Below are 72,089 nucleotides of genomic sequence, written 5' to 3' on the forward strand. Positions count from 1 at the left end.
AATCAAGATCTTTCAAGTTTGATTGAAGATTAAGGTGCTAGGAAGGTATACACAACTATTCTATGTATCCTCTATGTTTAATTGTTAGTTTTATTGGGTTAATTGTAAACCTTTATGGCTGATTTCTTGGTATTATGATATTCATGTGATTCTTGATTTAATTGATGATGATTGATAACTAGTTTGATAGTATTGCATGTTAATTGTTGTGTCCTTGATTGTGAGTTCAAATAAAACCCTAATCTTGTATGTATGGTGTGATTGATATGCATGGATAGTAGTTATAGTGTCTAGAGGGTTATATGGATGCATGATAGTTCATAGATTGTTATTATGATGAGTTTTGATGTGAACAGATTCTGGACAGAACGTATATACGATGTTTAACTGACTGTAACGAAGTGTAAACGTGAAAATTGATTGAGATTGTGGGTACTGCAGTAAACTAGGTTGAGTCTAGTTTCTATGAAGTATAAATTCGTAATTTTTGGATAAGTGGAAGTATACTTTTATGATTTTACAAAAACGTGATGCAAAGCTGAGCTGTTAGACCTGCTGTTAGGTTATGTTGTAAATGTTATATCTCATGAACTACGAGACCAATTGGGTTGGTTCCACTTCTGGAGGTTGACTCACTGAGTTAGGAACCAAACCCAAGTGGTCTTGCATTTATTGGATTTTTCGTTTAACGGGAATTGTAAATAACATTCTGTTGCGCATGAATCTGACTGATATGAGTTTGCTGTAATGTTTTGGTCATTATAAGAAAAATATGTGGAATAAAAATAAGATGAAATATGTTCTGGAAACCTAAGATATGTATGCTTCTGTGGTGATTTTTGGTGAATTAATTGAGACGTTATGATCGGTGAACTAGTGCAATCTTTCAAATAGAAATTCTGTCATAACGAAACTAGCTGCTGAGTTGTATAGGAATGCATGAAATATGATAGTTTTTATAAAATTGTTGTATTTTGACCAAAATACCCTTGCGGGGAATAGTTGTTAGTTGATTGCCATGAATTGACCAAATTGCCCTTATGGGGAATAATGGTTAGTTAGTCTTTGTTTGTTGACCAAAATGCCCTTACGGGAATAATTGCTAGTGATATACATTATTAGTACGTGACACGAAAGTAATTGCTCACTCATGTATCGTATCACAATTTTACTTGTTTAAGTCACACACGATTCACAAACGAAACACGAAACATGCTACGTGCATAGGTATTATGTGCCGAGTCTAGAGACTCGTTAAACATTCCGATACTTAGAAAATCTCTTTGTTATTTTAGAACGCTAGAGAGTTTTCTACGACGCGCATCACTCGGTGATCTAGATCGGATATTCTTCGCAAACAGTGAGTTTCACTTTCCCCTTTTTAAACTGTTTTAAACGCTTTTCTTTTGGGGGAGATAACATACTCCACAACACATTTTTAAGATTTTGTTAGTAAATTGTATATCACTTGTAAAGGCTAAGTGGCAAACGAAACAATTGAAGTCCTACACATCGAACCGGTTAATATCTTGGATAGCGAGTCACTGTTGAGTAGTACTACTGGGTTTGACAAACCCCACCCAACGCTAAACTCGACTGGAGGTCGAGCGGGTGTAATTTTGGCTAACACTTACCATGGTCTGGAGGACCTGGTGACGGGCACTTGATAAACAGTCAGCTTCGGTCGCGAACCACTTAGCGATACTTATTGTATAGATTAGCTACCTATCGATATATAATTTGACATAACACTATCTGGTAATGCAAAACACTTAAACGCTGTAACGTGGTTACACACTCAAACGCTGTAACGTGGTTACACACTTAAACGCTGTAACGTGGTTACACACTTAAACGCTGTAACGTGGTTACACACTCAAACGCTGTAACGTGGTTACACACTCAAACGCTGTAACGTGGTTACACACTCAAACGCTGTAACGTGGTTACACACTCAAACGCTGTAACGTGGTTACACACTCAAACGCTGTAACGTGGTTACACACTCAAACGCTGTAACGTGGTTACACACTCAAACGTCGTAACGGGGTTACGCAACACTGAAACGCCGTAACGAGGTTACGCAAAACGCTAAACGATTTATCTTATTTAACTTGTGAACTCACCAACCTTGTGTTGACACTTTTAGTATGTTATTCTCAGGTAGCCGAGGCGGGCGCGCGGTTTAGGAGCATGCATTAATGAAAACACTTTTATTCTGCAAACTTAATTTTAACAGTTACATTTGGTTTTAAGTCGTCCTGCGTGACGCAACTTTTGAATTAAGGTTTTACGCTTCCGCACTTACTTTCATTTAAACGTTTTTCTTTGGTTTGATTATAACTAATGATTCCGATCCTGCCAGTTCACACCCTCTGACGGTAAAACTCCGTTAGTGGATTTTGAGGGTGTGACATATGGCTACGAAGAGGGTACCGGACCCTAACAATACTCGAGGTATGATGTATGGTTGTATGGTAACGAAGAGGGAATCGAACCCTACTAATATTCAAGAACTAGGGAACCGAACCCTACTAATATTCGAGGAAAGAGGGTACCGAGCCCTAATAATACTCGAGGTATGATGTATGGTTGTATGGTAACGAAGAGGGAATCGAACCCTACTAATATTCGAGAACTAGGGAACCGAACCCTACTAATACTCGAGGAAAGAGGGTACCGAGCCCTAATAATACTCGAGGAAAGAGGGTACCGAGCCCTAATAATACTCGAGGAAGGAGGGTACCGAGCCCTAATGTACCGAGCCCTAATAATACTCGAGGAATGTAGGGCGTAATGCTCTTTATAACGTAAGATATGAAAGTAAGTTAATACAAAAGAAAGTATGAAAGTATGAAAGTATGAATGAAAGAAAATAAGTTTATGTGTATTGTATAATGTATGATTAACTATAACTCACTCAGCGTAGCTGACTTTTAGTATGCACGCAGGTGAGTAGGATGAGGCAGCTCGCTTGAGGAGACACGTGGCACTGAATAAGAGGCTGGCATCGGAAGACTCAAGACGTTTAAGTTTAATGTTTCGTTTATTTTGAAAGACAAAATGATGTTTTAAGACAAGACGTGTTTTGTTATGAAATGTTTTATGAAAGCTTTTATATTCCGCGAATGTTTTAATTAACTCTGATATTTAGAACTGCGTTTATGAGTAAATCAAACATGAAAGTAGGGCTACCGGTAACGGGGCCTTACAATTGGGATGATTGGCGTAAACGTGTAATTTAACTTTCTCAACTTTCCTTTGTAATTAGTTTGGTTACTTTAGGTTTCTTGCAACTTGTTAGTTGTAATAAAATTGGTCTTACAAAAGAAAAGATAATTGTAATTTTACGTTTTAATTATCTTTTCTAATTGTCGAAACAATTTCTTTTCACTATTTGTTCACAATAGCACAACATCATTTAGCTCAACGATTCCACGTTAGAAACAACTAGTTATTAGATTGCAATAACTAAATCGAAACTCTAGTAATGGTCTAGAAAAAAAACGACGGATATAATCATAACGCTTCAGAATAGAAATTATATTTTCATGTGGCGTGTCCTTTTCTTAAGGTTACTAAAGTGCAATAATTTGATATGGATATTTGGGACACAATGATCGATAAGCTTGTTGGGCTACTTCAAAAAGTCGTAGATGCCATTCCGCCACTTGCTTCTTATGTTTATTGACTTTTCGAAGAGTGTTGAAAACCTACCTTAATAACTTTTGTGAAAAAAAAAATGATAACTTTCAAAAAGGATTACAATGAAAATTGTTGTCTACCTACCTAACTTTTTATTGTAATTAGATTATTTTGTGAAAGTATCACTGATATTTTATAATGGCTTCTTTTATAGCCATTGTAAAATGTTTTATTTTAAATTAGTTTTGAAAAGTAAAAAACCTAATAAAAGAAAAACTTAAAAAGTTTTAAAATTTTGCTAAAACATTTTTAACCAAACAAATTAAAATGGGCAAGTTTGATATCTTAATAATTAAGAAACATATATACATGATATTTTGATTTTGGTTTGGATGTATATGTTATTTAAGAAGTTTGGAAGGAATTGTATATTAATTGTGTGGGTTAAGGGTCGCGGTTCAAGGATGTTTAGCTCCCGTCGAATGCCATTTCGTATGCCAGACAAAAATAGTTGAGCAGGGTTTTAGGTGGTAGCGCAAGTTTGACGAATGATAACAAGAGCAACCTGATGGTTGTCGTAGAATGACCATGGCCAAGCGTCTCACGTGATTACCAATAGGTTGTTCTGGAGGTAATTGTACCAACTAATGACATCTTTCGATAAACTAGAGACCATGGCTAGACGTTGTGGTTGGTCGATCTATTAAAAGGTAAAATGTTAGTCCGTGTCGAATACGTTTAATGATTACTTGTACATGAGTTAGGCTATTTATTTTTTGAACATTGCAATACTTCAATTATAAAAGGCACAACATATAAACTAAATTACCTAATTAAAGTATAAGAAACGTTTAAAAACACATGATAGATGTTGAAATTTTTGTATTTTAAAAAGGAAAATATAAACAAGAAAACATATTTTAAATATATAATAATCGGAATATTCTAGTTTCGCGTAATTAAGATTACTCCTAGTCAGATACACATCATTCCATCATGGCTAGGCCCCATTCCTTACCTTTTAATTGTTTTGATAAGTTTACAGTTGGAATTAATTTATTTTTTTGCAATTGACATAATTCCTTTCTTTGTTTATATAAACAAATAAATACAACACAGTTCACTTGTATCTTTTGTTCTAAGTGCTATATCTAAAACATGGTTACAAAACCGTCAATCTATTTCTCACTAAATACATAATGCATAATGTAATGGTACTTTTTTTTGTTTAAATATGATATATAGAAAATAATACGTTTTTTAATTTTGTAAATAGTTATGTCATCTTAACTAACATCTATTATCCACGTCTTTTTGGTGTCATTAACTTATTATAGCTTAACATATCGACATATTTGACAACTAAGTTTTCTTTAAATAACAACGTTTGTTTTTTTTTAAGAAAAAAAAGGTTACTTTACCAAGTATACAAAATGTTAAATTTTGCGCGGAGCAGTGGCCTCCATTTCAAGATTAGTTTTATAAAACATAATGCTTTAGTGTACAGCATTTAGTTGTTCTAATAAATAAACTAAATTAATTAACCATTATAATGGCTTTATCTGAATAGTTTGTAAAATATATTAATCATAATGTTGTGAAACCATGGTTGCATAAGTCGTTAGGCCTGCCAAGTCAATCGAGAGGGTAGTTATTAATACTCGACTTAGTTTAAGAATATTCCAGAATTACTTGTCAAGTATTTAGCCGTCTAGACCTACTTTTACAACACCGACATTACCTGAATAATAATTATTATAAACATATATTTGTTATTCCTTAAAATAAAAGCAAACTCTACAAAAAGCCATAAATTTAAGCGTTTGACTGACCTTGTATTTATCTTAGTGGGCCCACTAGCGTGCTTATCTTCGAAGTCTATACGGTGTAAAATGTACACCGCAATGCTTATCAATATACACGTATAAAACAATTTCACACGTGTTAGTTGTTTCCTGACGACCATCCAACGTTATATTATATCACACAACACAAATTTACTATTGGGTCCTCAAGTCAAATAATTGAATTATTTATTATTATTAATATTATTATTATTTCTATTTGTAGAATCTAGAATCTAGGTGTGATGGTAGCGTGTAGGGGTAGGAATATTATGCACCGTTGGATGAAACCAATTGGAGATATGGACTCCACATCATGTGGACAACACATGCTGACTTGGATTGTGCATGACATTTAATGTTGTTATAGTTTGACAGCTTTTGTTGTTTGATATACCAAACCCACCTTTAATGAAACAGCTCACTCCTGACTCACCTCACCAAACTACTTTATTCAAATTTTCTAGATTGTCTTTCTCTTTATCACTATGTCAACTTGTATGTTTGTTTAATGAATAAAATCTTATAAGTGGTAAGTTCACTACTCTATTATTTAATTTATATTTATTACATATAAAATTTATTATGTTATGACTATGTAATTACAAGCAAAGCTTAAAGTAAAGCTCGAAATGAACCGATTTCAAGCTTAAACAAGTTCGATCAACTTTGTTACACCCTAAATGTACATGGGAAGTTTTTGCAAGTTTTAGTCAAATATGATTTTACATGTACAATATATCGTCAAACATCAATCCATATCAAAAGTAAAATGTGACGGTTGCAATATTTTTATTCTAAAATGTTTAGATAAATCATATTACTTAGTATCGGATACATATATAACATATAAAACAAGATCATATTTTATATAATTTGATAATACAAAATTATATACTTATGTAATGTTAGTGCTTCATGTTAAATTTCTCCATGAATATATAGAACATATACAAGTTATATATTTTTGGACCGATACAACTTTTTATGTGAGCCGGGTTTTAAACATGAGATCATTAACCATCACCCCTTATGTCAGTGAAACATAATGCCAGTTATGGACAAATACAACTAACCAAGACATTTCAACCAAAAATTTCCAACCTTTCGACATTACAAACCTACCAAAATTGACTTGTATGTTCCAATTACTAAATTCTACACATGACAACAATGATCAAAGAAAATTACGCTAAACACTATGGTTTCATTGCACTAAAATCACTAATTCTACACATGACTTTTTTTATTATTATATGGTTCGTTCCTTTTTAGATATGTTTCGTGTTGTTTTGATTGTTTAGTAATATTTTTTAATAAATTTATATTCACGGTGGAGACATTTTTGGTGTTTGTTGTAGAATCCAAAATTAATGGAGAAAGTAATCAAATAAAAGTGCAAGCCTGACCCCACACTCTGCCCTAGTGGTCTCCTCTACTTGCAGGAATCAACAGATTCCTGTTTTTTCACATTAAATCAAATTATAATAAATAGGTTTTATTAATATTAAGTTTTTATGGTTATTAAGTTATTATTATCGAGTTAAGGATTTAGAAAATGGTTTAATTTAGTATTAATATCAGATTGTCTTGTGTAAATACATTAATTTAAGAAAATCTGACCGTTTAATATAGTTGATTTGACTTAATTGGTTTCAATCCAACATACTTCTTACCTTATTTGTTCTCATTCTTCGTTAAAATTAGTTTAACATAACATGGAATTTACTTTTAAATAGTTATACAAAATATGGTAACACATAAATTAAGCTAAATTAGTGACGTTTTCAACATAGAAACGAATTTTAAGTAGAGCATCACAAGGAACACATAGTGTATTCATACATCAACTAAAAATAAATAACGAGTTAGAAAAAGCTTGCCGTAAGCAATTAAAATTATATATATATATATATAAAATTATAAAACTATATAAAGAAAAACAAAAAAAATATATATTTAAACGATTCAAACTAATTTTGTAACGGAGGATTCCTTAATCTCATAATCATTAATTAAATTTTCGGTTATGAACGTGCTTTGTAACAATCTTATTTAAATAACAATTAGTAAACATCAATACTAAAATACATTGGTATTAAAACGTGATTTTCTTTCTTAAAGTCCTAAATATATTTTATTTATTTATATAATTAACATAAATAAATGGTTAGCTAATTAGCTAGTGGTAGAGTGGTAAAAAAAATATATAATCATATGACCCGGATACGATTCATTAATTAAATTGTTGGTTACGAACATGCTTTGTAACGAATCCTTTTTAAATAACAATTAGTTAAACATCAATACTAAAATTCATTGGTATTTAAAACGTGATTTTCTTTCATAAAGTTCCAAATATATTTATTCATTTATATAATTAACATAAATAAATTTATAATGAACTAACTTTAATACCTTTTATGACCATTAATACATTTAAATAGAAAAATAAAAACGAAGATTCCTACAACTTTTCAAAAACAGAATCTTTGAACCTTGACATTAACAGAATCTCAAGTTGATCCGGTATCACCCACGTTACTTTAGCACAACCCTTTTATGACCATTCTATCCCTGGTCCACACCTTTTGTTTACTTTTATCTCATCCGGGTTGGGTCGGGTCACCAAATTCTAACCCGAAACATAAACTCTCTGCCTATATATAGCCCACCCTAGTTTCAAGACAACCCACACAAAACACACTTTTAATTAGCCGAAAAAACAGCCTTTCATTTTTAAACTTCCACCACCATTTTCTGTTTCCTCGGCCACCATCGTTTTTTCAAAACATTTCCTAAATTTTTATCAACCCGACGTCGCCCCCACCACTACCTTCGCGTTTCCCCATTGATGGCTATGACCACCAATGGTTCTCTCTCTAAAAAATTAATCCGCACGTTTACCGAACGCATAAATTCACCCTACCCCACCACTACTTTAACCGCCCCTCGGTCCCGCTCTGCCCAACGCACCACTATCAATACCACAACCACGCATAATATTAATAATATTATTAACAATAATAATAATATTTATAATAATAATAATGACGTGCCACTGACTCAACCGCCGCTAGAGACTGTAACAACTAATTCAATATTCGATTTCGACGATACGAAAGGCTTATTTTCGTCGGTAACGACGGGTAAGTTGTTACGGTCCGCGGCTAACTTAAACCTGGCGGCGGTGGAGCCGGTGGTGGATATGGGGACATGGGTGATGAGGTCACGGGTGATGCAAGTGGGCGTGTTAAGGGATATTGTGTTGGGCGTTATAAAGCACACGTCGTATGAACACTTTGTGGCCGGGTCGGATCTAGAGGAAACGGGTCGGACAGTGAATAAGCTATGGGAATCCGGGTTAAGAGGGATGTTGGATTATGGGTTGGAGCATACGATGGATAATGAGTCGTGTGATAATAATGCGTTACAGTTTATTAAAACTGTTGAGTCTACTCAGTTTTTGCCTCCATCTTCTGTAAGTTTGTTATTATTATTATTATTATTGTAAAAAATAATTAAGTTTTTTTTTTTGGTTTGATTTTGTTGATTAAAATAAACCCAAGTACGGATGTGTACTTACCACTTACATACATGTTCTGTTTATGATTATTCTGTTTGTGTATTTAATCATTTTTTAACAAACCATTTTTTATTTTATTTATGTATGAATACAACCAACTTGTTTTCTTTCTTTTTTTTTTGTGTGTGTATTTAATTAGTTTTTTTTTAATTTTTGTTCAGAATCATTTTTTTATATGCATGCCAATTTAGTGTTTATTTTCTTAGTATATATTTAATTAATTCTTAACAAAAAGTTTTCTTATTGAACCATTTTTTAATATGAAACACAAATTCTTGCTTATTTTTAATCAATTTGAATGTTTTTTTAAGAAATTTTAATATAAAGCACAAATTCTTGCTTATTTTTATTCAATTTGTATGCTTTTTAATAAATTTTAATATAACACAAATTCTTGCTTACTTTTATTCAATTTGTATGTTTTTTTAAGAAATTTTAATATAAAACACAAATTCTTGCTAATTTTTATTCAATTTGTATGTTTTTTAAGAAATTTTAATATAAAACACAAATTCTTGCTTATTTTTTTTTAATTTGTATGTTTTTTAAGAAATTTAGTCACAATCTTTTGCTCAAAATGTGTTTTAGCTTTGATTTTGTATAATCTTAAATATATTTTGAATGCATAAATTGGAAAAGATCTTATTTTTATTTGATTCTTTAAGTTACTCAAATCTTGATTAATTAATCGTTCAACTTTTGTTTTCAAATCACTAATTGGGTAAGAATCATTTTGCCATTTGATTCTTGAATACACTAAAATCTTGATAAATTAATCAACTTTTGTTATGAAATCATAAATTGGTAAAGATATGATTCTTGAATCTACTAGAATCTTGAAAAATTAATCAAGTTTTTATTTATTTTGAAATCATAATTGTTAACATTTGATTCCCTTGATTCTTGAATATACTCAAATCTTGATAAGTTAATTAAAATTTGGTATGAAACCATAAATTGGAAAACATTTGATTGATTTGTTTCTTTCATATACTAAAATCTTGATAAAATTAATAAAGGGTCAGCATTGCAGCTTGTTGTCCGCATGTCTTCTGTTTCGCTGTAATCACTAATAAACTTTTGATGAAATCAGGTAAGCTTTGTGGTGGTAAAGATCACAGCAATCTGCCCAATCTCACTACTCAAAAGAGTAAGTGATCTTCTAAGATGGGAATACAAGAACCCCACATCAACAACTCTTCCATGGAAGCTCAAAACCCTTCCAATATTCGCCGAATCGAGCCCATTCTACCACACTTTACAAAAACCATCACCTTTGAATGCACAAGAAGAACATGACCTTGAACTAGCCCACCAAAGACTAATCAACATATGCAACAAAAGCATAGAATGCAATGTACCCGTTGTCATCGACGCCGAAGACACATCGATCCAACCAGGCATCGATTATTTTACATATTCGGCTGCGGTTATGTACAACAAGGGTCAAAAGCCAATGGTGTATGGGACCATTCAAGCTTATTTAAAAGACGCTGGTGAGAGATTATTTGAGACTAAAAAGGCTGCTGATAAGATGGGGTTGCCGGTTGGGTTCAAGTTGGTTAGAGGTGCATATATGTGGAGTGAAAGCAAGTTGGCTAGCTCATTAGGTGTTGAGTCACCTATACATAATAATATTAATGACACACATAAATGTTACAATGGGTGTGCTGAATATGTGCTAGATGAAGTGGCTAATGGTCCTGGAGGACTTATTCTTGCAACACATAATCTTGAGTCAGGTAAAGTTGAAAACTTTATTATTTTCTTGAAATATGGTTTGGTTTAGTTTTGTTTAGTTAAGTTACTTTAACTTAAAGATTATTATTATTTTTATTAATATTTATCACTAAAAAGATAAATCTAGCGCACCAAAGTTTGATAAAAATGTATTCTGAATCAGGATTGTAATGGTTTGGTTACTTGAAAATCGATCATTGAAAACAATTATCTCGAAAGCGAGGTATTTCTTGAGACGAATTAAAGATCTTTGTTTCGGGCATGGGTTCGCACTAACTTTGTGTTATGAATGGATTTACTATTTTACAGCCGAGCTTGCTGCTCAAAAGGCGCGTGATTTGGGGATCGGGAAAGATAGTGAGAAGCTGGAGTTTGCTTCGCTTTATGGGATGTCCGAGGCGATGACATTTGGGTTAAGGAACGCGGGCTTTAATGTTAGCAAGTATTTACCGTTCGGGCCTGTTGATCAGATCATGCCTTATCTTTTAAGACGAGCCGAAGAGAATAAAGGGTTGTTGTCTTCTTCGAATCTTGATCGACAACTCATGATGTAAGTGTCATTGTTGTACTTTTGTGTAGGGGTGTACATGATGCGGTTTGGGCTAAAACCAAACCAAAAACCGAAACTTTGGTTTTTGGATTTTTGAAACTGTTCAGCTTTGGTTTTGCGGTTTTTCGTTTTGTTTAGGTTTTTTCGGTTTTGCCATATAAGCTTGAAAATTTTAGGCTGAAAATAATGAATTTATGTATAAATAATCTTATTAATGATTAAATAATTGAATATTATACATTTAGCCAAAAATACTAGAGTTACATATTTATTACGTTCTTATAAATTACTTAAAAATAAAAATATAAAAAGCTGGAAATTCAGTTTGGTTCGGTTTTTACGGTTTTTATTACATGCAAAACCAAACTGTCGGTTTTTGTTTTGGTTAGGTTACTTCAGTAATTCTGGTTCCTTACGCACCCCTACTTTTGTGTAACAAGTTGTTCTTTGACATTAATGTTGATCATTGTATGGTGAATTGTTTTATATAGGAAAGAGTTGAAGAGGCGAATGAAAGCGTATGTCGGACAAGGGTTGGTTGAGACCGAGAATCAGTTCAAACCGCAAGCTAGTTCTGTTGTGAAGTTAAATTAGGAGTTGAGATGATGGGATGAATATCAATATAAGTTTGCATGGACAATGCAAAAGTGTAAATAGTGTTTAGTTGGAAGGGCCTCTAGCCTGTTAGGAAGTATGTATTGTTGGTTATTTGGGGTTAATGACTAGCAGCTGAGGTTCTGTTTTCATGGACTTAAATAAATGGAGATTTTGGAATAAGTTTATTATCTTGGCCTTTTTATTTTTATTTTAATTTTATAAATTTTGGTATTGTTCAAGTGCACATTTCACATGCAAGTATGCAATCTTGCTCTCTTGTACATTAACAATAAGACTCTAGAATTTGGGTCACATGGGGTGTGACATACTAGAAATAAGTTACATTTATAACCATGAAATACACAAATTCATAGTCGCGTATCTGTTTTATGCGAGTCAATGGCGGACTTGAGCTTCTTATTTTATTATTTTTTTTTTGGGTGGGGTGGGGTGGGGTGGGGTGGGGTGGGGGGGGGTTTGGTTGGTGGCAAATATTAGAAAACTAATACCAAATAAATCTAAGCCCAAAAACAAAAATCATATATATATTACTACTTCTAAGCCCAAAACATTATTGGATATATCATATATATATATATATATATATATATGTAGAAGTTCCGAGCCCCAAAAACATGGGCCCCGGTACCCAAAACATTATTGGATATATCATAAAGGTCCGCCAATTATGCGAGTTACACATATAACTTATTTTTGTTCCATCGGTGCGGGGTTAAAATTGTGTTACACAAGAAACCGTTGTTACGTATCACACTTTCACTTATATATCATCAATACGTCAATCGGTGTTGTTGCGTATCACACTTTCACTTATGTATCTTCAATAAATGAACTCAGGAACACAACGTATTAGCTAGCCAAGGAAATAGATCAGTGGCTGACAATTTTCTAAACGGGTGGAAAATACATTTATTAAACAAAGGGTCGATTGTTTAATAAACCGTCGGATCCAACCGTTTAAAGTTCCTTATTTAGTCGTTTTTCTTAAATAGGTCGGATGTTGGAAATTTGTCGGGTCCTGACCGAATACAAGTACACTACTACACTTGTCTTATTGTGGGTGGTTGCAAAGACGGTCGGCTAGTAGTCTAATTGGTCAGGTGACAGATTTAATCGGTGGGATCCGATATATTATAAAAATGACCATTTTGGATGTCTGAAAATATATTGGTTATTCAAGGAATCTAATGGGTAAAAATAATTATTTTTGATCCTTTTCATAATATATTCTATAATATTCTCTAATAATATTAAACACAAAATAACCTATGGAATATATTGCAAAAGTAAAAGTCAACATGGAGTAAAGTACCCAATGAGAATGTACCCAATATTAAACTAATGGGCATCAACATCAATTGTCTATTAGACTAAAGTACCCAATAAGAATGTACGGTGAGTAACATTGTGTGCTTAGTGGGTACTAACCCTAAAGTAATTAAGGTGAAAAAAACTGGTGATAAGCACTCAGCAGCAAAGTTATTGCTAGTGGCACCTTAGTGTTGTTACTGTTGATTAGTTATTGTTGAATGTTGATAGAGGATAAAATTGTCAATAAAAATTAGCTAGTGCTGATAATAGTAGTTACTAACTATGCATTCGACATCATCGATATATCACTGATATATCGATTATCCGTACCTTGGTAAAATATCGGTCATAATATCAGTACTGATAATATCGACGATATTTGATCGATATATCACCGATATTCCCGATATTAGTGTTTTAAGTCTTAACTATTACTTTTTAATGTTCAATGTTAGTGTTTTAAGTATTAATCAGTTACTACTTTGATGTGGGCCAAAGTGTAGAACTGTAGAAGATCGGACCATGATGTTTCTGGAGGCCCAAGATCGCGTTTCCGGAGGTGCTGCACGAAAATGCGCATAACTTGGGCTACGGGCCTCCGTTTCAAGCATGCTACCAGTCAAAACGATCGTTGGAAATAAGGCTTCTAGATACACTTTTAGACCACTTTTATGTTTTTCGTCTAGTGTTTGGGTTTTCTTTTGGGCTGTTGTTGGGCCTGTGGTTGTTTTTGTTGGCCCAAGCCCATTTTGGATGTTTTATTAATATGTAAGTTTTCTTGTGACTGATCATTGATCAGATTATAATAAAAGAAAAGATTTGCCTTTTCGAATTCTAGCCTTTTGGGTCAAATTTGGGGGTTTGGGGAAGGATCATCACGGGTATTCATAGAATTAACATGATTAGCCTTCATTCTCTTTTAGTGTGCTGCATCATACTTGCTATGATTGTTAGTGTTTTGTAAATCGCAAAATGTTAATTTGTTAATGGTAGGAGAACATACTGAATTATTAGTGTTAAATTGTTATATATGTGAATTTTACATGATATTAGAATTATCGATATCTCACGCATTAACTGCTTAGGTTACTAAGAAAGAAATAGAAAAAAATCAGTTTTCCGTCTGACATAGATCAGGGGCGAAGCTTCCCACCCCGGCCCCCCTGTTTTTTTTTGCACCGTAGTGTAAATCGACCCTTTTTCGTCCGAAATTTTGTATACGTAGTGTAAATTTACCCGTATTATACCGAAAATTTGAGGCCGACCCCCCTAGTTTATGATTTTTACAATACCGTTTGAGCCCCCCCCCCCCCGACGAACTCGCCCAAGCTTCGCCGCTGCATAGATGCACATTCAACCTACATTTGTTCATTAAGCAAAACAAAGTTATATACACACATCAATACTACAATCTTTTCAAGCTTTTCTTTCTTGCATCAATCTTCTTTTTATCGGTTTGACCCTTGACCAACCCGCATCCTTTCTTATGCGCACTCACGGTTGGGGCCACGGTGGCAGCAGTTGTCGGGTGATCCTGACCGCTCCCCCCTTTCATGGTGTTTAATGAAGGGGACAGAGGCGTAGGCACCACCACATTTTTCGGGTCAACGCTGCAAACCAAAGATGTTTGGTCAATGTTTGCAGCAGTTGACTCGGATATAGCCCCTGCCTTTAACTTCTGTTTTGGCTTTAGAGCATGTATTTCAGTGTACAACCTGTACATGGTAAAGATGCATATATTGATTTATTCATGCCAGTTATTCAAATCTTCCAAAAAACGTTACTTTTCGTTATTCAAGCTCCAAGATTTCGATAACTTTTTATTCGATAGTACAAAAAATAAAAAATAAGCCATTATTCAAAAAAAACTTTAAGCTTCTTTAAAGTCTCAGCATTCGTCTAAGCCGTTATTCAAGATTCGAGATTTCTTTAAACCATGATTCAATATTTCAAGATTTTTATTAAAGTTTAAACCTTTGTTCAAGTTTAACAATATTTCTGAAGGCATTATTCAAGATTCAAGTATTTTTTTTCTTTTTAAACCATGATTTGATATTTCAAGATATATTTTAAAGTCTAAACCATTATTCAAGATTTCTTTAAAACACGATTTGATATTTCAAGATTTTTTTTAAAGTTTAAAACTTTATTCAAAATTTTCAAGGTTTCTAAAGGCGTTGCGATGGGCTGTTCAAAAAGCTCGCAGCTTGAAATTCGGGTTAGTGCCTCGCTCGATTAAAGCTTGAATAAAACTAGCTAAAAAAACATGATTTGAAACGACCTGAACCAAATTGGCTCATTTTTGTAACTGAGCCGAGCTTGACCTAAGCTCAGTTCGTTGGCTCGATCATAGGCTCGTTTTACTTCAAGCTTGACCTCGAGCCAAGTCGAGCTGCCTCGCTATAGTTTGAGCTCGAGCTCGAACAGCCCTCGGGTTACATTATTCCAAGATTTCTTGAACTCAGTTGAAGCCGCATAGTAGAAACATGAAAAAGCACAAGGATTTTCACTACAATAACTACAAACAACAAAACTGCAAATGACAGCATGGCAATAGCTGCTGACCTGGCATGTCTTGCATACTCCTCATAATTTTCAAGCAGCATTTTGCCGGCCTGCTCGTTTAATGCAGATTCTGGAAACGCTTCATCAGTAAGCATCTAACTACCTGCAATAAGACATAACAAAAAACAAAGCTTAGTGATTTCTAACTACAAACATAAAATGAATAAACAAAATACGAAACTTACAATTAAAACATGGCGTAAGCCAAGGCTAGCGTGCCAATCTCGTTTCAAAGTGTTAACACATATTTCACCGTTAGTTGCAATATTCGGATGAAAAATCTTGGTCAGAAAACAACCTAGTACATTTCCATGAAAAAAAACACATGTTGCATAAAAAAGCAACTTACTGTAACTGGTAAAAAAAACTAGTTAAAAAAATGGCAGGCCAAAACTCGAAAGTTGGTAAAAATGTGCGCGAGAATTTAAACTAATATCACGCTAATACAAATTTTGTAATCATATTCAACACCCAGACCGTTAATAAAAATTTAAATGTTTCGGGCCAACAAAAAAATACCCGTTTGACCCATTGACGAAGCTTAGTGAGGGCCCGGGGTGGCCCACCCCCCCCCCTGTTTTTTTTCGCAGTTGTGTAAATTTACCCGTTTTCGTCCGAAAATTTGTATACGTAGTGTAAATTTAGCCCTTTTCGACGTTTATGATTTTTTGAATACATTTTGAGTCCCCCCCCCCTCCCCCCCCCCCCCCGACAAGCTCGTCCAAGCTTCGCCACTGGTTTGACCTTCACCCAACGCATACGACCCACCCATTATGCAACTCCTATGGCATTTGTATATCCTTTAAAAATCACATTAGCAACAAAACGTATAAAATCTTTGAAATTTAAGTGAAATACATTGCTATGTATAGCAATTTTATCTCCACCAAAAGTTATAAAATCTTTAGAAATTGTGTGGAACATAGATGCAATTTATATAATTTATGAAAAAAAAACATGTCAGCTTGAGTTAAACTTTGCCTATATAGCATCCTTTGAAACTAAAATAACAAAAAACAGATTAAACGGGTCAAAAGCCACATAAAGTGTTTTAAAACCTCCTAAATCGTTTTATTTATAATAATAATAATAATGTATATTTAAAACATTAAGTATTCAAAAATTCAACTAACGAAAGGTAAAAAACGTTGTGGACTAACACAACTCATTTCGGCTAATTATCCGAACCGTTAGTCGTTAGATCCACCCCTTTTGTCACATCTAACTAAACGTGTCATGAACAGGATTCAGCTATTACAAAACCATTGGATAAAGAACAGTAATAGAACCTTTAGGCGGCGAGTGTGGGAAATCACGAGACAGAATCAACTTCATGCGAAAAACACCGTTCTCATACGGAGTTCCAGCTGCAAACATAACATATTATATCCACTCGGAACAACAAACATAATATTCCCAAAAAATTATAAAAACAAAAATGTTACCCGGGCCTTCGATATCTGCATATATTGTTGAAAAATCATCATCATTTACTCCTACATTAATTCCAAGTGGCGGGATTTCATCAAGATTCTTCAACTCCTTAACAAGCTGCTTTATTACATTCGGAGGAAGATTTTCATTCGTCGCCTGCAAGAAAGCCCGTTTAAAGAAACGTTTAATCTCTCACAGACCACACACAAAACCAGTATGTCATAAAACACGATCAAAATGGTTTTCAGGTTCGTACCATGAACCAAACAAAAAGCCTATTACAATCACTTCAAATCCGGTAAAGATTGCCAATGCAGATTAAACGAACCTGTGAAATAAAATTCTTTTCAATAATATTAAAAATGTAAACTTTAAAAGAAAGAAACCAATACAAACTAACAAATTTAATCAAGTATTTCGCCTTTTCAGTACATCAAAGATTATTCAATCTTCAAAATAGTTATATATATAACAAACAATGAAAACAAATGCCACTACTACTAATATTAATGAATTATACACTAAAAAGTTTATTCCTTTTTCAAGAAACAACATAAACCAAAGGTGTATTGGTTATTATTAATCACGTCTATCATCTTTTGGTCACTGTCGGTCCCAACTAACGAATTGGCTGGTAAAGGTCCCACCTTTTAACGTATTTGTTCCCAACGGTCCGCGACTAACAGAATCATAACTCCGTTGCTTGCAGGTCGCCGGAAAAACGTTTATGGCCGGAAAACTCACATTTTTGCCAGAAAACTCAGCATTTTCGTCTCAAACATCTTTGTAACCTTAGGTCAGACCATTAAGAAACATTTTCTAGTAAAAACACCAATTATTGAGGTCGCCGGAATCCTAGAACCAACGTCGGAATCGGTTGGTGGTGCTCAAGTGGCGGTGAGTTAATTGGTGGTGTGCAGGTTGAGTTTTTTGGCAAAAAAATGTGACTTTTCCAGCCAAAAGCATTTTTCCGGCGACCTATAAGTAACAGTGTTAGGATTCGGTTAGTCGCGGACCGTTGGAAACAAATACGATAAAAGGTGAGACCGTTACCAGCCAATTCGTTAGTTGGGACCAGCAGCAAGTAAAAGATAGTTGAGTAATAAAAACAGTACACCTAATCCAAATCACATTTGCATAAAAAAAAACTAAAACTTTACTCAAGAAACTTACAATTCACAACAAACACAGTATACTCCTAATCTTTTACCAACAAATACATCAAGATATATAACTAACTACCTTAAACAAAGAACCTTTGGTTGGTGTCTATGTTTTTTGTTTTTTAGCATATAAATAGAATTGATGATCATCAATGGAAGATCCCAATTTTGAATGATTGATGAGATAGGTAAACTTCATAATAATAATAATAATAATAAGGGTAGACTGTGGTCCTAGTTAGATACAAATATGGATAATATATATGTATCAGCAGCATGAATTAATCAAGATTCAATTCCATATAAAGGTTGAAACTTTACTTATCAAGACAAAATAAAAAACAAAATGAAACCATAATTCAATCACACAACACAAAACAAAGAGGAATTTACATTCCAATCTGGGAATTTTGATGAGAAACCATTGATGGATGATATTATTGATATCCCACTTTTTGAATGATTGTGGCAAGATAAAGGGTTGGGTGTGTAGAATATGATTAATAACTTATACCAAAGAATATATAATAATATTAAGACTAAATTATATCAATAAAACTTATATAATATTCAAATATTTTAAACTGTTTGTTCACGGTTTGACTTAAAACCTTAAAGCTGTTTAACATGAGGTTTTACGATCAGTTTTTCTATTAACTTATTAGTCAGTTTCAAAATTTTGATAGTTAAGTGTTCTTGAGTTGAATTTATCAGGGTCGGTCGATTATGAGCCAGGCATGAATTAGCGAATTAGATTGATGGACGAATTGAATTTTCGTGTTTCCGTTACTTTCTTTTTATTTCAAATCTCGTTTACTATTTCATTCCAAATTCACGATTCGTATTTTGTTTTTATAGGCACCATAAGTTCTTAACAAGGCGAATCCAAATTAAAATATAAAGCAGTTACATATTTTATTTTAAATAACTCATGACGTAATCTAGTTTTTGAAAAAGACCGAATTAATAGGTTGGTAAGTAAGATGAAGTATACGATAAGTAATTTAGTTATAAAAATATAAAAACTAAATACGCCTAACTTTAAATAACATACTCTTGAATCTAAAAGTTAAAATTTCGATAGTAAATATTTACAGTTTGTTATACAATGTAAGTTGAGTACTGAAGAAACACGGATCCACTCCTCGGGTATGGGTCCTGGATCCAATGAGTCAACAGGGTACAATATGATAACTACCAACACGATATGAGTAAGAATTCCAAAAGTCTAGTGACCGGAACCTGCAAAACACACCGTGAGTCTCGTCACAGGAAGGATAAGAGGGGGGTCTTCCTGTAACCACCCTCCAGCGTGAGAATCAGTAACGTTCGTAATGAAGTAAGTACTGAAGTACCAAGACTAAGTGTAGTCTGGATATAGGTGAGTGAATGAATACCTCTTACCGTTTGACAAGGTATTTATAGCCGAAGGATGATGGAAGATGATTGGGGCAGCTGTCCTCTTCTAGAAGATCTTTGATAACCGCCTAGACACGTGTCCTCATTTGATAGGTTGAGCTATACGTATCATATGCAGGAGTATAACAACCTGGACACGTGTCACCAATCGATAGGATGGATTGCACCCTGGCCATGTGCACGGTTATAACAACCTGGCCAGGTGTCCTTTGTTCATTGCTTAATATGTCACGTATTCCCCAAGTAAGAATCATGAGCCTTCTTTTTAGAGAGTGACAGCTGTTTCACGGGCATCGTCCTCCCGTCGTTATGCGGACGGGTGTCTTGTCTTGCGGACGACTTCTGAGGATGCCCGAATGCTTCCGCGCATGTTATGAGGGCGTTCCTCCTCTATCGTGATATGCGGGTGATCCATGTGTCCCGCGGGTAGCTTATAAGAGGATTCTCTGTGCCCCGCGGGCGGTACTTAAGGGTATTTGGGTCTTTTTGGTACCCTACCTCTACAAGTGCCCATAACGGGTGTGGTCCGGATGATGTGGCTAGACACAGACAAGAAGAAGCCGGCGTGGCTTGATCTAGGCTTGAAGTTCGTTTATGAAGGTTTGTTGTCGTAAAAGAAAATGAGTATTTTTATGACGAGTGCTAGAATCTCATGTGAAACTGAGACTTATGAACGTTTGTTGTTGGTATAAATGCTCTTATAGCATCTAGTTTTCAGGGCAGTCTCCGAGATCATCTTTGATGGCCTTAGTTTTCAAATGTTGCAGCCACCACAGCCTACCTACTTCCATTAAAAAATAAGTTTTAGATATATTATATGTATAAAAAATTTAAGTTTTGATAAACATATTATGTGGCTGTAGTTTAGTGGTAAGAATTCCACGTTGTGGCCGTGGAGACCTGGGCTCGAATCCCAGCAGCCACATCTTTTTTTTATTTTATTTTCTGCATGTATACCATTGACATGAACTAAGCATAAAAACTAGAATAAGATCAAATAATAATAATACCAACAGTATATAGTAATACTAATAATATGTTCAGTTTATAGTAAATTGCAACTTAAGTACATATATATTGTAGCAACATATATTACTGGTATCAAAAAGAGTAGCTCTTTGTAGTTCTTGGAGAATCAGCAACTCTAAGCGTTTCTTCAATAAGTTTACGCGCTTTCTTGCTTCTTATTTCGACTCTCATGCTTTCACTTTTCTCGATCTTGTCATAACTATGTGAAGAACTTCCGTCATCAACAACAAATTTCTTCATCTTCAAATTCCTCAGTTTCGTCTTCAGTGTCTCCATCAACCTCCACAAGGCCATTCTTATCCTTTACAGAATCAATAATATGCTGAGAACTGTAAAAACTGTATACATATACAAGAAAAGATTCGGAATGTTAAAGAGCAATACCTTGTGTGTGTTTTTATATGGTGAGGAAGATGTCACAAAGAAGTATTAATGTTAAAGAGATGAGTAGCTTGTGATTTCTAAAGAGTGATGTATATAGTTATAGTCCAGATAATTTATTATTATTAGTTAGGTATGCTTATATTTATTAAAAAAAAATTAGTTATAGCAATATTTTACGTGGTTGTCTTTTGAAACATGATTGTTTTAATTTTAACTCTATATGATAAAGGTGACATTTACTAGTCACATACTTTATAATAAGTGTCATGATCTATACATAATTTTTCTTTTGTCCTTATTAGAAAATGTGTAGTGGGGTTGGTGCTCTACTTAGAGATGGTCAAAAAAACCGGTCCGGGAACCGGTTTGCCGGTTTAAACCGGAAACCGGTTTTTACGAAAACCGGTTTTTTAAAAACCGGTTTGACCGGTTTACAAACCGCCGGTTCGTATTTCGGTTACAAGTTTTAGAGCCAAAACCGGTTAACAAACCGGTTAATGGAAAAACCGGTTTTTTTTAAAACCGGTTATTATGAAAAAAAACCGGTTATTAACCGGTTATTTTAAAAAAAAAAACCGGTTAACCGGTTATTAACTGGTTCTAACCGGTTTCTAAACCGGTTCTAACCGGTTTCTAAACCGGTCCTAACCGGTTAGACCGGTTAGGGTTTTGACATACAAAAACCGGTTATTAACCGGTCCGGTTATTAACCGAACCGGTTTTTTTTTCGGGCCAAAAAAAAACCGGTCCGGTTAATAACCGAACCGGTTTTTTTAAAAAAACCGATTTGTGCACCTCTAGCTCTACTATACGTCTTTTTTACATAGCTAATTCCATGTATTGGGTTTAAACTTTGCCGCTTTTCTTCCACACTCACAGGCTTGCACTTAACTCCCTTGGCGGGCCCCACGTAATGGTGTGTACCACCCTTGCATCCTCTAGAATTGACCTGGCTTGGATGTTAACTCATAACATATAGTCTTAAATAATTGAATGCATAAAAAGTATTTCGTTTATATAGTTTTGCAAATGAAATATGTTTTGAAACGATAAAAACTAATGACATGATATCTATAGACGTTGGTGACATGTCTTGATTATACATCGACTAATGACTATGTTTGTTTACTTAAATTGATTATAAGAAATAAGACCTCAAAACTTTTTGAATTTACAACAAAGTGAAAGTTTCACGATTTTATGTTCTTACCTTACATCTTATACGAACAACACATGGTGTCATTTATTATGTTTTACGAGTTAAAATAACCTTTGAGCTATAGAAATGAATACTCGAAGCAGTTTTCATAAAATAATTATCTGGCAAAAATATATATATCATCCGTAGAAACTATCGTAACGACTATACCAAACTTAACGACATATTAATTCAATGATTCCATTCGTTGCATTTAGTCGTGGAATAACACCAAAACCTTAAACTTTTCTTAAACAACAAACGATAGAAACAAAAAACACACATTCATTATAACAAAACTATTCTTATATTAACCAATCTAGCTTACTTTCCAAATTGGATCCACAACACTAGTTTGATTTTATAATGTTAGGTATTATTTGTTTCTGTTACTTAATATTGTACTTTTCATACCTCGTGCGTATACGCCATTATTGGAATGTATAATATGTTACTAAATACGGATATAAATGAAAAACGAAACATCATACTAATAAAACAAGCTAGTACTAATTATTACCAAATCATAAAACCTAATTGACTCGTCAACCAATTTTTAAAGGACAACGTCGTAAATTGTTATCTGGTTATTTTTGGTGTCAATGTAATAACTCCTTTTCAGTTTTATTATATTAAATAATTTTTAAGATAGAAGAATGGCCATGATATTAACAAGTGCGAAGACGTAGGCCAAGTAATTAGTGACATGGAAAGAAGGTATGTTTTGTAGACTAATTAGACCGAAAAGGACGACCACGATTGTTGCTAATTGCCATTGCTATCTCACTCAAACCTTTACCATTTTCGCCTTGGATTCCATATCAAGTGGGATCCATGAATAGCTTTTTAAGACCAAATTACTAAATAGTGCAAAAAGTACCGTCATTTGTTTGTATCACGTCGACATAGACGCATTTCCTATTTTTTATATTTAAAATGCGTAATAGCTTAACTGATAACACAATTATTATTATTAATTGTCCTTTTACAAAAATGTGAAAGGGTGATTTAATTGGTTGGAACAAGGTTTGGTCTCACACCCTTATCTTGTCTATCGTCGTCGTTAATATGGTAGTGCCCAAAGGGGTTTTCCACCCCTTGACGGCCCTCTCTTCAACTTGATGTGATGATTTAACATACAAAAGTAACCTCTCCTGTATACATGATCTAAGGGTTATTTATTTTTTTTTATCTAAGAGATTTGAAGCACCATGTCACAAAACAATCTATTTAGACTTCGTGTGGCGTCCGAATGCCAACTTAATAGTTCTGTGGCATTGGATTCATCAGGCGAGCGGCAACAGCTCGCGACCAACGATGCATTCATCATGCAAGCACAACTAGTCAATTTGAGCACACTCAAACTTCAAATATTTAGTCCGCGAAACTTGAACTTATGAAGGGACATTTTCATTTTATTCATAGGTGTTTAACATTCGAAGATGTTATATTTTTGCCAAACTTAATATGGCAATTTAGTAATAGCCTCAAGTCTAGTTTGTGGAGTAATGGGCTTTGTAATAACTATGTAACGTCGTCTCATGTAGTCATGTGTATGAATTTTAGACAATTCTTTTAGTTACATAAAACATAAAAATATTACATGAGTAATTATGTTAACGCTATAGTCACTACTATTACGTTATAGTTTTAACTAAAATAATAGTATATATTCTACTTCATTTTGTTATAACGAAATAATTATTCAAATTTACGTCGTAACAATTAATTGATCCGAACACACATACACATGCACTCACGCGCGTGTACACACATATACAATATATAATGGGGGTAGGACCATATACAAACAACTATTAACGTAAAAAATCTAAAAAAATATTAAAGTAATACCGATAAGACTAGAGTATCTATTATTACACAATAGTTTTGAATTAGAGTGAGAATATATATTCTATTATATATACATTTGGCTTACTATAAATACAAAGCAAAATATAACCATCAACTTTGTTAATGAAGAAACCGCAATAAACGTATGAAATCAACAAATTATTTTTTGTTCATTGAATCCCTGATTATTCTTTCTAAAACCATAATCATAAACCACCCATGAAGCTTCATGCCATTATTAATGAAGGTACGTAAAAATCAAATCTTAACAAGAAGATCAACCTCACCTTTATAAACATTAGCCCATATTATAGCCTTATATTCGTTACATTCGATTTGATTTTCGGCACAATTTGTTCATGCAACGATTCGTTCACTTCCATACGGGTATGATCAATCGTTTTCCTTTTCTTATTGTTAATGTTAAATTATGGCATATTATTTGGAAATTTGTGGTGGTAAAATGGTTTGTGTTCAAGTATTGTTGAGCATTGTGTCTAGGCCTGTAAACGAACTGAACGAACATGAATAAGGGCATGTTCGTGTTCGTTCCTTTAACTTTAAACGAACACGAACACTTAATCGAACAAATATTTGTGTTCTTGTTTGTTTATTAAAAAATTGAACATGTTCGTGTTTGTTTATGTTCGTTTGTGTAAAATCTAAACGAACATAAATAAACATAACTGAACAACAATACACGAACATAAAAGAACATATATGAACAAACGTAACTGAACACAAACAAACATAAATGAACACAAACGAACAAATATTTAACTATTAACTAACTAATTGTATCCCTAGATCCCGAGGTGGTTCGCTTTTTGGAGCGGGTGCAGAATGTGGTCCAAAATGACTCACAGAGCCCGATGAACCATTGATTGATATTTAGTAGAATAGGCTTTGCGATTCAAAGGGGGGATAGTGGCGCAGCTTGTTGCTCGCTTACCCATTATCCAGATGTAGCTTGGTTTGTGTTAATAACATTAAAACTAACTAATTGATTCAAGTATAATTTATATAAAAAAATATATAAACTGATATACTAAGGGGAAAAAAAACTATTAACTAGATGACTCATATAAACAATAAATAATTATTTTATATTAATGTGTAAGCGAACATAAAAGCACATAAATAAACAAACACAAATGAACATAAATAAATGAAAGTTCACGAACATAAACGAACTTCTCGTCAAGTAGTTCACTGAGCGTTCGGTTCGCTTACAGGCCTCATTGTGTCATTGTTAGATAATTTCTTTTAATCTATGATTATCTCATTGCAAATATACTTGACAACAATCATATTGATTCAATAATATTCCAACTTTTTGCTAGGTGTGAACCAACTTTCAAAGAAGCATAAGTTTGTTTCATGATAATATTTTTGTTGCTAGAAGAAAAATAGGAGTCAGAAATGATCTTACCAGCCTTACTAACATCTGCTGGTTTCAATATAGTGATTTGTGTTGGTTTTTTTTCACTATATTCGATATTGCGAAAACAACCGTATAATTTGAAAGTTTATTTCGGGCAAAGGCTTGCTCAACTTAAGCCAGGCCAAAAGAACCTTTACTTTTTTGATCGACTCATCCCGTCTGCGGGTTGGTTAGTTAAAGCGTGGGAAGCAACCGATGATGATCTCTATGCTTGTGGAGGTATAGATGGACTCGTGTTTATCGGGCTCATAGTTTTCTGGTAATAAACTAACTTACTACCTTGTTATTGTTGTTGTCGTCGTCGTCGTCGTTGTTATTGTTATTACTAGTACTAGTTTTTCAATATGAAATGATCCAAAATTTATTATTACTAGTACTAGTAAATGCGGTTTTCGTCCCCGTGGTTTGTCCAAATTTGTAATTTTAGTCCAATAGTTTCAAATTTGCAATTTTAGTCCAATAGTTTCAAATTTGCGATTTTCGTCCCTGTGGTTTCATTTCACTTGCAATTAAACCCGATCACACTAACCTCGTTAAGTCTAGCCGTTCACGTGAGTGGCAGTTTTGTCCTTTTTCTCCCCAAATAAACCTCAGCCCTAAATCGCAAGCCCCCTCATGTGAGAGGCTGGGTGTATTTGGGAAAAAATGACAAAATTGCCCCTCACGTGAGGGGCACACTGATGGGTTTAACGACCAGACTTAACGGGGTTAGCGGGATCGGGATTAATTGCAAGTAAAATGAAACCATTGGGACGAAAATCGTAAATTTGAAACTATTGGACTAAAACCGTAGATTTAGACAAACCGCTATGGACAAAAACTGCAGTTCACTCAATTTTTTTATTATGACACATTATTCCCATGGACTATTCTATGCATGACATGTGCACATGGCTTTCCATTTGTGTATCATGTTTAGGTGGTGTGTGAGTGTGTGACGTATCAGTTTTGTAATATTATGTGACAAATGCTGTGAAAGTTGTACGAACGAGCATGTCACGTCAACTATCTTACACAACTGACACGCCATGTCAACATATTTAACCAGTGGACATGTTAAAAGGTCACGTTCATAGATTTTCACAACTTTTAACAAAAATGAGAATTGTTATTCCTTGTTTTGTTGTGGTGTAGCATACGGATATTCTCCATTGCAGCCGTTCTTTGCATATTTATCGTCCTTCCAGTGAACTTGTTTGGGCAAGCGATAGAGCAGACGACTCCTGATTCGCAAATGGACATATTTACCATTAGGAATGTTCCGGAAGGTTCTACGGGGTATGCTTCATGAAAACTACTATTCATTAGTCTCCTTTATTTCTTACTTTCTTTTTCTCCCCTTAGGCTTTGGGCCCACTTCTTCGCGCTCTATGTCATATCTATCTCCGCTTATGTTCTTCTATACGTTGTAAGAATGCGAATATAACATTTATTCTAATCATTTCATGTATTAATATTATTGTTTTCGTTAAGCTGTAAATGAGCCGAGTTTGAGCAAGAGTTGATTTTAGTTATATGTAACATAATTTTATAAAATAATATTTAATACTAAAAATTACAATGAATGTTTTTATAAAGATAATAGTCTCGTTAGGTTCACGAACCTGGTCAAGCTAGAACTCGAGCTTGTTTAAGTTCAAGTTGTTTTGAGAAATTAGTGAGCTGATCTCTAGTAGCTCACGTCAGCTTCTAATATATCGAATAATATATCTTCGAAAAAAAAAGGAAAATAAATCCTATGTTTCACACATGATCCTATGTTTGTTTTGATAGGAGTTCAAGAATGTTGCAAGGTTGAGGTTAGAACAAGCAATAAAGTTTCCACGAAAACCAAGTCACTACACGGTTCTTGTTCGAGGTATCCCATGGAGTCCAGGAGAATCATATAGTGAAGTTGTTAGCAAACACTTTAGCAGTTGGTATAACTTAAGTTATCTTGCACACCAAATGGTTTATCGATCCGGTGCAATTCAGAAGTTAATGGTAACCATATGTGTTTCTTATGTGTTTCTTGATTGAATAATAAGATGTTAAACACTCACAACATATATGTTGGTTTTTTATATAGATGGAAACAGAAAAGATGTATAAGGTGCTTGCAGAGACAACTATAACTCAATATGTTCAACCTATAACCGTCGAAGCTCTTCCGTCATCAAACCCTTTGAAAATTGTTGCTTCTGAAACGGAATCTACTTTCAGGAAACATAAACATAATAATAAAAAGGATATGAGAGATTTGGTTAGGACTCTTTATCCTTCTGTTTATTTTTATTTTGTTATTATTATGAACACAAACGGACACAAATAAAATCAGTGGAGCCTAGAGATTGAGACTGATGTAGTCATCAATGTGAATAATGAAAGTCTGTAAACGAAATGAACGAACACGAACAAGTGCATGCTCGTGGTGTTCGTTCATTAACTTTAAATGAAATGAACACTTAATCGAGCAAATATCTATGTTCATGTTCGTTTATTTAAAAAACGAACATTTGTGTTCGTTTATGTTCGTTTGTTTAAAATCTAAACGAACATAAATGAACATATATGAACAAATGTAAATGAACACAAACAAACATAAATGAAAACACTTAAATCAACACAAATTAACAAATATAAATATTTAAGTAGATGACTCATCCAGATAATATTTAACTTTTTATATTAATACATAAACAAACATAAATGAACGAACGGAACATGTGTTCATGTTCGTTCGTTTAATTAAACGAACACAAATTTTTGTACATGTTCGTTCATTTATTAGATAAACGAACATTCCGCTGAATGTTTCATGACCAGTTCACCAAACGTTCGGTTCATTTACAGACCTAGTTATTATTATTGTTCAAATGTTATTACTGTTGTTGTCGTTGTTATTATTATTATTTGTGATGGTTTAAATATGTGTGATATAAACACAGGAATGTGCAGCTGCATTTGTGTTTTTTAGGAACCGATACGCTGCTATGGTGGCATCACACACCATCCAGGCAAAAGATCCTATGTTATGGGTCACTGATTTTGCGCCAGAGCCACAAGACGTTTATTGGGCTAACCTTTGTATACCTTATCGGTATCTTTGGATCCGTAAAACATTAGTTTTTATCGGCACTATACTCTTCAGTGTGTGGTTTTTGCTACCTACATCATTAGTTCAAGGTCTTTGTAATCTTGCTCAGTTGGAGACCACATTTCCATTCCTAAGAGGCATAGCAGACAGGTTTGTCAACTTTAAGTTTGTTTTTTCAAATGAAACATTATTTGTTTCTTTTAAGGTTTCCTTATATGTATATAATGAAACAATGAGATTATTTCATACAAAGTTAGCATAGTTTTAGAGTTCTGAATTTAAGGTATTCCGACGTGTTAGGAATGTGACGCTGGCATGGCGCTAGGGGGTGTAAATGAGTTGTGCTTGTTTAATTTATAAGGGCTCAAGCTCGAACTTGGCTCATTTTGAGTTCTGTATATGTATAAGCCCGAGCTTGACTCGTTAATAGTGTTTCAAGTTTGAGCTTTGACTTGGCCTGTTTATTATTTTTTAAAGACGTAAATTATTAGTTTTTAAATATATTTATTCATATATTTTTGTTTTTATAGTTATGTAAAAAATGTATATAATTTAATTATTTTATCTAAACTATTATATAATGATACATAATATTTAGATATATTTTCATCATATAAAATACAATTATGACTTACATATAACAAGCTCGTTTAGGCTCGTGAGCCTAGTCCTGCTCGGCATGTGAAGCTCATGTAATGAGCTTCTATTTAGGCTCAAGCTCAGACTCACACTTGTTTAAGTTGGGATCTATTCGATCTATTTTGAGTTGAACCTGCTTACGAGTAATCAGGAGTTGATTCAAGAGTTAGCAAACTCGCCACAAGTATATTTTACGAAGCTCATTACTAGTCGACGTAAAGGTCTCGACGATTAGGCTTCCAATTTCACCAAATAAGACTTTTTCCTCAATTCTCTCAACACTTAAGCCTTTCTAAATTTAGAACTACGCGTTTTACGGATGACTTACGCAATTTACTTCTATTATTATCAAAAGTTATCAAAAAATTTGTCAAGCCTGCCAAATTTTGAACTATAACTTTGTTTTGAGTAGGATCGGTTTTGCTATTCAAAAGGGATTGCGTCGCAGCTTGTTGTCCGCTTACCTGTCTCTTTATTGTAATTTGATCCTCTTTTATTATAAAATTTTCCAAAAAGTAAAAATAAAAAAAATATAGAGGGACCTATTGTAATGGTTTGAGAATTCATAATTCCATACACTTTCTTCTTCTTTAAAAATCCCGTTATTATTTTCTTGCTTCCGTTCTGCATCACTCACCACGAGTGACTTGACTCGACAAACTTAATAAGATCAATTTATTAAATGCTGCAGGAAGTATGTGAATATCATATCCGGGTATCTACCAAGTTTGGTGCTAACATTCTTTGTTTTGCTGGTCCCACCAGTAATGTTAATGTTTGCTACACTTGAAGGAGCTGTGTCACGTAGTGGCAGGAAAAAGAGTGCATGTTGCAAAGTTATTATTTTCTTCTTTTGGAACATATTTTTGTACAACCTTTTCACTGGTACTTGGTGGGACCGTATGCATTTATTAACTGTTTCTGGTTTGAAAGACATGGCTACCCTTCTTGGTGTTTTAGTTCCTGGTCAGGTGAGAAGTTCGTTTCTGTTCGTACTTTTAATAAATGAGCGAACATGAAAAACAATATCTCTTAAATACATAAGTGATATTATTCCTCTTAAACACATTATGTTCGTGAACATTCATTTATCATCAGTTATGTTAGTTTATTTATGTTCATTTTTGGATGATTCTTCTACTTAATGTTTTATATATGTTTGTTTGTGTTAATTACGGGTGTGCAAGAAACCGAAAAAACCGATACGAAACCCGAAAAACTGAAAAATCCAGACTGAAGAAACCGAACCGAAACAAAAACCGACGGTTTGGTATTATAAAACCGCACTAACGGTTCGGTTTTGGTTTTGCATGTAAAAGAAAACGAAAAAACCGAACCGAGTTCCTACCTTTTTGTTTTTTTTATATTTTATATTAAATAATTTATAAGAATTTAATAAATATGTTTCTCCAATATTTTTGATCAGATGTATAATAGTCTATTATTTTACAACTAACAAAATTATTTATACCTAAATTCATTATTTTTATAACATTTTTTTCGGTCTAAAATTTTCAAGCTCAAATGGCAAAGACCGAAACCGAACCGAAAACCAAAAAACCGAAACGAATGGTTTCAAAAACTCCAAAAACCGATATTTTTGTTTTCGGTTTGGTTTTAGCCTAAAACAGCACTGAACCGCACCACGCACACCCCTAAATTTAAGTGTGTTCGTTTATGCTTGTGTATGCTCGTTTATCTTTATACAATTATGTTCATTTCGTTTATGTTCGTGAAATGTTCGTTTAGATTTAAATGAACGAATATAAACGAACATGAACACAAATACTTGCCTGATTAAGTGTTTATGTTCGTTTAAAGTTAAACAAACGAACAAGAACAAGCGCATGCTCGTGTTCGTTTGGTTCGTTTACAGGTCTAGTCAAATGTGTGATAAACTGATAACTCTTTGTTGTTTTGTAGGCACCTTTTTTTATGACATACATTATGACAACTGGTTGGGCAAGTTTGGCCTATGAACTAATGCAACCATTTGTACTTATAGTTAACTGGTTTTGCCAATTTGTTCTTATGAGACCAGAAGGATATGGTGATCTCTACACTTTCCCTTATCACACCGAAGTTCCGAGGGCCCTTTTGTTCGCACTTCTCGGTTTCACATTTTCCATTCTGGCGCCTCTGATATTACCTTTTCTTCTCGTCTACTATTTCTTCGCCTATTTTGTGTACCGAAATCAGGTTTGCGTTGCATTATTCGTTATTACATTTTATGCGCAATGTCTAACTTATTATAAGCTAGGGGTGGCAAATTTGACCCATTGGGTTGAATGAGTTGTATTAAAATGTATATAATGGGTCAGAATGGGTCAAACTAAAAAAAGAAAATAACTGAAACGGGTCAAAACAGGTTGACATTTCTTGATTTTTTTTTGTTTGGAACGAAAACGGAGGAAACTTTTTAGTACTTTTAGTTTTTGATTTATATATCGAGTTATGATCTTTAATTTGTTTTTTGAATTTTTTAATGAGGGGTTTTTGAAATGGCTCAGAATGAGTTAAGATTTCATAAATCCCTCATTAAAAAATTCAAAAAAAATAATTAAAAAATCATAACTCGAAATATAAATCAAAACGAGTTTAGCGGGTCGTGCACAGTAACTCAACGACGCCGAAGAACGATAATTTTGTTTTCAGTAGGATCAGTTTTGCCATTGAAAAGGGGGTGGCGGCGCATTTTGTTACAACCCAATGGGTCACGTTTGCCACCCCTAGCGCAATGTCTATAACTATAAGCTAACGGTTTTTTTTTTTTTTTTGGTTGTAGATTTTGAATGTTTATATTACAAGATACAATACAAATGGAAGTTATTGGCCTATTGCACATAACTCTGCAATATTTTCTTTAATAGTTATGCAATCAGTAGCTTCAATCATCTTTGGAATGAAAAGACTGGGCACTGCATCAGGCTTTGCATTCATACTTATAATCTTCACTTTGCTTTTCAACTTGTATTGTCGCCATAAGTTTCTACCACTTTTTACAAACAAAGCTGTACAGGTATATATTGCATCAAAACACACATACAAAGTTTAGCTTTTGTTATTTTTTACACATTAATATACAAAAAATATGATATAATATTTTTGTCATAGCAGTATGCAGAATTTATAAACTGCATAGTTTATAAAGTTATAATTAGTCCAATGCATAACCAAGTTTTAATAAGTAACAATTACTAGTTCACCATTAGGACTATTTAATCAATAAGTAAAACAACATTTTTGTCTTAAATCAGCATGTATATATAGATATTTTTTTAAAATAAGTAATAGATACTAGTTCACCTATATGGACACACACACACGCACATATATTTGTAGGGTCGAGATACTGTACAATTATACCTTAACATACGATAGGTAAAGGCAAAAAACAAAGGCAAAAATACTAAAACGCTCAACCACAACTAAAACGCTCAGCCAAAAACCTAAAACGCTCAAAAACGGTTTTCGTGAAAAAAAATAAAGAAAATGATCGATTAACGATCCAAAACTGTTTTTTCGGTGAACCAATGAGTAATTGGATATGTATTGACGATTCCGAGATGTTGGGATGTGATTTCATGGATCGATTTCGTGAAAAAAGGTATTCAAGTACCTATTGTACGTTAAGGGATTATTGTATTGGATATTTTACCTATATTTGTATATAGGGACACATTCTTCTCAGAACCACTTTTATGTTGACATCAGCAAGTACCGGTTAAAACACTTGTATCTAGGACATTGATGATTTAATGTGATAGTGGGTAGCTGGTTATAAAACTGCCTCATGTATCACATTTGAAGCAAAAAAAAATACAACTATGATATGTGGTTATCGCACTTCTCAACATTTATTTGTATATTTAGAGCATGTTTGCGATTGAGTTTAAAAACAACTTATTGGCTTTTTCAAAAAGTCATTTTGAAAAGCCAGGATTTGTGACTTTTAGAAAACAACTTTTTAACCATTTTAGAAATCTAAAATAAAAAAGATTTTTTTGATTGCCAGACAATTTTTTAACTTGTTTCTTTTTAAAAAAACCAATAAGCCATAGCCAATAAGTTGTTTGAAAACTCGATCCCAAACATGCTCTTGTAATATTATTTGAGGTAGTTTTGTCATGCATTATGTATATGTTACCTATTTAATACTTGCATCATCATATGACTTGTTTGTAGGATCTTATTGAGATGGATCGACACGATGAGCATTCTGGAAAGCTTGAAGAGGTTCTTTCGCGGTTGCTATCATCATATAATCGAGTTGGGCCATATTCCGGTAATCATCCCACTGATCTACTTTCACCTGAGTACGAAGTACCTAAAGACGACGCCGACGACAATCAGGCAGTAGTCACAAGTTCGAAACAAGAGGAGACCAGGTTCGGGTTGCATTTTGTTTCTTGTTACTAATTAAAGGTTGAAAATGGACGGGTCATACGGGTTGGTTTTTTTGTTTAAAGTATTAAATATAATTAAGAGTAAACTGCGTTTTGCGTTCATATGGTTTGTCTAAATATGCGGTTTTAGTCAAATAGTTTCAAATTTGTTATTTTCGTCCATGTGGTTTCATTTCACTTGCAATTAAACCCGAATCCATTAACCCCGTTAAGTCTGGTCATTAAACCCATAAGCGTATTCTTCACGTGAGGGACAGTTTTGTCATTTTTCCTCAAATACACCCCAGCCCCTCACGTGAGTGGGTTTGCGAATTACGACTGAGGTTTATTTGGGGAGAAAAAAAAGACAAAAATGCCTCTCATGTGAGGGGCACACTAATGGGTTTAACAATCATACTTAATGGGGTTAATGAATTTGGGTTTAACTGCAAGTGAAATGAAATCACAAGGACGAAAATCGCAAATTTGAAACTATTGGACTGAAACCGAAGATTTGGATAAACCACATGGATGAAAACCACAGCTCACTCTATAATTAAATAACTAGTATGCCAAATATTAGTTAAGGGATTAACTTCGTTACATAATCCGAATCGACCCATTTATAATGAATGGTTCGGATTTTCCGCCTTTAAATTACTAATAAGATTGTTTATTCTTATTGCCAGTGAAAAACATTAAGCTGGTGCATCAAGCAACATTCATGTTGGACTAATGTGTGAGATTAAGCAGTTCATATATTTTCGGAGTATCATTTTTCGTACTAATTTGGAAAAAAAAATATTCTTGGAAATCCTTGTACAGACGGAATGTAATATATGATCCTAGATAGAATAGATAGTTTTGGTTCTTGAACATCATATATTGTGTAACGAGAATTTAACGAAATTTTCGTGTTTAGTTATGATGGACTCAAGTTGTATATTGTATGTAATATAAGGTTATTAAGTTCATCTTCATATTGGTTGGGTTTAAGAGCATTCTCAACCCAATTTTTAAAGTTGTCAAACCCATATAATTTAGGGTAAATTTTAAGAAAACCATCCAAAACACCTCTCCAATCCATTCTCTATTATATGGATGAGTTATATGGCAACTAAAGTAAATCCCTAAATATAGGGACTCATTTTATCCATACCATATAATATATCACATATCTTCCAATCACCATTTACTATATAATAAGATAAAAGAGAAAAAATAATAAATAATTAATTTATGGATATGAATAGGGAATAGAATGTGGAAGTATTTTGAAAAATGATAGATAAATTTATGGAGGGTCAAGTTATTCTACAAAGGGGAATAAAAATGAGAAGGATGAGAAGCCATAATTAATTGACATGTGTCAAGTATGGACCAAAGAAAAAAGGGTATAGAGGTAATTGTACACATTTTCTCTCTCCACATGCAAGACACATGTTAATACCCCCATCATTTTATAACGTTTATAACTTTTTCATATGATATTTTTTTTAAAAAAAATTCACCATAATAACAAGCGTTTTTTACCTTTAATATGAGTATAATTTTGTTATATAAGAATAAAAAATAATTTACGTCATTGTGTTATTGTGTCATTTAAGATCATTTGTGTGAGTGTATAAGCATTATTGTGCCATTATGCGGTTAGACTATTGTGTGAATATGACACAATGGAAACAGAGTCTGGTAAATATAACACAATGAAAACAGAGTCTGGTAAATATAACACAATGGAGACAGAGTCTGAAACAACATTATTGTGTCATTATGCAGTTAGACTATTGTGGTATTGTGCATAAGATAAAAGAGAAAAAATAATAAATAATTAATTTATGGATATGAATAGGGAATAGAATGTGGAAGTATTTTGAAAAATGATAGATAAATTTATGGAGGGTCAAGTTATTCTACAAAGGGGAATAAAAATGAGAAGGATGAGAAGCCATAATTAATTGACATGTGTCAAGTATGGACCAAAGAAAAAAGGGTATAGAGGTAATTGTACACATTTTCTCTCTCCACATGCAAGACACATGTTAATACCCCCATCATTTTATAACGTTTATAACTTTTTCATATGATATTTTTTTAAAAAAAAATTCACCATAATAACAAGCGTTTTTTACCTTTAATATGAGTATAATTTTGTTATATAAGAATAAAAAATAATTTACGTCATTGTGTTATTGTGTCATTTAAGATCATTTGTGTGAGCGTATAAGCATTATTGTGCCATTATGCGGTTAGACTATTGTGTGAATATGACACAATGGAAACAGAGTCTGGTAAATATAACACAATGAAAACAGAGTCTGGTAAATATAACACAATGGAGACAGAGTCTGAAACAACATTATTGTGTCATTATGCAGTTAGACTATTGTGTTATTGTGCATAAGATGAGTCATGTGAATATGACACAATGGAAACAGAGTCTGGTAAATATAACACAATGGATACAGAGTCTGGTAAATATAACACAATGAAAACACAGTCAGGTAAATATAACACAATGAAAACACAGTCAGGTAAATATAACACAATGGAGACATGGTGTGGTAAATATAACACAATGGAGACAGAGTCTGAAAAACACAATGGAAACAACGTTTGGTAATAACACAATGGAAACAGAGTCTGGTAAATATAACACAATGGAAACAACGTCTGGTAAATATAACACAATGGAAACAGCGTCTGGTAAATATAACACAATGGAAACAGAGTCTGGTAAATATAACACAATGGAAACAACATATTACACAATGAACAACAAAAAAACACAATTAAAAAAACCCATTAATTTTTTTTTATTTTTATATAACAACATGATACTCATATTAAAGATAAAAAAAACGCTTATTATTATAGTGATTTTTTTTAAAAAAAATAATGTCGTATGAAAAAGTTATGGACATTTTAAAATGATGAGAGAATCGACATGTGCCTTGCATGTGAAGAGAGAAAGTCAACAAATGTGATTTATTACCTTCATGCCCTTTTCATCAATTTTTATTTATTAAATTAATCTCAGTCATTCAATTTAGAATCAATGGACTAGATTCCTCTCACCCTTCTCATTTTTGTTGTCCTTTGTATTTTAACTTTACTCATTTATGGAATGATGTTTTTTAGCTAAATTATAAGAAAAATATATGGAATGGGATGTGAATACTCTAAGAGATGGAAATAAAGTTTTGAATATATGAATTTGGTTACTGAATTGAGTTGTATTAAAAACCGTTAAGAAAAACTAATACTATCGATAGTTAAACTAAATAAGGGGTATTTGTGTCAATGTTAGAAAGTATGTTTAGTGTGTTATTATGTACTTGTTAAAGTAGAAGGGTCTAGTATGTATATTTTAAAGTAAAAAACATAAATTACAGTTATTATGGTTAGAAGTTAGCGTTTAAACATTTTGTCTGTTAATTGGATTTATATACCCAAAGACAATCATTGTTAGCATACGATCGATAAAGTTTATTTCCATCTCTTGTTCATATCAGTTTGTGTATGATTGCTTCTTGATTTACCAACAAATACACAGTCTTTTTTTATTTTTTTTCTTGACATTTCAAAAAAACGGATTTGTTTAAAAAATAGGAATATATATATATATATTTTGCTCCCATAAGGGGTTTTGACATTTGAATTAATCCAACTTTGATGGTGTCGTCTTTCAAATGTCGATGACAGTTGATCAAGTCTTAAATTAAATAGTGTAATGATAGAAACTCAACGAATATAAAATGACATATAGCTATAATTCATATGATTCAAACAAAGGAAGCCTTAACACATCTATGTATGTTGTTTCCACTTGTTAGGAAGAATCGATCGCACTACCGGTTTACTGCTCAGACAAATTTGAAAAACCGATCACACCACCCGTGTTTGTTAAACCTTTTTTTTTTACAGTTAAAAACACAAGTTATTTGAAAAAAATCAATTTAAGTCTTAATTAATTAGTGTAATAATTTATTAAAAGGAAAAGAAATATGTATGTGGCACCACCTGATTGGACATAAGAAACTTGTATTGCACTCACGGCAACGCGATAAATGTTCCGTGGGTGTGGTCCAAGCTGTCTGCATGAATGGATTTTTGCGGTGGTTGGGTTTTATTGATCGTTCAAAAAATAATAATAAAATCATTGTATTACTAATTTAAAATATTAAATTATAATATGCATATCGGTGAAGAAATAATAAAGGGAATGTGTGTTGGTTCCTTATAGAAGCAAAAAGATAGTGTTAACTTTGCGTGACAAGTTAATATACTTTCTATACTTTTCTATTTGCGTGACAAGTTAGTAATATTAGTTATTTTAATTGTTGGTATGCGTTCACATTCACATAGTTTATAAAGCATGGTATATGAAAAATTAAAGTCTGTGTGTCAAAAACAATGGAACAAAAGTCTACTCACATATAACATGTCAAAAACAGTCTATAATTACCAGTTTTTGAGTTTTATTAAATTTAAGGAAACTACATTTATGGCATAGTATTCTTCACTTTGCCCTTTAAATTTATGCAAAACATAAATCATCGCACGCAATCGTAACACGAAATATTTTTAGAAAATGTTAAAGCCATAGCAAATCAGACTTGATATTCATACAGTTTGATTCACGGTTTACAGTTTAAAACCCACATTTAATAGCCTGGTTCACATTTTGAAACTCGAAACCCACCGTTTATCTTTTTTGCTTTTCATTTTTAAATTATTTGATTTAGCTTGTCATTTTTCAAAACCGTAAATTCTGTTAAAACTGAATCATAAACACTCCTACGATATGCACCTTTCGTGCAAGTCATCCCTTTATCTTTTCTTCATTTGTTTTAATATTATAGAACAACTTTTCCAAGTATTGGAAAAATCTAAACCACAAGGGCCCAATTTAAAAAATGTTAAATAAATTTACTATAAGTTACTATAAATACAATGATGGAGATAACCATCAACTTTGTTAACGAAGAAACCGCAATAAATGTATGAAATCAACCATTTATTTTTCATTGAATCCTTTGTTATCATTTCTAAAACCATAATCATAAACCATATTCCATGAAGCTTCATGCTAATGAAGGTAAAATTCAAGTCTTAACAAGAAGTTCAACCTCACCTTCAAAGATATTAGCACATCTTATAGCCTTATCATTATTCCTCACCATTCTCCCTATTTACTACCCTTACATACATTACATTCTTGAAAAAACAATTTCATGTTCAAATGATCACGTGCGTGTTCAAACCACCGCAAGTCTGTCCCACCACCACCCTATCTATCATAGCCACCTCCTCCCCACCACCCTCAGGAAAAAAAATGACCACAAGGTGGCAATGGCATTGCCAGTGCCAGTGCCAGTGCCAGTGCCACCCAGAGGGCAGGAGGTGGTGTTAAGACGGTCTGGTGGTGGGAACAAGTCATGTGACTTGTATTCGGGCGAATGGGTGGAGAAGTCGGATGGGAGTTATTACACGAATGAGACGTGTTGGGCGATACAAGAGCATCAAAATTGTATGAAATTTGGGCGGCCGGATAGGGGTTTCTTGAAACGGAAATGGAAACCTAACGATTGTGAGTTACCGGTGTTTGATCCAGTTGAGTTTCTTGAGATGGTTAAAGGGAAGTCTCTTGCATTTGTAGGTGATTCTGTTGCAAGAAATCATATGCAATCTCTTCTTTGCCTCTTGTCAAGGGTATGTTTGTCTTTTCACACATATATATTATAATTTGATCTATATGCTATACTAAGAAACCTAATCGTTTCACAAATACAAATATATTTATAGGATAATCATTAAATTTAATATATATCCTATTATGTGCATTTAAGATGACAATGAATTAAAATAGAAATAAAGATTAAGAATTGAGTGTTGCTAAACGTACTATTTGTTATTCCATTTTTATTAAATAACCCCCCCCCCTCCTCTTCCCAATACAATCCGATTTTTTTTAGAGGGGGGTTAGGGGTTGGACCTTTATTAAAAAAATCATAAAAAACGATTAATGTAGAGAAGCAATAATGTTCCAATAGTTGATCCTGAAAACCCGACTCCTTGCATTGTCTTGTTTGATTCAAAATTGTTAAAAGGTCAAAGTAAATAAAAATACTTACATAGCCCAAAATCATACAACCCGATTCGGTTTTTCTAACCAGCTTACAAATATGAATTGTAAGCCAAACCATTCAGTACAGTTTAAACTTTAAACTTTAAAGATTTTAAACTTTTAGAAAATCGATCGTGAAACCAAAACTGATAATCGGTTTGGATACTTTCATGGTTTAATTCAAAAACCCTATATAACAGTCTTGAAAAATATTAGATAAATTTGTGTTATTAAACTCTTAAATATACAATAATAACACATAAAGAAAATGAACTACAATATAACATATTAACAAATTTTTTTATTCACGTGACTTATGTTTACTAAGTGGATCCGAGTACACATGTATGTAGTTGTTAATTGAATAATCATAGATATTATTATGCTGGCTTATAAAAATACATTCTAACATGTAATATTTATTTATGAAAATGTTGACATTGATAATTTATACATCAATATTAACCAGGTTGCATATCCAAATGATGTTTCAAACTCAAGTGACTTGAATTTCAAGCAATATGAGTATCCAGAATACAACTTCACTATTTCAATTTTTTGGTCACCTTATTTAGTGAACACCGAAAGAACCGATCGGCACGATATAACGCAACCATTCAAACTCTACCTTGATGAATTCGACGAATCTTGGACATCCCAGATCGAAAATTTCAACTATGTCATTGTCTCAGCAGGTCAATGGTTTTTTCGGCCCACAATGTTCTACTCAAACCGTCGAGTAATTGGTTGTCTTTATTGCCCAGAAAGCACCATCCGCCATCGTTCCTCCACTTTCAGCTACAGGAGGGCGTGGCGGACTGCTTTCCGAGCAATTAATAGCTTAAAGAACTTTAAGGGAATTGTATTCTTGAGATCTTTTGTGCCTTCACATTTTGAAGGTGGGCCATTGGATAAAGGTGGGGATTGTGTAAGAACAAAGCCTTTTAAGCGTAACGAGAGTGAGATAGCAGATTATGTTTTAGAAATGTACAAGACTCAATTGCAAGAGTACAAGTTTGGGGAGCGTGAAGGGAGGAAAAAGGGGGTTAAAATTACGTTTATGGACATGACCCATATTATGCATCTGAGACCAGATGGGCACCCGAGCAGATATGGTCACTTGCCGTCACAAAATGTGACCATGGCTAATGACTGCGTCCATTGGTGCTTACCCGGTCCCATTGACGCTTGGAATGATTTCTTGATGGAGTTAATGATGAGGGAAGAAGTTTGTAGTGTCATGGCTTGTAGTGTTTTTTAGTTTAATTTTGTATTTGATTTGTTATTACATTTTTTAAGTATTTGATCAGTAGCCCATTGGGCTATAAGCTTTCAATTTTAGGCTGCCTCATATGTTTTTAATGGGTTGGGTTCTAGTCTGGACCATGGTCAAGGCACTAAGGTTTTGATGCAAACTGCAAACCTATATCAATATTAATAACTTGTTACTAATTTATTGTTTGTAATATTTAAGTAATTTATTTGTTAATTCAAACTTAAGGATAATATTTTTAATAAAAATTTTCATTTATAAAACAAAAGTTACTGATCAAATAAATCCAATTTCTTTTTATTTGTACTAGTTTCGTCAAATTGATGGCAAAAATTTAAATATAATATAATTTTTCTTTTTAAACGATAATAACAATTCAGGCCCAGTGACATAACTCTTGATAGCTCAAATATGTCCATACCTCAGAGTCTCGGATAGAATTTTAACCATCAATTATTAACGCTCGAGGATGGCGCCAATCAATTTAAGGAAGAAATCAACAAATTTTTATACCCTACAATTTATCTATGCCTGAAAGCCCATGTTAGTAATAGCAAGATTTTTGTGCTGAAATTGGATTCGAACTTATAGTGAACCAAATGGGCGAACGACCATCAACAATTATAGAAAGAAAATTTTGAACTTTAATAAATTAAATAATCGAAATACTTAATAGGATTAAATTTATTTTTAAGTTGATGCTAATGATTAATTTGAGTTTGTAAAATATTAAAAAAAGATTTTTTATAAGGTTTGGAGTGTTCCATGGTTACTTGACTTTTATTAAATTCTTGTATGGGTCTCCAGAAATCACGCCCATGATTTATTCAATGTATTTTAAGTCAACTATAGTGGCCAAATTTATTCATACACGATATAAAAATTGTGACAGATTACAATTACATCAATTATCTTTATATATTTAAAGTTTTCTTTGTTTGAATATTGTCGGCAATAGTAAAATTAGTGTAAACGTGTCTCACCCCTTCATATTCACATGTATCTATAGATATATTTATCTTTACGTAACTTCTAACTTTTAACATTTAAATTGCTTTCATGAGAAGAAAAAAACAAAAATTTTGGTTGGTTATTTATCATATTTGTTCATTTTTATTTATTTATTTATTAGATTTAAATATTTTCAACAATATTCACTTGTTGAAAGAAAACACACCCAACTAACAAAATACTTATCATCACTCCTAACTTTCACCTTATTATCTTTCAGGCGCTCCCGTGTCAACGTGTAAGTTAGTTTTTTTTACGATTTGAAATTTTATGAAATGACTTGGAAGTGTTAAATAAAATAAATTGAAAGTTAAGAGTGGTAGTAAATATATCATAAGTGAGAGTGTTTCCTAGCCAACAAGTTATTTTATTAAATTCTCGATGGGTGTGGAGTTTGCAGATCCATCAAAAATAGAGCAAAAATATCATAATCCGAAAACTATACATGTTTAAAATGAAGGTTCATAAGCAAAATACTCGAGCTAAATGTATGACTAACACTGCACAGTCAACACAGAAAGGGAAGAAAGTGGTCGATAAAGGAAAAGAAAGCTTGATTGACATTGTTGTTGATTAGACCGCGTTAAAGAAATGAGAAAAATCATAAGACAATGTGATTGGACTGACTTTGCAAGTCATCCTTCATGGTAAACACAAGAAGTGGGGTTTTCTTGCGAAGGAAATTAAAAGATGAACTAATAAACATCCATTTAAATGTGGTTCTACCTAACACATACACACGATTGATATTAAAATGAAGAACAATTGCATGACATGTCATTAGAAACTTACTGAACATATTAGTGATAATGGGGTGTGGAACCCAAAGCTTAATGACAACCAGCTCGACATAAAAGCTTAATGACAACCAGCTTGGCATATAGATAAACATATTAGTTGAGGGGTAATACCTTAAGTAACCAACTTAGAGCATCCATAATGGGACGTGAAACCCAAAGTGTGGATGATGTGAATGACTTCAAACAATAAAGATACCAACTTTTCTTGTTGTGGGCTACAAGTTTGTTTCACAAAGTTTGTGACTACAAACTTCGTCCAAACATCACAGGTGTCAAAAATTGGGGGACCACTCTCTCAACCACATACATATATATAACATGTATATATATATATATATATATAATTTTAATATTATGTAATAAAGTGAGTGTTTTGAGAAAAGTTTAAAACTAATGTGACGGTTTGTAAAAGTTTGTTGTTGTAGATGCTTCTATAGAAAGTAACCAAGCTAATTACATGGTGTCACCTAACATTCTTTTAGTTTCATTTCACCTTTTTTACTATAAATAGTATACCCTTTAACCCATTTAATTTTTTAATAACTTATTTTCCTAATAATTGTCACTAAACATACATAAATAACAATATGAAAGGTGTCTTTGTCTTAACTCTTATGTCTTATATATTAAACTTTATATTATATTATATCCATATATAAAAAACTTTGTAACTAAATACTAAATACCACTTCCCTTATTCACTCATCATCTCCTTGGAACTTGATCATCTCTCTTCCTCTCTCTTATTCTTTCATCCCCATGAAGCAAACTAGTGCACTCTCTCATGGCAAGAACAACAACCAAACCATAACACATCTAGCCACCTCCAAGATTCTCTTACTAGTAACCCTAACCCTAATAACCCTTACAGTCATACCCTTATACTTTCCATTCCACAAATTCCCATCAATCTCTAACACCAACAACCACACTCCCACCTCACAAATTGTTAACCACTCACAAGACTCACTCATAACCATTGATGACAACCACCACAAATGTGATGTGTTCTCTGGTGAGTGGGTTCCAAACCCTGATGCACCTTATTACCATAACACCACATGTTGGGCTATCCATGAACACCAAAACTGCCAGAAGTATGGAAGGCCAGATTCGGATTACATGAAGTGGAAATGGAAGCCAGATGAATGTGATCTACAAGTGTTTAATCCTTATCAGTTTTTGGAGATTGTGAGGGATAAAGCTTTGGCTTTTGTTGGTGATTCGGTTGGTAGGAATCATATGCAATCATTGATTTGCATGTTATCAAGGGTACGTATGTTTATTCATCTTAATTTATCTTATGGTTGTAGAAATCGATAGACGTTAGTCAGGCAGTGGGGAGGGACTAACGATTAATCAGGATTAATAGGGAAGTCAGTAGATAGCGACCAGCGATTAACCGACGCCTGGCTAGGCGCAGAGCCGTAGACAGCTTTAGGGGAACGGGTTCCAAACCCGTACGAATTTTTGTTTTAGTATTATATACTAGTGTATTTTGGCATCGCACATTCGCACCCGTAGAAATTTTAACAGCGAACCCGTAGAAAACCCAAATCTAAGTAATGAACAATCGGTCGTCCGTCCTTCGAAATTTTACGAACCTGCAGGAAAAAATTTCTGGCTAGACATGATGTGAGGGACTAATGATTAATCAGAGTTATTAGGGAAGTTAGTAGATACCGAGTGACGATTAACCTGTGGCTAGACATGATGCGAGGGACTAATGATTAATCAGAGTTATTAGGGAAGTTAGTAGATACCGAGTGACGATTAATCTGTGTCTAGACGTGATTTTTACAACCATGTACATGTCTTTTCATCTTTGTTAATTTGTTAATTACTTAATTATGAAAAAGATTTACAGTTATTATTTGAAGAATTTGTTTGTATAAATGTGTTGAAAAGATCAAGTCTTGATTGATGACATTAACTTTCTTATTTGTGGAAATTATTTGGGAGTATTAAAAAGATTTTGAGTCTTGAACAAGTTATATTCTTGGTGTTTTTTTGTTTTGTTTTTGTTTTTAATATTAATAGTTTTTTAATAATATTATTTTTGTGAACAATCTTGCATCGGGTGTAGAAAAAAACGGGGTTGAAAAGGAAACAAGATTCGGAATTATGGGAACAAAAGTTGAGAACAGTTGAGCTCTCATTTTCACACTATTTTACTTTTAAATATTTTTAAATAAAACTTTGACAAAGTATAATCTTAATAAATAAAAGATTCTGAGTTCGAGTCTCCAGTTGTCGAACAACAAAGAATAACACATAAATTTTTCTAAAAAGAAAATTCCTCGAAAAAAAAATACGGGTTCCTGAGTAAGAGGAGGGGAGGGATGCGTGAACAACGCTTGACGTGCCATTTTAACGGGTTTTTAATTTCTAGGGTTTAATTTCGTTTAAGTTTTAGGTTTTGATTTTTTAATTAAAAGTTTAAAACTCACTTTTACATGTATGATTATTTACTTATATATATGTTTTGCAAAAAATCATATAAAAATGTGTGAAATATTGTCACTTGCTAGGAACCTAAGTAAAAAAATATATTTTCTTTTACTAAAAAGAGTATGTTTTTAAAATATGTAATAAAATGTATAAATTTTTTTGATAGCTGGTGAAGGAGATGGTCCGATTATAAATAACCAAACATATGCAATAAATATTTAATCTTTTATGATGAGACATATATTATATTTTCAAGTATGGTTGATTATAGTGTGAACACGTAGCATCATATATAATACATGTATATTATTTTTTATATTTTGAAGAAAGTGAAACCTCGAGATAAGGTAATGAACCATTTAAAAATTCTCATATAGTTTTGTATTATATTTGCTTCATTGACTTGTATGAAAGTAGGTGACCGACTAATATGTTTGACGGGGAAATAATTATAATAATGACAACATGTAATAATAAAATTATATAAACTTAAAAATTGTTTTTAGGTCAAACTGAATTTGATAACTCTAGACATGGATACATCTATGTATTACATATATAGCTAAAGGGGAAAATAAATCATAATTACTTGGTGACAAAATTTATGGAATATTTTCATGTGGGAACATGCTTTTATTTTCACTGTCTTTTTTTCCAGAAATTTCATTGTCTTTTCCACAGAAACCATGATCATATATAACTATAAGCTCTGCATTTGCATGTGCATTACTTTATACAAATGGCTTCATTTTAAGGTATACATGTGTTATATGTAACATGAGTACATGACAATGACAATATTGGTGTCTTGCAATTAAATTCTTAGGTGGAGTATCCAATCGATATCTCAACGACAAAAGACGATGACTTCAAGCGTTGGTACTATGTGTCGTACAATTTCACGATGGCCACGTACTGGTCACCGTTTTTAGTTAAGTTTGAACAACCTGATACTGATGGCCCAACTCACACAGGCGTGTTTAGTCTATACCTAGACGAGTTTGATGAGAAGTGGACTAACCACATTGATGAGTTTAATTATTTAGTAATAAACGGAGGCCATTGGTTCTCAAGGCCTTCGTTTTACTATGAGAACCATCGGGTGGTTGGTTGTAAATGTTGTCAGATACAAAATGTCACTGACTACCCGATGACATTTGGGTATCGAAGAGCGTTAAAGACCGCGTACAAGGGGATCCTGAGCCGGAAAAACTTTAAAGGCGTGACGATTTTACGAACATTTGCGCCGATGCATTTCGAAGGCGGGGAATGGAATGGAGGAGGTGATTGTGTTAGAAAAAAGCCTTTTAAGAACAATGAGATAAGGTTAGAGGGCTCTAATTTGGAGTTGTATTTGGCCCAAATGGAAGAGTTTGAAAAAGCCCAAAAGGAAGCAAGTGAAAATGGGCTTAAGTTTAGGCTTATGGATATAACCCAGCCCATGTTGTTAAGGCCTGATGGACACCCAAGTAGGTATGGTCATTGGCCCAGTGAGAATGTGACTTTGTATAATGATTGTGTGCATTGGTGTCTACCTGGACCTATTGACACGTGGAGTGATTTCCTGCTACATATGTTGAAGATGGAGGGTAGGAGATCAGCCCAAGAGAAGATTAATCAAAGGAAAAGGAAAATAGCAAGTTAAAGTTTTTATTTTTTACTTTTTTTTTTTTACTTTTTACCCTCTCCTTTAAACACAAACAAAAGGGGATAGAAAAGCCCTATTTTAAAGAAAGTTTAATTATTATCATTTTAATTCTTGTTATTATAAGAGTATTTTTTTGTTGTTGTAAACTTGTAATATGATTTATATCATATCATGTCATATTATAGTCTTGACCTCAGTAAGAATCATAGATGATGTTTTATACATTAAAGGGTACCTAGCCATACTTCTATGTAAAGTAAAATGACTAGAAGTTAGCGGATTTGGGTTAGGACGGTTCGATTAACTATATCTGGTTTGGTATTTTGTTTTAATTTTTGGGGTGAATTCGGGTTTGGTATGGTCGAGATAAATACCAACATATGAAGCGTGTTAGCATAGAGAATTCATATTCGGTCATGGATCCAATCCGAGACTGACACACCATATTTCAAGATTCTCTAGAAATGTAAGGTTCGATTCAATTTGAATTGATTCGGATTCAATCCATCGCTCAAAGAAGACATGGAAATATATGTGTTTGGAGGTCGACGAGACCACGACTCCATGTTATTGTACATCTTATCATTTCATACCATTGTCTGTTATCTGATAAGATTAAAACATGATTTTGATGCCGTAAAGCCCTGATTGAACCACACAATTTTATTTATTATTTTTCTTGGAGTGGATTGATGTTTCATTTTTACTTGTGTAAACTTGTACTTTTAAGATTTTGAAGCTTATGAAGTTATGTTGATGCAAAATCAGATCTTTATGATTTTATTTTATTTTAATAATTTATTAGTATTATCTTGATGTTCAAAAATATAACTTTGTGAAGGAATAGCATGTGCAGCACATGTGCTCGACAAGGCATATGACTCATGTTGTCATATGGCCGAACGTGTATGAAAAATTAATTATATTATTATTGTTGTTATGTTTTTTTAACAGCTAGATCATGTTTCTAGTTTCTACCCACAAAACAAATTAGAAGATTGTATGAAAATGACGTTAAGTTTTTAAGTTTACCTACCCAACCAATTAAGATAAAATATAACTTAATCAACCAACTTATGAATTCAAATGTAAAAAAACTTAACAACTCTAATACCTGTAACATGATAAGACGTCCAGGTCAATGTCTGATCCGAGTTTAAAAACATTGAGTTAAAGGCCAGTATCTTAAATCACCTCTTCCACCACTCCTTAATCGTTAACCTACGCCATCATCGATGGAGAATACAAAATAGGAATGTGTTGTTGTTTTAGGATCCCCGAATACTTAATTATGTTATATAATTTTGTTTTTATATGTATTTAAGGGACCATAGGTGAAAGAGACCATGAAAGATAGTATCAAACTATATCAGCCATGAGCCATGGATGGTATTCATAATTTTGAGCAAACCATTATGGACTTTTTATGTGGTTTTCTATTTCATTTTCATGTTTATACTTTGACTAAATTACATCACGCAAGGTTATTGTTATGTTCATATTACGGATTTGATCAATATTTATTTTTAAGAAAATATGATTTTGATCTTAGTTTTGAACACACTATTACATAACATTTTGCAAACAATTTGCAAACTATACATTGTTAACATGATGAATGTTTGTTTTCCAAAATACGGAAAAAAAAAGTTACGGACAAATGATTTATAAGAGAGCAAAATTTTATTTTGTGTTTCTAGGTAATCAGTCATTTCTCAAGGCGGATTATAAAAACATTGTTTTAAATTATGTAACACCAATCACTACAACCTTTGTAAATTTTTAGAATTGGTAAATTAAAATGACATGCCACCTAGAAATACAAAACGGAATTTCTCTATGTTGGAAATCAGGCCCTTGATCAAACACAAGATTGAACAACTTGTTCGACTCTTTTTATTATTATAAAACCAAAACCACAAATTACAATACCTATAGCCATCTATTTATACTAAACTCATTCTAATCCTAGCCCAACACAAACTCTATTTTAATAAACAAATAAACTCCTAGATAAACCTTATTAGTTAAAACTAATAATTATCTCTACTTTAAATATAAAATACTTAATAAATAATTCACCAAGAATTATCTACAACACGTTTGATCTTTATCTCCAAAATTCAAAATTAACGTCTTCACTCTCTCCTTGAAACAATTTGCCCGTCTGTTTTCTTCTTATTTTTGAAAACAACTTCTATTTTTCTTATTCAATGCATTTGAAACTCCTCATAATACCCGAGTGTAGAGGTGCACAAACCAGTTCAAACTCTAAACCTGTTCGGGTTGAAACATGTTTTTAACTGGTTTACGATCGGTTCTTGACTGGTTTTCAGTTCGTTAACTGGTTTGAAACCGGTTTAGGACTTTCGGTAGTGAGAATTAAAAACCGGTTCGAACCTACGTTTTCAATCCGTTCCAAACCGTTTTCTACTCATTTTCAAACCGGTTGCATTTTCGGTCGGTTCGGTTAACTAGTTTTTTTCTCTCATCTCTACCAGATAAAGTATCCCGAGATAAAATATCAACCGTTTATACTCATTTAAAAACAAAAATCCCTTAAGTCAACTTGTGAAACCGAGACAGTGAAATATACCAACTTCAAATTTACATGAAAGGATAAAACCAATAATAATAATAATAATAATAATAATAATAATAAAACACTCACCGCTTTATATTATAGCGGCTGCAGAGACAGATAACCGTGTTTTAAGCACAACAAACAAATCGCCGCCTTACCATTTCAATTTCAATTTTATAAAAAAAATTCAAATCTTATAACCGCCGGAAACTGGCCGATGGTGGCTTCACCGTCGCCGATTGGCTTCTTTCCGGTTAAACAAGAAGACATGAACACTGCCGGACGTTCAACGACAACCAGACGGAGAACCAATTCCGGCAGACCTCCGCTGTGCCGGTTACAGTCTTTCGGACGAGCTGCTACTGAAACGTATTTGATTACTCGCCTTGCGTTTACTCTTCTTAGATACCTCGGGTACCATTACTCTTCTTTTAAGCTCGGGTCTAGCTTGTTTATTATTATTATTATTATTATTATTATTATTTAGGGGTGGGGTCAGGTGCAAATAAAATTAACCCACTAAACATACAAATAACGAGAGTAGTTATCGTTTTAAGCTCGGGTTTTGCTCGTTTATTAAATAAATTTAACAAACATATAAATAACTAGAGTAATTAATGTATTAGTGTTTACATATTTATTCTAGTAATAATTTGTATTTGATCTAAACACTATTATTTAAACACTATTATTTATTAATTAAATCATATTATATATGTTTTTAATTACTTTTTATATAGTTTGTGAAAATCTTTATAGCTAGCATAAACCGGCTCTGGCTTAGTTTATTATTTATTAATTAAATTATATATGTTTTTAATTAATTTTATATATTTAGTAAATGCTTTTAGAGCTAGCTAGCCTAAACTTGAGTGATGTGAAATTAATACATAGAAGTCTGTAAGAGGTTAAAAATAAAATTAAACATGGATGATAGGCTCGATAACTAAACAAGCTTTATTTGAGGCTCGTCTTGGCTCAAACTCGAAAAAGCGTGGCTCTTTTCGAATTTTTTTTTTTGCGATTTAAGTTCAAGTAGGTCTTGGTTTGAACTGGTTCACAATATATTAAGGGCAAACATTCACACAATTTATTAATTTTGGATCTGTTATTGCTTTGATGATTTTTTGCATATTGTTTTGGATTATTAGATTCTTATACGGAGGAAATGAAATTGTTTGATGGTAGTTTTTAGACTTTTGGAGCATGTGCATTGAGTTTATAGATTTAGAGCAACGATTAGTGTGCTGTAGAACTTGCTAAGTCGCTAGTCAGGCTAGTGTGAAGTGACTAGCTAGCGGTTAAACATACTGGAATTTTTATATGTGAGTTTTCAAAATGACAAAAATTAACAAATCAGTGTAGTTCGAACATAAACAGTTAAAACGTAAACTTAACAAATCGATGAGAAAGACCAGTAACTGGGGTTAATGGGTTAAAACCAAGGTCCGATTGCCTTTCAAAAAAATTAAGAAAATAGGAAATAAAAATAAAATCTGATTTGGGCCGATTAGTTGCACCGATTAGCTGAAAATTAATCAGTAACCCACCGAATAGCGATTAATCCTGACTTTTACAACACTGCCAAAACATGAAGCATACTACATGTGTATCCGTGTGGACCTATGAACTTAAACAACCTAACTGTTTAAAAAGACTGCCTAATTGGTTATTAACCGTTTGCATGTTTTGGTTAAGTGAGATTGCTAATAGCAAGATACACGGTCACGTAAACAAGATTTTTAACCAAGTAGATTTTCCTGTTTATGGTTCGACTGACGATAAAAATTAGTGAGCGCGTGTTTGTGAAGTTGATATTAGGTTGTGAAAGAAGTGGTTTTTGCAAGTGAAATCTGTGTATAGTCTAGAAGGTAAAGATGTGTGTGATATTAAATCTATATAAAGACCTATACAATCAATATACAACCACATTATGATAAGATCCTAGATCTTGGTCTAAGATGCTATTGAAAAGGGGGAAAGTGAATAAAAGAGATGCTGAAGATTAGGGCCGGTTATTATTCTATTAGCTTAATTTTAGGGCCAGTTATTATTAATGCTTATTTATACTTTTTGTTCTAGGTTTAGGGGGAGTCAATGTTTATGTTTATGAATTTACTTGTAATGGAGATCTAATCCTTCTCGAATAGGATTTAATTGGAGAATTGCCCATCTCGAATCGGGCCAACTATCCTTTAATTTACTGTTTAAGTTTTGGGTTTCTATCACATTATTAAAGCTAAGTGTCTTAAGTTGGTACCAAACTCGACCTATCCGCCTACTAAATCCTAGCCGCTTTTATTTGCAGCTCGCTTTCTAAGTGTCTATGCATCACCACTAGACAGTAGGTAATGTTTGGTGTCTTCAGATCACTTATTTAATTGGAATTTACTTAAAAAACCAAAAAGGAATATGAATAAACTTCATTGGGAGTTAAGAGGTTCGGAGTGCATACTCGTTTACGACTAATCTGATTTCTGGCACTAACCACGATATTTCCAATGAAGTCGTGCTACCTCGTTGAGAGAGTGGCTTCCATGGTTGGTGGACACAATGGTAGGAAACCGATCCATTGATTGGAAATGAGTGATCGGCAGTAACTGGCTATGTGTAGTGGAGGAGCTACAGAATGGGGCGATTTTCGACATTTGGCGCCCAGTCAGCAAAGGAGGGATTTTTGTTTTAGGGGTGTAGTGGTATATATATGCTACACACAAAAGAATATAATAATAATATTCTCAAACAAACCACGGCGACAAAAACTAGTCGCCCCAAATATCACCCCGGGGGGTGGGGTGGGGGGTGGGGGGGTGTTGGTGATGAATATCTCCCAATTTTTAGGCATTTATCGCCCCATTACGTTCAGCCTTAGTGCTGGCAACCAACTTTGAGTAATAACTAAGAACCATCAACAGTCTCTAAGTTGCCACTCACAATAACAAAATAAGAAAATTTAAGTACTACCGACTATTAATATTATAATTGCCAAACTGACACACTGTTTCACAAAGCATTGTGTTGTTTTTAAAATTTAAACAGCACGCTGCGATAGTTGATAGTTCTATTCTAATCATTTGTTTTCAATCAGGGTAGGCCGCCGGTGGATCTCAAGGCTTCTTGCCCTCGGTCTTTATGCCATGTTATTAATGCCTGGCTTCCTCCAAGGTGCGTTTGTAACCAAACACTTGTCATTGTGAAATATTTACACAAATTTTCACTTAAACATTAGATTTCAGTATTAAAGTCGGTGCTATGCTAGTTATCATGTTTTGGTCCTTTTGGAAAAGAAACTTTAATTAGTCATTTTTTGGCAGTTTTGTATCGGTATTTTACTTCTAGCCAAATTCGGAGGAGCATAGTTTATGGAGATAAGCCTAGAAACAGGTAGTGCTAATTTGGTTATTCGAGACACGCACACTACACAAGTACACAACTCATCTTATCTCATTAACAATTTATCATATTAATTATGACTGCAAATCTTTTCAGGTTGGATTTATACCTACCCAAAAACATAAATAGTCCAAAGCCAGTTATTATATTTGTGACCGGTGGCGCATGGATCATAGGGTAAGCAAAAACTACATGATCTTTATTTTCTTTTATATGCACTTTCACTAATAATATTTGCTTATTTTATAGATATAAAGGATGGGGTTCTCTTTTAGGATTTCAGTTATTAGAAAGAGATATAATCGTTACATGCCTCGATTATCGGTGAGTCCGTGATCAATTTTATCAAACCACACTTTCTTTCTCATTATTATTATTTTTTTTATTTCATAAATGATTAATACGCCCTGCTTGCGGTGCGCACATATAATGTATATATGTGTGAACCCTTGGGTGGGCAAAAGTAAAATTGCACTAATTTTGACGTTATTTTACTAATCACGTGAAAATAACGTTAAAAGTGGCGGAAGGTTAATCAGGCATCATGTGGTGGCGTTGATAGCCGAAAGACAAGGGCACATGCACCAATCAGCCGGTGTCCCGATGATTGAGTGTTATGTGTCTTATGTCCAAGGCTTGATTCAAAACTACTATCGAGCCGGGGGTCTCACCGGAAGCAGCCTCTCTATCCCTATGGTAAGGCTGTCTACATCTTACCCTCCTCAGACCCTACCATAGCATTGCTATTGGTGGGATATACTAAGTACGATGATGATGATAATGATGATAAATGATAAATTCTTTTATGCAGAAATTTTCCACAAGGTACAATTAGTGATATGGTTGAAGATGTTTCTAGAGGAATATCATATGTATGCAATAATATAGCTAAATACGGAGGCGATCCAAATAGGTAGCCAACTATCAGTCTATCATACGCATCATGTTGACTTTGACATCATGTTGACTTTGAGTTTGACTTTTTTGATGAAGGATATACCTAATGGGCCAGTCTGCTGGTGCACATATATCTTCTTGTGCACTTATAAATCAGGCGATCAAGGAATCAAATGGCGAGAGCGTTTGTTGGCATGCGCCTCAAATAAACGCGTATTTTGGTTTGTCCGGTGGGTACAACTTAACCAACTTGGTTGACCATTTTGACCGTCGAGGACTTTATCGATCTATATTTCTAAGGTATGTGTTTTAAAATAAAGTATATGTTGTAGAATTTGTTTCTGACATGTTAATGTTAATATGATGACAGTATAATGGAAGGAGATGAATCGTTAAAACAGTTTTCTCCTGAGCTTCTTATTGATGATCCGAGTGCTAGCAATGCTGTTACTTTCTTGCCTCATATTGTTCTTTTTCATGGAAGTGAAGATTTTTCTATACCGCCAGAATCAAGGTTTGAAGATTTTATTTGGGCTAAAATGGGCTGGGCCAAAACCGGCTGCGCTTGTATGTAGGGATGCAAATGAATCGAACGGACACGAATAAGGCTTTGTTCATGTTCGTTAAGGAAATAATGTGTTCACGGATGGTTCACGAACACTTACTGAACGAGATTTCATATTTGTGTTCCAATGAACGTGTCCACGAACACAAATAAAATTGGCGGAGCCTAGAGATTGAGGCCGCTGTATTCATCAATGTGAATAATAAGAAAACAAATTAGAACAATGCAAAAACAAGATGAAAATATAGTTTATTAGTTTATGTTAGGAGTAATAAATTAAGGAATATAAAATGTTTAAATAACATAAATAAATGTACAAAAACTCTCATGAGCAACATTCATGAACACATTACCGAATGTTCAAGAATAGAATTGAACGAACGGGGCTCTGTTTATGTTCGTTTGTTTAACTAATCGAACGGAATTTCTTGTTCGTGTTTGTTCATTCATTAAACGAACGAACATAAACGAACCTCCCGCCGAACGGTTCAGAAAGGAACGTTTGGTTCATTTACAACCCTACTTGTATGCTAACATATTATAGTTTTGCAGTGTAACTTTTGTGGATACACTCAAGAGAGTTGGGGCGCGAGCCGAACTAATACTATATCATGGAAAGACGCATACCGACTTGTTTATTCAAGTAAGTAAAAATATTTTATTTGATTAGTAAGATGCGTTTTTCGAGAAACAGGTTAATATGTGGAGTGAATTAACAATTTAACATTTAACAGGATCCTTTAAGCGGTGGAAAGGAAGAGTTGTTTGATTATATAGTTGCGTATTTGCATGCTGGTGATGCGGAAGCACTGGCTAACGATGCAATGGCACCACCGAGGAAACGACTTTGTCCTGAACCGTTGGTTAAGTTGGCTGCTCTTGTTAGCCCTTTTTGATTCCATGTTTGTAATTATAAACTTTGCTACGTGTCTTATTTTTTTTTTTGTGTTACTATGTTTGTTATATAGTATAGAGAATTATATGTATTATGTAACTTAGTGAAAGCAATTTGATATATAGACCTGCATGCTTTTCTTTATATGCTTAGTGATGAAGTGTTTAATTGTCTTTGCAATGAGATGGAGTTGACGATGGTGGTGGCGATGGGTGGTGGGCGTGTCGGTGGAGTGTCATGGCCGTGGTGGTGGTGACTGGGGGGGGGGGTTTCTGTACTTCTGTATATTATTAAAAGTTAATACAATAAAATAACCTCTTGCGCAATAAATGTAGGGTAAGGTAGTGTATCACGAAGCGATCCGGCCGCTCCTCAAACCTTGCGTGGGCACACCCTTTTTTCCTGCTATTGGGGATGAGCACGATAGAGATACCAAAAAACCGACATTGAAATTACGGGTATCGAAATTTGCAAAAAATGGGTACTAATACTGGTATCGAAAATGCTTGGTGATACCTATATTGAAGGGAAAAAAATCGGTAAAATACCCGGGTACACCCTTTTCTAACATGGGTGTTGCTACTCGGTGCCGGTGCTGAAAACCGGCACCGATGATACCAATATTGAAATTCGCAAAAAATGGGTATTAAAACCGGTACCGAAAATGCTCGGTACGATAACAGTACTAAAGGCAAAAGTTCGATAAGATATCCGTACTATGCTGATCCAAAAACCATAAAAAGTTGGTAACATATTGGTACCGATGATACCGTGTAGGTTCCCAGCCGGATCACACAGGAATATCTTGTAACACGAGGGTGCGGAATCCCCACGTGATACGATACGAGTGTTAGACAAGTAATACGTTTGAGTCGGTAAAACAAAACACACAGAATAATACTTGTAAACTTGATATATTGCCAAACGCCAACACGTGATCCTAAAATCACCAATAACTCGTTCCGTAAAAACTTAACCTAAAACCCGAAGTTGAGGTTTATATATACCTCGACAACGTCGCCTAACATGCTAGGCGAAGTTCTCATAACTTCGCTAGGTCCCCAAGTTCGTATATACATACCAGCGAACTTACATAATCAACAGTATTCGACACGTAACAAACAAACTAAACAATTACAGAGACAGACAAAACACAAGATACTGAACTACTGACATCATGCATCAACAGATTCCCCCTTGGCAGTAGTTTCATATCTCTATCTTCTTTCTCGTGTCTTGTAATCCCAAAACTTTCATACCACTCGTCTTCAAGCATGGACGCCCTGCCTTACACAGACAGAGACCACCCTCTGGTACTTCTTGGCTTCATCCTTTCACGCAGGAATGTAGAATATCTTCTTATCGTTTAGTACCTGCAAATCAGCTTGAGACAAATTAACCAAGTGTATGGGATCATACACTCTGAGAATCTCCTGTTTGTCCTCATCTTCCATAACAGCTTCAGCTGTCTGACAATCAACATACCACCACTTGAGATCTTTTAACACATCCTTGGGCATCATCTTCATCGGCACCTCTTTTAAACACCGAATCGGCTTATACTTCATCACCAACCAAGGCTTACCATCAGCCCTCATTCCCCGTTCCTTATCCTCAACCAACTTTCCTTTCTGAGGCTTCAGCAGCTCGAACTTTTTCTCTTTCACGCTTTCTTTCCACACGATCCTTCCAACCCATCTTGCAAAATTGTCATCACTTCGATTAATCAACCTCAACTGAGCTAAGTCTTTCACCTCACAATCAGGCAAGGTGTTAAGTGATCTCAACGCCTTCTTAAAGTACTGAATCCCATCATAACGCTTAATCACAAACAACTTTAACTGCTCATCATACAACCAGCAAATAATACCTTTCTTTGACTCAGTGTACCCCTTGATGTTGTAACTCTTCTTGAACATTGTCGGCACTGCAGGCTTCTTTGTCTTGAAAAACCACTGAGCACATCCTTCCTTCCATCTCGGCTGTTCTTCCCATTCAGACTCGTTTGAAACATTTGCATCTTGGCTCACGTTCACCTTGTCAACATCTGGAATATCATGTTCTACACCATCATCCACAATCTCCCCTTCTTCTAACTCACTATCAATCTCAATTTGTTCCCCTATCTTTTCAATATCATCAATTGTTAACACATCATCTCCTAAATCATCATCATTACCCAACACTTCCTCATCATCCACAACTAGAGTTGATCAAAAAAACCGGTTCCTGGAACCGAACCGGTGGACCCGAACCGGAACCGAACCGGTTCCTACCCTTTTTTGGTAGGAACCGGACCCTATCTGATTCAACCCGATGATCCGTGACCGGTTCTTGCAATTCTGAGTGGGGGAGGGTAGGAACCGGAACCGAACCGGAACCGGTTAGGAACCGGTTCTATCCGGAACCGGTTAGGAACCGATTCTAGCCGTTGGATCGATTAAGCTGTTGGAAATCGTTTTTTTGGCCGTTTTTTGACCGTTGGGGTCAAAAATAGCAGTTTTTTGGCTCCCCCAAGCACCCCACTACTAGTATAAATAGGTATTTGGTGTCATGGGTTCATCACAACACTCAAAACGCAAACCCGAACGCAAAAAAATACAAAAAAACGCTATTACAACGTTTTGAGTTCTCTAATCTCTTGTTTTCTCTTCTTCTATATTCATATTTGTTGTTATGGCTGCCTCACAATCATCGGTTGGTCAAGGTTCCAACGCCGAACCAAGTTTTGTTCGTATTGTACCTCATAATCGTAATCAATAGATTTGGTGCAATTGGGATTTGGTTGAATTGAGTGACCATTCATTGAAGGCTCGGTGCAAGTTTTGTGGGGTTTATTTAAACCCACTTTCGAATTCAAATTTGAAGAAACACATCGAAAAACCGTATTGCAAGGCGTTGAAAAAGAACGTCGATTCGCAACAAACGCAAATGGATAGTGAAGGCGGAATATTTACATACCAAATTGATCGAGTTCAAGATCGTATGGCGAAGTTTGTGATTCAAGAAGCTTTGCCGTTTAGCCACTTCGACAACCCTCGCTTAACCGCCATGATTCGAGATACGCTTCAACCACAATACACTCACGTAAGTCGTCATACTCTTAAACGTTATTGTTTAAAATTGTGGAAGAAGGCCAAAGAGGTACTAATTGCATATTTTGAAAATATAAATACGGGAATAAACTTAACTAGTGATGTTTGGTCGGCTCCACATGGTCTACCCGAATCTTATCTTTGTGTCACCGCTCATTGGGTAGACCCGTCATCGTGGGAAATGATGAAACGCACCATTGCTTTCGAACTCTTTGAGTATCCACATACGGGAGATAATTTGTTTGAAATTTTAGATTATGTTATAAAAACTTATAAACTAGAAAATAAAATATTTTCAATGGCATTTGATAACGCGTCGAATAATACATCGGCGGTTGATAAATTAAAATTAAAATATACGCCGATTTGCAATGGTGTATTTTTTCACTCAAGGTGTGTTGCACATATCATTAATTTAATCGTGCAAGACGGACTTGCTTCGGATGAGGTTACATCGGTTATAAATGATTTTAGACTAATGATACATGAAGTTTTTAAGAAAAGTAAAAAAAGACAAATGGATTATAGAAAATTTTGTAAAGATACGGGAAGAAAAGCTTTGGGAGCTAATTGGGATGTACCTCATCGATGGAATTCCACTTGCATAATGTTTCAAAGTGCTTTGGAACAAAGAGAAACTTTACAAATGTTTCATTCTAGTCTTGCCGAGAATGATTTGGCAATCCCCTTTTCAAATGAGAAATGGGAAATTATCAATCACTTATCAACTTTTCTTGAAGTTTTTAAAACATCAACTACGAAACTATCGGGAACGTATTATCCGACAAGTCCCTTGGTTCTTTCGGAGTTATTTTTAATTGTTAACAATCTTAAAGAATTTGAAAATAAAAGTCCAATGTTTTCAAACATCATATTACCAATGAAGTTTAAATTAAAAAAATACTTTCTTGAATTGCCACCAGTTTTTACTTGCGCCGCCGCTTTAAACCCAATGTTAAATGTTACGGGGGTTGAATGTGTGATAGACGAAATTTTTTCAGCCTTAGATATGCATGAAATTGACCCAAACTTTTCAACAGAGGCAAAAAATTATTTTAACTTGAATTTTAAATTTATGTATGACTTTTATTTAAATAAATATGGGTCAAACATACACATGCCTATGCCGGGGGGGTCTTCATCAAGTTCAAGTGCTACTAGAGTACGAGATCCCATGATTAGCCTTATGAACACCGTTCGCAACTTAACGGCTAAAAAACAAAGGGGTAACACCCCTTCAAGCGAACTAGGAAGGTATAGTGCAAATGATTACTCTACCGGTTTATCCGAAGAGGAATATGGCACTTTTGATGTTTTGGCTTGGTGGAAGGTAAAGGAAACCGAGTTTCCGATTCTTGCCACCATGGCCCGTGATTTACTAACCGTCCAAGCTTCTACGGTAGCTTCGGAATCCGCTTTTTCTCTTAGTGGCAGGGTAATATCGGTGAGAAGAACAAGACTAAATTCGGAGTCGGTTGAGATGTGCATTTGCTTAAAGGATCACTTGGACTCAATCGATCGTATTCAACACGTAAGCACTCTCGAAGATGAAACACCACTTGATGTTCGAGTGCACGACGAACAATAAGGCATTTCTACAAGTAATTCCGAGGAAGAAGTCGCCGCTCAATATTACGACGAACAAGAAGGCTTTTCTAGAAATAATATGTCACAACTTTATATTTATAAGTTTAATGTTTTGTTAGTTTGTATTTGAAGATTTTAAAACATGTAACCTTTTTTTTTTTTGAACTTCTTAAAGTAAATAAAATGAATTTTATGTTAATTGTTTTGTTTATTTTTCATGCTATACAAATACGAATCGTAGTTTAGAATCCAAATCGCAAACGAAAAACGAAAAAAAAAAAAAAATTTTTACACTGTAACCGGTTGGAACCAGTTACAGTGTAGGAACCGGTTTAGGAACCGGTAAGAACCGGTTAGATAGGTTAGGGGTCCGAGGGTGGGATAACCGGTTCGGTTCCCTAACCGGTTCGAGCCTGGAACCGGTTTAAAGGGAGTTTTGAATATAGGAACCGGTTAGGAACCGGTTCCGGTTCCTAGTCCCAAACCGTTTTGAACATCCCTATCCACAACCACCACATTCTCACCACCTGAACCACCTGATGTACCAGTTGACTCCCCCTGAGATGTGGAAGTCCCAAGAGCTTGTTCAGTTCTTGGCAACTTACCACCTGCACCTATTGATGCATTGGGATCATCGTCTCTGTCTTGCCCCTTTTTGGTTCTCAACTCATCACCCTTGCAGCTCGTCTCCCCCTGAGATGCTAAGAACTGTTTAAGAGCATCAAATAGTTTACCGTGTTCAAAAAGGAGGGAAGACTGTATCTTATTCTCTGCCACAAGTCGCTGGATAGCTTGAGTCTGGATGAGATTGATTCTCGATTGTTCAGCAACCACCCGTTCAAGAGCCGCTATCCTTTCAGAATCAGACAAAGTAGCATCAAACTCAAATCGCATGTGAGAAATATCCTGAGCATACGGTGGAGGAATTCCCAAACTAGCTGGTATATCTGAGGTCGGCTGAATAGTAACCACGGGTGGTATCGAAACAGGTAACCCCGCAGTAGCAACCAACGTCGATTCAACAAATCTTGCAACAACCGCCGACGGAGTAAGAGTATGAGGTGGTAAGGAAACTATCTCTGGAGAAGTAAACTGAAACGTGGTTGGAGGAGTACCAAAAGATGATGACGTTGTCACCAAAGAAACACCAGTGGTAATCGGTACTGTTACAGTCACAGATGCAGGAACCATAGTCATACCAGATAATGAGGGTGGAGAAAAATGAACAACCCTCGAACTTTCACCAACTCTTGAGCTTTCACCAACTCTTGCTTTCTTTGATCTTCGTACCATCCGATATAAGTCCTTCTCATAATCAGATTCACTATCGTCTGAGTCTTTCTGTCGCTTGCCGTGGATTCGTTCTTGTCTGGCAAGGATTTGTTGCGCCTCAATGATATCGTCAGTGAAGGAGTCAGAGTCGGCTCTGTCAGAATGAGCCACCGAAGTAGCGACCATGGACACATTTACCCCATACGCCTCAGCTACGGAGGCTAGAATTTCAGCAGCTGGATCAACCCGGTCCATGTCAAAGAAACCTTGCCCTCCAAAGGCAACTTCAAGATCAACATGTTGCTCCGGAGCAACAACAGGATCAGCAGGCGGTGCTTGCTGTACCACGGGTGGTGGTTGAACCACAGGAGGTGGTTGAGGAACATTTCCCTGTTGCGGTGCCGGATCAAGAAATTCATCACCCGGTGGAGCAACATACGCAGGATTCACCAGATAACCAAACAAGGCAGTGTGCCTCGGACGGAGTTCAGGATTACTTCGAGCACCTGACGACTTACATTGCGCAAAGATCCTCTTGTACACACTTTCCACATATGAAATAGGGCGTCTTTGTGGCAGATTAGGAGCTACATGATTCAGAATCATCTGTAAGAATCTCGGATACATCAAAAACTTTTCCCGCGCAACAGCACGTCTCTGACGGTCAATCTCATAAAAAATCATATGACCAAAGCTGTAAGGCTTGTTGTAGGTCAAAGCAGTCATTGCCGATTGCATTGTTGCACCCATACCATCTGTACCAGCTTTTCTACCTGACATGCACACTATCATCACATGCATAAGAAACCGCCACTGATCTAACAAAAATCCTTTCCTCCTTTGAGAGTCTCTCAACGGACCAGAATACCCCATACGCATAAACGCACAATCTCTGAAGGAGGCCGAAAACTCAGTAGGATCATCAGTAGTTTCAACCCCGAGCTGTAAAGCTACCCGTATCTGTTCGGCTGAGAACTGTACCACCTGATTGTTAACTGTAGCGCGCATAACCGAAGGATCAACCCTACAGTCATACTCAACTGTTCGCCAAAAGTCTTCAATATTTGGTAGTGAAATGGGAAGAGTAGTCGTGATGGCATGAAAAATACGTGAGCGAAAGAGGAATGAAATGATCTCACGATAATCGTCTATACCACGAGCATCCGGATCCAAAGTGATATACATGTTGTGACCCGGAAAGAACTTTCGGTTATTATCTCCACCTTCATCACCACCAGCACCTGCCACAGCAGCCATATTTGCACAACAAACGGTTTAAGTTAGCTCATCGGCTTAACAGATCATAACTTCGCCTTTTACCAGGAGCGAAGTTATGATATAATTGATGGTTAACTTCGCATAAATCCCAACTTCGCCTGAGAACAAACCAGAACACTTAAACAATATTTTCTTGAACAGGCGAAGTTAAACATATGGCAAAGTTGAGTACAACTTCGCCTAAACCCTAAGTTCGCCTCTTAATCGGCGTATCACGATGACCCATGTGTGGTTAGGTTTGGCTGATTTGAGGATGAAAACATGAAAGAGGTTGTTCGATTGAGATCCAGATAACCAAATGTGTTACGAGCACTGTAAAAACAGATTGTTTATCGAGTGTTTAAAGGGTTGCAGCAAGAGAGACCACAAAACGAGTCATCGTGACACCGATTATCACCATATATTACAAATTACGGGTCATTTGGATCCTACAAACCTTAATCTCGGACAGAAAACAGATAAGAAAGGGTTCGATTCAAGTGTATAAGATCGCTGAGGGTTAGAGTTTGAAGATACTTTGACTCGTTTGACCACCGAACCCCTTATATAGGTTAAAGAAACCCCAGGGGCGAAGTTGTGATAACTTCGCAAATAGTTAACATCGCCTATAGTCAACCAAGTGGTCAACTTCGCCTAATCAGCTTACCAGTTAACTTCGCCTTGTTGTTAACTTCGCCCTTATTATTTTTCAAACGAAAACTTATAAATCTGACCAAAGGGCAACTGATTTTTTTTTAAACATTTTCAAAAGGATTTAAACTTGACGATCAAAGAACCAAGTAACCAAGTTCTACAAATGTAAACCATAAAACGAAATGCATAACGAAAATTTGAGTAATAGAATAAACGGGATCAAATTTCAGTCTTGATGATAACTTGCATGTTGAAGAAAAGATCCGAACAGGAATCATACTAATTAGGTGGCTATCACATAGATCCATGTTCAGCGGTATTATGACATAAAGAAACAGGTTGTAAGTAGGTATAAAAACTTAGTATGGTTTTCATCGCTTCTGTGATACGGATTAGGTTTAATTAAGCTCAAAATGTAGGTGGACATCACATGAGAGATTGTGGTGCCTCCTATCTATTCTCAAGGCGTATTTGGCTTTCCCCAAGTCACCTCGAGTTGACTTCGACCCGTAGTGTCTGATTAATCTGTAACACACATCGATCTTCGGATTCTTCTTCCCGTTATATCTCATACTTTGACCGATTCATCTTGCCTCTTTGTAGATATGTGTAATAAAATAAGCTTCAGAAGGCTTAGCAATAATAGCCATAGTTTTTTTTTTTTTTTTTAAACACCTTTATACAACTTCATAATTGAATTCATCTGCAAGTCCCGAATCTGGATCACTGCAGGTACTTAATACTATCTTCGCGGGGATCAGAACACTCACGGGCTCGTGTATGACTGGGTAATCACTTTTCTGCCTATCATTCGGAAAGATGTATATGGAGACATGCACAACTCAGAATGATTCTCCACATTAAATCGAGAAGATTTAGTTTGTATCACTTCTACTTTTACGTACCATAGAAAGCTACCATAACATACAATGACTGTTCTAGAGTCTTTTAGGCCTAACAACTTCACCAGTTAAGCACACAAAATCAGTTTTTCTATCACTTTCCAATGTTGGATCAATTTTCTTTTAAACATTGTATTGAAACTTCTTACGAAGTTATAGACATGAAAAATTATATCATCTCCCAAAAAAAGTTTTAAATTCCATCGCCCCGATCAAGTCAAAGTTTTCAGGTAAACGGCTATCCTGAAGATCCAATGGATCAGCCGGGCCGACCACATACGAGTATGTGTCGATATAACTAAGTATGAACGACTACTTTTAAGCAAAAGAATAAAAACCCATCATAAACCGCCACGGTCAATTTCAGTCATCTGGTTAATGGCTATCCTTAAATCTACACGTAGAAGTAAGGACAAAACATATCCAAGGATATGTCCTTCAGACTTAAGTGACCGACATAATTTTAAGCGATAGTGATTTTTTTTAAGTAAAATAAAGCAGAAAACAAGGTTACTCGGGATTGATCATCCCATTAAGCTCAACAAGATTTTGAAAACGGGATCGGTCAAACGCTTTAGTAAAAAGATCGGCAAAGTTATCCAGTGAATCAACCTTTTCAAGCACAATTAATTTCTTCTCAGCACAATCCCGTATAAAATGATGACGGGTGTCAATATGTTTAGTTTTACTATGTTTCACGGGATTGTTAGTTACTGAGATTGCAGCAGTGTTATCAATGTAAATAGGAGTTTGAGTGAAATTCAGACCATAATCGCGCAATTGTTGTTGTATTCATAAAACTTGGGAGCAGCAGTTTGATGCTGCCATGTACTCCGCTTCGCAGGTGGAAATGGCTACTGAAGTCTGCTTCTTTCACTGCCACAACACCAATCTTCCTCCGAGAAACTGACATCCACCGGTTGTGAACTTCCTATTCTGATTGCAACCTCCATAGTCAGAATCTGTGTAAGCTACCAAATCCAGTTCTCCCCCTTTCGTGTACCATAATCCCAACTTAGGCTTGCCTTTGAGATACCGCAAGATTCTCTTTACTCCCTTCATGTGAGATTCCTTCGGGTTTGCCTGAAAACGAGCACAAAGACAAACTGCAAACATAATGTCAGGTCTAGATGCGGTTAGATACATTAAGGAACCTATCATTGCTCGATATTGAGTGGGATCCACATCTTTATCACTGTCGGAATCATCACCCAGTTTGTGGTTGACGCAGATTGGAGTGTCAAATGGGGTACTATCATCCATCTTGAAGCGTTTGAGCAGATCATGGACATATTTTGTTTGATGAATAAACATGCCATCTTTCTTCTGATCAACCTGCAATCCCAAAAAGAAAGTTAATTCTCCCATGGCGCTTATCTCAGCCCTCTTTTTCATGACCGCTTCAAATTCCTGAAACATAGTAACTTTTGAGGCAGCAAAAATGATGTCGTCCACATAAACCTGAACGAGTAGAAAATCTTCCCCTTTTCTCTTGACAAACAGCGTACTATCAATTTTTCCTCTATCGAACCCATTCTCTAGCAAGTAGTCTGACAATGTTGCGTACCAGGCACTAGGAGCCTGATGTAACCCATATAATGCTTTGCTCAGTTTGTACACATGATCAGGAAAATCTGGGCCAGGGAAACCCGGGGGTTGTTCAACATATACCATCTCATCAACTTCACCATAAAGAAAGGCCCTTTTCACATCTAACTGGAACACCTTCATCTCTTTGTGTGCAGCATATGCCAAAAATAGTCGGATTGCCTCCAATCTTGCTACAGGAGCAAACACTTCGTTGTAATCGACTCCTTCCTGCTGATTAAACCCTTTCACAACCAATCTTGCCTTGTTGCGTATGATTATCCCTTTCTCATCTCTCTTACATTTAAAAACCCACTTTGTACCGATAGCGTTTACGTCCTGTGGTTTTTCAACTAATTTTCATACTTCCATCTTCTCAAACTGTGCTAGTTCTTCTTGCATGGCTTCAACCCACGAGCTATCCTTTAGAGCCATTTGCTAATTCTTTGGTTCAATCTGGCTGATGAAGCAGGTGTACAAGCATTCATTTATAATACCCATGTCTTTAATGCTTGCGTAAACACATGTGTGTTCATCCAAAATTCTTCTTGTACGAACACCGTCAGAAGGATTACCTATCACATTCTCCAAAGGATGATTCTTGTGAATTTTAGTAGTCTGAACCGGACTGACTTCCAGATCATTCTCAAGATTTGAAGAGAGTTCATCAGTGTGAGATTGAGGCTGAGAGTGAAATGGATTGTAGAATTCATCTTCATTCGATACAGCAGGAGTATCAACTGCACTTGACGAGGTTGGTTGATTTTCATCATATTGCGGACGTTGCACAATGTTCTCCTCGTCGTCATGCAGAATCTGTGAAGCAATTTTCTCATCAATGTCTGCAAAATCCAAGTAGGGCACATTAAAAGATTTGAAAAGCTTATCATAGTCGAAAGCCTCCGCCGGTCCCATGCTAGGCCTTATTGATTTGTAACTAGTAATGTCAGTGTTACAGACCACCTCAACCTTGCTGTTCGATAAATTAAAGACTCTTCTGTTGGGTGTCCCAACAACATAGCCAACTAAGATGCCTTCGTCAGCTTTCTCACCAAATTTAGAGTTAGTCTTTAATATCGAACATGGGGATCCGAAAGGTTCAAGACCCTTCGAGTTTGGCTTTCTACCATGCATAAGTTCATAACATGTTTTATTTAATCTTTTAACAGTTAAAACACGATTAAGGATATAGCAGGCTGTAGCAACAGCCTCAGCCCAGAACACCACGGGAAGTTTAGCATCTGCCAGCATGGTTCTGGCTCCTTCGATTAGCGTTCTATTCTTCCTCTCAGCTACTCCATTTTGTTGCGGAGTATACGGGGCGCTGTACTGATGTTCTATCCCTTTCTGTAAGCAGAACTCCATCTGATAGTTCTTGATGTCTGTACCATTATCACTCCTGATGTACTTAACCTTTCTCCCAACAATATTTTCAACCTTGGTAATCAAGTTAATTACCAACTGAACTGTCTCATCTTTTGCCTTCAGAAAGTAAACCCAAGAGTATCGAGAGTAATCATCGGTCACAACCAAGCAGTATGAGGTTCCTCCTAGACTCTTTACATTCACTGGACCAAAAAGATCCATGTGAAGTAGGTCTAGGGTGCTGACAATTGAGTTAACCTTCTTGGAGTGATAAGGCCTTTTATGTTGCTTTCCTTTCTTGCACGACATGCATTGATCTTCAAAGTTAATTTTCATCATATTGCGGAGTATCAACTGCACTTGACGAGGTTGGTTGATTTTCATCATATTGCGGACGTTGCACAATGTTCTCCTCGTCGTCATGCAGAATCTGTGAAGCAATTTTCTCATCAATGTCTGCAAAATCCAAGTAGGGCACATTAAAAGATTTGAAAAGCTTATCATAGTCGAAAGCCTCCGCCGGTCCCATGCTAGGCCTTGGTGATTTGTAACTAGTAATGTCAGTGTTACAGACCACCTCAACCTTGCTGTTCGATAAATTAAAGACTCTTCTGTTAGGTGTCCCAACAACATAGCCAACTAAGATGCCTTCGTCGGCTTTCTCACCAAATTTAGAGTTAGTCTTTAATATCGAACATGGGGATCCGAAAGGTTCAAGACCCTTCGAGTTTGGCTTTCTACCATGCATAAGTTCATAACATGTTTTATTTAATCTTTTAACAGTTAAAACACGATTAAGGATATAGCAGGCTGTAGCAACAGCCTCAGCCCAGAACACCACGGGAAGTTTAGCATCTGCCAGCATGGTTCTGGCTCCTTCGATTAGCGTTCTATTCTTCCTCTCAGCTACTTCATTTTGTTGCGGAGTATACGGGGCGCTGTACTGATGTTCTATCCCTTTCTGTAAGCAGAACTCCATCTGATAGTTCATGATGTCTGTACCATTATCACTCCTGATGTACTTAACCTTTCTCCCAACAATATTTTCAACCTTGGTAATCAAGTTAATTACCAACTGAACTGTCTCATCTTTTGCCTTCAGAAAGTAAACCCAAGAGTATCGAGAGTAATCATCGGTCACAACCAAGCAGTATGAGGTTCCTCCTAGACTCTTTACATTCACTGGACCAAAAAGATCCATGTGAAGTAGGTCTAGGGTGCTGACAATTGAGTTAACCTTCTTGGAGTGATAAGGCCTTTTATGTTGCTTTCCTTTCTTGCACGACATGCATTGATCTTCAAAGTTAAAATTCTTCAACGGAACCACCCCAAGTACCAACTTGTTCTTGACAATGTAGTTCATCTTACGAAGATGTATATGACCCATTCTTCGGTGCCACAGTTCTGACTCAGATTCTGTTACTTTTGACAGGAGACATGATTCTTCTGTTGTTATCTCGGTTGATCTCATATCCATCACATACGTGTTCTTCTCTCTTGGAGCTTTCATGACAACCCACGTCTCTGGTATCTTGAAACCAGGATAAAGTACTAGTGCCTCATCTTTAGTGAAATGAACAGTGTATTCTTTATCACAAATTTGAGAAACACTCAACAGGTTATGCTTCAATTCTTTTACAAAATTCACCTTCTCCAACTTTATTCTCCTATTTGTCACAGTTCCAATACCACTAATTCTTCCTCCACTTTCCCCTGCAAAACTAACCCTTCCGCCTTGCACAGATTTCCAGTCACGTAACAATTTCTTGTTACCAGTCATGTGCCGGGAACAGCCACTGTCAACAACCCACATATTGTTTACAGCCCTGTTTGACTGTTCCTGCACAATTAAAGAAATAGATTAAAATCTGGGGACCCAAGACCTTCCGGTCTTGGGTTGATTAAATCTGTTATCCTGCATCCAGTATCTTGGTTGCCCAAAGTTAGTTTGAGGAGAGTTTTTATAAGTTCTGTAAGAAAAACTTCTAGATGACTGGCTATGAGGCCATCCAAACCTTCGCGAGTTAATAGAATTATAATTATTGGTTTGGTAATTTACTGGAAAAAAACGAGACTGATTTCTTTGAAATCTTGGATTTGACCATTGATTGTAACTTGGTGTGTTATTGCTCTTACCAGTATCATAATTAGCACTCGTTTTATACTGAGTTTTAGGAGGCCTCATAATTCCAGGTTTTCTTTGTTTCAGAGGGCAATCGGCGACAACATGTCCTATCCTGTTGCATCTAAAACAACTTCTGTTCTTCTGTTTTTGTTGAACTTTCGTCTCAGAAGTTATTGCAGATGTTGAGGTAGCGTTACTATCCGTTTGTCTCACATATGGTGGGACGAACGGATTTAGAGAAGATTTCTTTTCATCAAACTTATAGTCCTCCCCTCGTTTTAGTAACACAACCTCTTCTTTTATCTCACCCAATTCAGACGACTTGTCCGAATTGGATGAGACAGAGCTAGGGACAGAACTTGTAACATTAGAACTTGACTTACTCGTTTCGCTCTTATTAACTTCAGTTTCTTTAGTAGATATTTTGATTGGAACTGTCTGACTAATCTCAACATTCGCAGATTGCTGATTACTGATTACTAGGATCATAAGTATAGTTATTGTTGTACGGTGGTGGAACTTCAGAAAATCCAATCCCCCTTTGTTAACCGGGGAACGTTGAACACTTATGATGTGATCTAGCATTGCTGAAGAATTTCTAAATTGTTCAATTTTTCTGTTCAGTTCCACCACTTTTACCTGGTAATCAGCTATCTGTTTATCTTTTTCAGCAATTAGTTTGGTCTTTTCTTCTAACACTTCATAACTAAGATCAATTACTTGTATTTTTTCAGCTAGATTGGCTTTAAGACTTTCTGATATCCTTTTCACTAGCTTTTATTTTTACCGAGTAACTATTTTCTTTAGTTTTAGAATAGTGATGTTCTTCTTTCAGGTTTTTAAATTGAGTATCCAAACTAACAAACTGATCAGTTAATGTTTTCAATTGTTCAGACAGATTTTCACATTGTTCACAATGAAGTTCAGAACTTACCTCAGAGAGCTGATCGTTCACTTCTACCATGTATGCCTGATCTTCTCCCGTCTCTCTCTCACTTCCTCCAGTTTCGATGTTTACCAAATTAGCCTGTTCGAACACTTCCTCAACTTGTATATTCTAGTTGTATCCACCATTCTGTTGAGATACCATAGCCCTATTTTCACTACCACCCCCATTCTGTTGTGCAGGCATGTTCTGACTTCGTTCGACTCTCTCACTTGTACATTCCTTAGCAAAGTGACCATTTTGTTGACAGTTGTAACATCGAACCTTTGATTTATCAAACCCTGGTCTTTCTCCAACGAACTTTCTACCCGTTTTCTTCATGAATCTCTTTACCCTTCTTACTATCATAGCCATCTGCCACTGCAGATCCATCTCTTCCAAATCATCAGCATCGATCTGATCATAGTCTTCATCCAAAGTTGCAGGGTCGACTATATTACCTTTGATGTAGTTCTCATAAGATGCAATGAAGGATGCATAGAGAGCAAACTGCAGTTAAGCTGATTTTACACTCATGGGCATCTGTGAGTAATTATTGCTTGGATCATTGGATGAGAAACTACCAGTTGTACTTTGAGGTTTTGAGGACTTACTACCTCCTGCTACGAAACATACGTCACCATCCATATTGAGAATCACATGACCATCTGGAGTGGAGTTTGATTCTCCCTTTGAGTAGTATGCAGTGGATTCTGATTTTGAACTTGAGCTTGGAGTGACTTTCGCACCATACATTCCCGGATCCTGAACCTGATCAGTTGGTGTCTCCTTTCGAACCATGTTAAGTTCAAAATTTCGTAACTTATTTACCACCGTTTCCAAATCAATCTTGTCAAAGTCCTTATCTTCTCTCATCAGAACAGTGTATATCTCCCATTTTGGTGGGAGCATCAAGAAGTTTCTCTACTATCTCTTCTTCCTCGTATTCAATGGAATAATTATTCAGTTCGGTCATCAAATGATAATATCGTGTGATAATATCATCAAGTGATTCGTTTTTCAGATACTTGAATACGGAGAATTGAGTCTTTAGCAGCTTTGTCTTTGAGGTACGTATCCCAACATTACCTTCATATCTATTTTCTAGAGCTTCCCATAGTTCTCTAGCAGTTTTGTACTCTTTGAAAGTATGGAGAATCTCTTGTGGAAGTGCCATTGTTATAGCTGCATGCGCTTTACTCTCTGCCTCATACATTTTCTTTTCATCATCTTCCATCTTACTGTACTTCTTAATCTGTTCACGACCTTCAAACATAGACGTTGGTGGAATGTACCCGTCTTGAATGCAAACCCACATCTTAGCATCTTGATACTTCACATACTGTTCAAATCGATCTTTCCATGCAACGAAATCAGTAAAGGGACTTCGTGTGGGCGGGACGGTTTGCGAGCCCAACACATTTTAGATGCGTTGTGCGGAGAGGGGTCTCCGATTGCGGATGGTTTGCTCAAGGCTATCTCTGCGGTGGTTAATTTATTTTTGGGGGGAAGGTGTCCTAAGGTGTTGGCAGAGTTTGTTGCGTCTGCCCCACTTACGCCGTTGCTTAAACCGGACAATGGGATTAGACATTTTGCCGTTGGGGCCATTTGGAGGCGGTTGGTCTCTAAGGTGGCTATGAGGGGTGTCGGGAAGGAGATGGTTAAATACCTCGGTGACTTTCAATTCGGGGTGGGAGTCCCCAGTGGGGCAGAGGCCGTGCTTCATAGCGCGAACAGGTTTCTAAATCAGTTTCATTCGGATGGGTCATTGGCTATGCTTACTGTTGAT

At 35.0% G+C, this 72,089-nt stretch overlaps 4 protein-coding genes, 2 long non-coding RNA genes, 1 other non-coding gene and 1 pseudogene across 7 annotated transcripts; 6 read left to right on the forward strand and 2 right to left on the reverse strand.

Annotated features, from left to right (window-relative positions):
* The first annotated feature begins 8,149 nt into the window (after positions 1-8,149).
* LOC143532092 (proline dehydrogenase 2, mitochondrial-like) lies at positions 8,150-12,147 on the forward strand. The gene is made up of 4 exons (XM_077027241.1): positions 8,150-8,970; positions 10,169-10,817; positions 11,125-11,365; positions 11,857-12,147. Exons 1-4 carry the CDS (start codon positions 8,344-8,346, stop codon positions 11,957-11,959), a joined length of 1,620 nt encoding a protein of 539 aa, XP_076883356.1. The 5' UTR covers positions 8,150-8,343; the 3' UTR covers positions 11,960-12,147.
* Positions 12,148-14,886: 2,739 nt separating this feature from the next.
* On the reverse strand, positions 14,887-16,177 carry LOC143532062 (uncharacterized). The gene is made up of 3 exons (XR_013135115.1): positions 16,045-16,177; positions 15,860-15,962; positions 14,887-15,009 (listed from the first exon to the last, which is right to left on the reverse strand). It is a non-coding gene; the product is annotated as an uncharacterized LOC143532062 (long non-coding RNA).
* A 986-nt stretch (positions 16,178-17,163) lies between these two features.
* LOC143532063 (uncharacterized) lies at positions 17,164-17,685 on the reverse strand. The gene is made up of 3 exons (XR_013135116.1): positions 17,550-17,685; positions 17,305-17,449; positions 17,164-17,226 (listed from the first exon to the last, which is right to left on the reverse strand). It is a non-coding gene; the product is annotated as an uncharacterized LOC143532063 (long non-coding RNA).
* Positions 17,686-20,728: 3,043 nt separating this feature from the next.
* On the forward strand, positions 20,729-20,800 carry TRNAH-GUG (transfer RNA histidin (anticodon GUG)). Its single transcript has one exon. It is a non-coding gene; the product is annotated as a tRNA-His (tRNA).
* Positions 20,801-25,618: 4,818 nt separating this feature from the next.
* Positions 25,619-32,566, forward strand: LOC143532105 (hyperosmolality-gated Ca2+ permeable channel 2.1-like). The gene is made up of 9 exons (XM_077027250.1): positions 25,619-26,043; positions 26,919-27,062; positions 27,129-27,192; positions 27,558-27,779; positions 27,853-28,026; positions 28,712-29,010; positions 30,191-30,470; positions 31,423-31,698; positions 32,285-32,566. Exons 1-9 carry the CDS (start codon positions 25,763-25,765, stop codon positions 32,552-32,554), a joined length of 2,010 nt encoding a protein of 669 aa, XP_076883365.1. The 5' UTR covers positions 25,619-25,762; the 3' UTR covers positions 32,555-32,566.
* A 6,397-nt stretch (positions 32,567-38,963) lies between these two features.
* Positions 38,964-41,275, forward strand: LOC143532106 (protein trichome birefringence-like 19 pseudogene; annotated as a pseudogene).
* A 2,404-nt stretch (positions 41,276-43,679) lies between these two features.
* On the forward strand, positions 43,680-47,310 carry LOC143532093 (protein trichome birefringence-like 19). The gene is made up of 2 exons (XM_077027242.1): positions 43,680-44,370; positions 46,376-47,310. The coding sequence occupies exons 1-2, from the start codon at positions 43,858-43,860 to the stop codon at positions 47,192-47,194; spliced, it is 1,332 nt and encodes a 443-aa protein (XP_076883357.1). The 5' UTR covers positions 43,680-43,857; the 3' UTR covers positions 47,195-47,310.
* A 2,614-nt stretch (positions 47,311-49,924) lies between these two features.
* Positions 49,925-55,579, forward strand: LOC143532065 (putative isoprenylcysteine alpha-carbonyl methylesterase ICMEL2). Its single transcript, XM_077027210.1, has 10 exons — positions 49,925-50,195; positions 52,870-52,946; positions 53,096-53,165; positions 53,271-53,351; positions 53,424-53,498; positions 53,986-54,087; positions 54,168-54,371; positions 54,442-54,585; positions 55,189-55,279; positions 55,371-55,579. The coding sequence occupies exons 1-10, from the start codon at positions 49,999-50,001 to the stop codon at positions 55,530-55,532; spliced, it is 1,203 nt and encodes a 400-aa protein (XP_076883325.1). The 5' UTR covers positions 49,925-49,998; the 3' UTR covers positions 55,533-55,579.
* Positions 55,580-72,089: the final 16,510 nt, after the last annotated feature.

Source organism: Bidens hawaiensis, unplaced genomic scaffold (assembly GCF_021521415.1).
Source record: "Bidens hawaiensis isolate Kalapana, Puna unplaced genomic scaffold, B.hawaiensis_p1.1 tig00009343_1, whole genome shotgun sequence".
Classification (NCBI taxonomy): Eukaryota; Viridiplantae; Streptophyta; class Magnoliopsida; order Asterales; family Asteraceae; genus Bidens; species Bidens hawaiensis.

Excerpts from the sequence above, each read along its gene's own strand:
- LOC143532092 (XM_077027241.1), top strand. The coding sequence starts at position 8,344 with ATGGCTATGACCACCAATGGTTCTCTCTCTAAAAAATTAATCCGCACG. Across the intron at positions 10,818-11,124 it reads AACACATAATCTTGAGTCAG|CCGAGCTTGCTGCTCAAAAG; the intron begins GTAAAGTTGAAA and ends ACTATTTTACAG. Across the intron at positions 11,366-11,856 it reads CTTGATCGACAACTCATGAT|GAAAGAGTTGAAGAGGCGAA; the intron begins GTAAGTGTCATT and ends TGTTTTATATAG.
- LOC143532105 (XM_077027250.1), top strand. The coding sequence starts at position 25,763 with ATGATCTTACCAGCCTTACTAACATCTGCTGGTTTCAATATAGTGATT. Across the intron at positions 27,063-27,128 it reads GTTCCGGAAGGTTCTACGGG|GCTTTGGGCCCACTTCTTCG; the intron begins GTATGCTTCATG and ends TTCTCCCCTTAG. Across the intron at positions 27,780-27,852 it reads AGTTAATGGTAACCATATGT|ATGGAAACAGAAAAGATGTA; the intron begins GTTTCTTATGTG and ends TTTTTTATATAG.
- LOC143532093 (XM_077027242.1), top strand. The coding sequence starts at position 43,858 with ATGAAGCAAACTAGTGCACTCTCTCATGGCAAGAACAACAACCAAACC. Across the intron at positions 44,371-46,375 it reads TGATTTGCATGTTATCAAGG|GTGGAGTATCCAATCGATAT; the intron begins GTACGTATGTTT and ends TTAAATTCTTAG.
- LOC143532065 (XM_077027210.1), top strand. The coding sequence starts at position 49,999 with ATGGTGGCTTCACCGTCGCCGATTGGCTTCTTTCCGGTTAAACAAGAA. Across the intron at positions 53,166-53,270 it reads GGAGATAAGCCTAGAAACAG|GTTGGATTTATACCTACCCA; the intron begins GTAGTGCTAATT and ends AAATCTTTTCAG. Across the intron at positions 54,372-54,441 it reads TATCGATCTATATTTCTAAG|TATAATGGAAGGAGATGAAT; the intron begins GTATGTGTTTTA and ends ATATGATGACAG.